The sequence below is a fragment of the Lepisosteus oculatus genome, chromosome 26, assembly GCF_040954835.1.
Source record: "Lepisosteus oculatus isolate fLepOcu1 chromosome 26, fLepOcu1.hap2, whole genome shotgun sequence".
NCBI lineage: Eukaryota > Metazoa > Chordata > Actinopteri > Semionotiformes > Lepisosteidae > Lepisosteus > Lepisosteus oculatus.
The window spans coordinates 11,593,980-11,666,068 of NC_090721.1; the positions used below are offsets into that span (position 1 = coordinate 11,593,980).

The window sequence follows — 72,089 nt, forward strand, 5'->3', positions numbered from 1 at the left end:
CAACACAACAATACACATGAAATACAGTAATTATAAGCAGGAACCAAACTAAAGGACAAACCTGTTGTGTGGATAAAAATAATTTAGAGAGAGAGGAGAAGCTAGGCTGTACTTACTGACCGCTGCCCAAAGTCCTAAACTGTGACTGACTCACACAACAACCCCTCACCTGCCTGACCCACTCTGCCTATGCCACTCCACCTGCTGGGAGCTGCTCTCTCAGATACCTTTTAAGAATTGGACTCTTATTCATAATCATTCTTTTCTTCTTTACTTTTAAGGGACTAGAAACTGAAATAATGATAACATTTGGACATAAGAGTGATCATAAAATGTAGTTAGTAACTATAGCAACAGTAATACTTTAGATACTTATTATTATTATTATTATTATTATTATTATTATTATTATTATTATTATTCACTAATAAGAATTAACTGATACAAATATTTAATCTATCATCAATGTGTAATGCACAGTATAAGGCTTTTACTAGCACTGAACAAACTGTTTCAACAATTTATTGTCCAAACCCATGTGAGCAACCTTAGAGAGAGATCCCTTTATTGGCCATATACAATTTCTTATATTAGGAATTTGTCAACCTTACTGTAGGTCTTCGTATATTTGATTGAGTTTATATTTCCTGCTAACAGAAACACAATTGATGCAACCTTTGTCTACATATTTCTGTGTTCATTTAAACAAAACAGGTTTTACAAACATCATGTGCCAATGTGTATTTCTCAAATAAAAGCTTAAAAGGTATTGCACACAAAGCAGCAGTGCAGCTGTAATCACAAAACAACAGCAGAATGCTTTTAAAACAGTTGCTAAAGAAAAAAAACTATACACTCATATTCACCACCTCACCCTGTCCTTCCTGACAGCCCTGAACCAAAACACTGTTCAATTCCCCTTACATTGTCTCAAAGACATTTACACTGCACTGGTGGTTTTTACATTTCTATAACTAACAGGGTGTTACTCAAGTGCCTTTCAGCCATGCAGTAGTTTAAACTGTTGACACAGGAGATTTGATCGCGTGCTATGGGCAAACTGCCCTTTGTATCTGCCTATATGGTGGAGCACACCATTCAGTATGTTCTGTCACTCTTAAGAGTGCTCTGTAAGAAAAAGCACGAACCACTAGTTCTTACTTCTAATTAAAACTTCAGCAATGATAAGGTTACAATACTACTTACCTTGGAAGTCATGTGTAATTCCATAAGAAAGTTTCCTGACTAGGGACAGCACTGTGGCACAGTGTCAAGCATTGCTGCCTTATAGTACAGGGGCCATGGGTTCAATTCCAGCCCTATGCACAATATCCAAGTGGAGTTTGTATGATTTCCCTGTGTCCACTGGTTGCTCCCACAGTCTAAAGACATACTGGTAGATTAATTGGCTTCTGGCAATATGTGTCTGTGTGTGCCATGTGATGGATTGGCCTCCTGTCCTTGCACTTGACAGGACAGACTCTGGCTCCCCTCTGACCCTTAACTGCATGAAGAGGTTAGAAGATGGAGGTCTTGGTCTAAAGGATTCCTTTTGGTGCATGTAGCTCCCTTGGTACCTGTTGGCTACAGTAAGTGATTGCAAGAATCCTGTCCAGATATTTATTGAAAGAATCCAGGGTATCAGCTTCAGCATCATAGCAGGGTGATTTGTTCCAGACTCCTACAACCCTTTGTTAAAAAAGTAAATCCTCTTCTGTTTTAAATGTGTTTCCTTTTACTTTCCACCCTTGTCCTCTGGTTTACTTTTCATTATTGTTTCTAAAGAAGTTCCTTGGAGACAATTATTCCAGTCACTCCAGATCCCATCTTTATATAGTCCAACACCTATCTCACATGCCTCACTGGCCATATTCAGGCTATAGCTGGGTTGCTGAGTAGAACTGTATTGTGGCTGCTTGTTTGCAATATCCTATTATATAGGAGGAGTCACAATGACATCACATACTGGAGAGTTTACATCTCCTAGAGTAAAAGCCTGGCCTTTTTTTCTGATGCTACATTGCTCAGGCACCTGTGCTCCAAGTGCATTTACTCAATTGCTGTGGAATATAGTTTAACTATTTAGATCCATTGAATAATTGTTGCAGGGAAGCATATTTATGATCTGATTTTTTTCTCCTAAATTCTAGCTACTGATTCCATGTCCCCTGTTTCGCTTTGCTGTACTGTATAATTCAGAAGTGAATTATTAATCTTCCACTAGATGCAAATCATATTCCATGCTAAAAATAAGATATAAAGATTGAGAGTTCATTATTACACTGGTTTAATCTTGTAAAGAAATATAAGGTGTATGAGGAGCTGAGAGGCATCTTAATGTAAAGTAAAAATAATCCTGTAGTCAGGAACGAAAACTGACCAAACCTGTGGTTTCTTTGTTTACCTGGTCAAGCGAGAAAAAAAAAACGAAAACAACAAATATTCATTTATATCGCTTACACACAAACTACTGGTTTCAAATGATTTATGACGATTACAAGACACAATCAGGCCATTTACAATTTTAAGCAACCTTCAATTGTCACTTCAAAGATGAACCTACCTTATTGCAAACTGAGACACTGAAGTTTTGTCAGATAATGCTGGATTCTTTACAAAACATTCCATCCACAGGACACTCCACTGTCTAAAATAAATTCCAAATCATGAAGTCAGCTTCTCTAAACTTATGTGAGTGTGAATTTTCGGTATTGGGATCAATAATAACAAAGCAGAGATCAAAGCTTGATGAGAAAGATGAGGTGAGAGTATGTCTGTCAAAGATTGTCCCCAGGACTGATGATCTGTGCAAGACTCACCAGGCACAGGTGTCCCATAAATTGCTCAAGCTCCATCAGGAGGGACTGGAACCATTTGTAAACAGCAATTTTTAATTCATTCTACAGATGCTCAATTGGATTGAGGTATGGGCTTTGACTGGGCCACTCCAGGACATTAACCTTTTTGTTTTTAAACCACTCCAGTGTGGCTTTTGATGTATTCATCTTCCAAGTCCCAGTGCTCTTGCAGATAGCAGCACATTTTCCTCCAGGATTTTTCTGTACTTAGCTCCATCCATTTTTCCTTCTATTTTAATTAGTTTTCCAGTCCCTACTGCAGGGTAGCATCCCCAAAGCATGATGCTGCCATTAATCATGTGAATTGGAGAAGAGAGTTGGTTACTTCAGAGGTAATATAGGTGTGTCAATACTTATTCATTCAATTATTTTCTGTTTTTTATTTTTAATTTAATAAAATGCCTGGATTTTATTTTCAGGTTTCCATTATAGAGTACTTTGTGTGGATGAGAGGCACACATTCTCAGTTAACATACATCATGGTTCCATGCTGTAACACTATAAAATGTGGAAAAAGCCCAAGGGGGGTGAATACTTTTGCAAGGCACAGTACAGTAGGTACCTAAGAATTGTAAGCAACCAGTTTTCTGTTTTTATCCCACTACCTGTTCTCTTAGTCAATTTTCTTTTCTGTACATGGCTACCCATGGTTGAGAGATAGAAAACTACCATTTGAACCTCAGATTAACCTGAGGTGCAGTTACTACTAAACCAGAATTACCAGTTCATCTGTTTTTTCTTCTCTTATGCTAGCAATTTCTTTCAGGTTTTCTTTTTCCTTAAATGGCCTGAATGTCATTTGTTTATCTTGATATATTTTTCTGTAGATTTTTGTAAATTATAATTTTCTTATTTTTTTAAGACACACACCTCTGTAGCAAAAAAGACCATTTGAAACTTAGAACTCAGAACTGCTAGATCCAGCCTGAGGGGAGCACCAAACCCCATGAATGCTCATATTTGAGCTACAGTGCACATTTAAAAAGGTTAGAAGGCATAACTTCCTGCAAGGCAAATAAATACAGTTTACATTGAAAAGTGGTACAAAGAAATTGTCTTACACAACATGTTGCATTATGGGCATGTAGCAGAATGTATGGCTGGAGACAGGGTCGAGTTTACAGAGGGAGGGGTCACCCCATTCAATGAAATTCTCATGAGGAAATCAATTAAGTGGTTGTACCTGGAATCAGCCGCTCTGTACTGTATATGAGCAGTGCCTGAGCAGACTAGTTGTATTTTTAAGACTCTTGTGGTTACTAAGAACAGTGAGCACTATAAATCTGAGGAAGATAAATGATTTAGTGAGAGTCTATTGCTTCTATTCAGCATTAGACTATACAGGTTATGACTGGATAACTCTGGTAGTAGCCTTGGTTGCTTTCCATGTTAGGATGCAGGTAAGAAGGTGGTTAACATTTTTACTTGGTCAAATGGAATTTATCAAGTGCTACAGAGAGAAAGGCTTTGGTTTTGGGGTTTTATGTGCCTCTGCTATGGTATTATCTGAAGAGGGGATCTTTCATGGAGTACTATGTTCTAAGTTGACCTACTGTAAGTAGTAATAGCATTTGCAATAGATTAGAAACTCTACAGGAGCACACTTAGAAGGTCAATTGCCACAAACTTTCAGATTTAGCAAGCAGCTACTGTACTACTGTGTACTACTGTACGTTGTAGACTAGTTAAAGTACTATCTGGAGATCATCTCCAGGTTTGAGCTCAATGGCAACAAAAATGTGCAAAACAAATTTGCAGACTAGCTTGTGCTTAGTACTGTGCTAAGGAATCATCATTGTTACTTACTGCAGGGGGCTCTGAATGAGAGATAAATCATGATATTGTTAGTTACTGTAGCTAGACGTTCAAATGAGTTTCATGGCCAGATGGTACATTTAAATTAATCTGATGAGTAAGTTAATATGTAGGCCATGTTAATATAGAATTACTTTGTCTTCAGTTTGTAGATAACTGAACCTCCCTGAGGGACAAGATGGCTCTGTGAGGGGGGAGCACAAGTGCACAGGGGGCTAAATTAATTCATTTCAGCTATTAGAATGTTATGGTAACTAACTTAATCCTCTAAAATAAGTCTGCAAGTTTCATGTTTCAACTAAAAATATTCACCATCAAGGACCTGGAGGATTTGGAGCAATATATCGATGTGCGAAGTCTGTTATAATACTCAAAGGAAACAATAGAAACACAGAAAGGTTGAAGAGCTGAGAAATGCTTGTGCAATTCCTCCACTGATACAAAAGAATTATCTTCTGACAATAGAGGTTAGCCCTTGATGCTAGAATGTCATTTATCAAAGTTCTCCATAAAGAAATCCAAAGCCTGAGATTGCCTGGTATTTAGCCAGATACAAATTGTATCATTGTGTAAGAAAAATCAAGAACACCATTAAAACTGTCATGATGCAAATGCATGTTCTAATGAAAGGAATGAGAGAAATTACATACTATAAAGCTGTACAGTATGTGTGACAATCTTATCTTTTCAGGACTACTTGAGAGCACACCAGATCCAGAAAAGAGTTTTAGTAAGTTTTAGTATAAATGCAGTTCTTAAATTTAAAAATATACCAGATGAGAGTATATACTGTAGCTACTAATGTGATTCTCAATTGCAATTAATCATGAGACAAACTACAGCAGCTGTGGGTCAAAATTTGAACATGTACTGTATAGTTAATGGACTACTAAGAAAGAAGATAAGGTCACTTTATCACCTTATACAATTTCTTTTATTAGGAATTTTTCTTTTTGCATACCCCAGCTTGCTCTCCATGAGACACACTGGTGGGGAGAGAGAAGTTTGGGGTCAGAGCACAGGGTCAGCCATTTATATGGCACCCCTGGAGCAAATGGGGTTAAGGGCCTTGCTCAGGGGCCCACCGGAGTAGGATTCCTCTGCCAGGCCGCAGGAGTTGAACTGGCAACCTTCTCGCCACAGTGCCACTACTTTGCCCCTATTTGGTACACAGACCAAATATAGAACCAGTATGTTGAACTATGACAAAGGCATGTACTGCATATTTCTTACAACAGAGTTAGTAAATCGTTAGAAAAAGCACCAGTTCTATTTTTTAAATAGAAATAACATTAATACAAGGTGCTGGTACATCTACAGTACAAGTTGTGTATTTGCAGTGATATTATTTTTACTAAATTTGGGAACATACTGTGATCCAGTGTTGAGCTTCGTATGTTACTTAAACCATGTAAGAAGGTGGTTTAGGTTTGTCCCCTACTTCAGTAACCTCTATAGAGCAACAACTGTTACTTGGGGTTTGTTGCAATTAGAAACTGTTTAGTACAGTGCTGCAGAATTCATTGCACTAGTTTTAGCACGGAGCTGCTTGCTAACCACAGATTGAACTTTAGTTAGTGTGCTGCTTTCACTTTGTTGCAATTGACCTACAGATTGCAGTACTATTTGGAAAAAAAATAAACGTATTTTGAAAATATTTTCCATGTTTTTAAATTGGAACATGATAAAACATACACCTATACATTTTCTAACGTTAGCAAGGGTCTATCCTGACAAGCAACAGGCGAAAGGATTGTGTACATCATGGATGGGTCACTAGTCCTTCACAAGATACTCGCAACAGGGCCAGTATTCCCAGAATGATCTGCTGTGATATGATTGGTTCATCATTCATCAAGGACTATGAGGAGAAGAGTTAACAACGTCAACTTAAAATACATTGAATATAATGTGTTAGTGTCTACTTTGCAGGTTTTATCAGTCTCGTAGAATTACATCACATTCATATTCTTGGATAAAAGTAAGTATGCATTCACTACCATGAACAAAATGTTTGGAATAATAGCTCACCTCTCAAGAATTACAATGTTAATGTTTCAGAAGAATATCCTGGTCAGAATTCTGTACGTTACTGACTCGGCCTGGTGTCTTGGAAACTTGCAGTCATATTGTTTGAAAAGTCAGATTGTCAGCTCAGTTGGAGGGAGAGAAGGTACTATCCACAGAATGAGTATTTAATCCCACAAATAATTTTACATGTAATTTTGAAAGGAACACATTTCAAGTCATTGAGGTTGTGCACGCTGGAGGCCAAAACATCACTTTGTATTTTTTATTACTTGCAGCTTCTTCCACCTTATGGTCTGTGTCCTCAGTCTGTTCATTTTCTTTTTGGGAAGAAGTAAAATCCTGTGCCACAGACAATGGCAGAACAAGGTTATTCATTAAATAGAGTAGAATTAACATGTGCGACAGTGGAACACACCTCCCACTGCACTTCCTACTCAGTGGCACGTGGGAATGTGCAGCTTCCACACCTGACGCTAATCAGCACTGCGATTTAAGATCCCCACACTCCCGCAGACGTAGAACCAATTGTGTTCCCCCTCACCGGCGACACAAACTAATTTCTCCGCTTAGAGAAAGATTTCTCTCCTTTATCAGAGAACCGATACCTCTGCAGACAACTACACACCAGCACACCGCACCGAAGATAACACGCGCTCTGCAGGTGCTCAGGCAGCCTTCTTACTCTACCGACACTATCACACATGGAAGAAGCTGAAAGGTTTTGGGAGCTGGGTAGCTCACGCTGTAGAGGAGTTTAAGATGCGTAGCTGCAGCTTCTACAAACCAAACATAAGAATCTTGTTTACCAAATAAACAGCTGTTTACAGGTCTTTTCCCGCCAGATGTACCCGTGGCTTATGTATTAAAAATCTAAAAGTCGATGATTTCACTGCCATAGTCTCAGTTGGAAAAATCACATTTGGGCCATCGACATGTCTTCACGTATTCATAGAAACAAGACTCTCTTACAGTTTCTGATGAAAGCCGGCCCCCGTCAGCAGAAATCTATTCTCTGTGGGGCCTCTGATGACCTTGTTCAGACAATCATGGGAATCAATGGAACACTTTGAAAGGGAACATACCTCTATCTTCTTGGCGGGAAATCAATGTGCCTGGGACCTTGCTTGCAGTTGCTTGCTAATGTTTTAAGGCTACATCTGCAAGTGTTCTGATTAGGGTATGATATTGGTGACAATTTTAATTTTCCTGTTCACACAAATGCACAGAAGATACTGGTATTAAAACCACCACCCCTCACCTGGGCAAACGGGGAAACACAATTGCAGAACTGTTACTCTGTTATGCTCTTTTACCTTATTGTAAATTAGTGGGTACATTTTACAGTCAGATTCTGTTTGATAAACTGCTTCCACTGTATTTTGTCGCAGCAAATCAGTGACTCGTGGGAAAGAAAGGGAATCTCACTGAGACATCTGCTCTCCGTCCAGGCAGCGGACAGAGCAAGTGTCCACCACAAGCGTCCCCCACAGATTTCGCTGACCAAGCTCATGAGTTAAGCGAGCTTCTCTACTGGAACTGGAACTTAAATAAGCTCTCAATTAAAACTCAGATCAAAGATCAAGCACAGATCAAACAGCAAGATATCACACACTGGGACTGATCTGTGATCAGTCCGCTGGCTGTGCTGAGAAAAAACTGTTGAACAACAGTTCACATGCTCATAAATGATATTAATTTAGGAACATAAACATATCATGTAAACTGTATATGGCTGGTATTGGTATTTTAAAGAAAAAATACACACCAGTATTCCACTTTCTCCCTAAACATTTTAAGCATCAAAGTCTTACATGTGGTTATTTTGGAAACGTTTTTACGTGCTCCTTCTGAACATATTAAGATTTTATACTTTGTGAAAACTGATAGTCTTTTATCCTTTTCTGTGAATTCGGTCTTTATTGGCTTAAACAAACGCATACTTTTAGAATTTGATTAACAGGGAATATAATATGGAATCGCACTAAACAAATTAATAACGATATAATTATATTCATGTGCTGTCTGGCGGAATAAACTGAAGAGTTAGTTAACCTGACATGGAATTATTAAGAATTATCACCTTTTACACTTGAAAAGAAATGAGAACATTCCACTCAGTGGGCGATGTATTGTTATCTCAATCACCTGCTAATTAATTTTACACAAGGGGAAGACAGGAGAATGTGATTGTACTGTATCTGTAAGGAATGCATGTTGCATTTACAAAATTAAAGTGTTTGAAGTGTATAATTAAAAAGAAAAAAAAACTTAAAGCTTACACAAAGATTCTAACATGATCACGAGTAAGTGTATTGCACGTCTAATGATCTAACCCCATTTTGATTAAAATCGCAAACGCGTGTTTCATTTAATGCCTTTTTGGATTCACAATCTGACAATGAAAACCGGGGTAAAGTTAGCTTGAAGTTCAAAAACAATTTTGGCACGCCTGTAGCATTTTCAGAAAACCTCCAAGAGTTGTGAGAACACTTGCTTTGTGTACTGTATAAAGTACATTGTGAATGTTTTCACAGCCTTCACTTTGTCTTTTTTATGCCATTTTTTTTACCACGCACGAATATTCTTATGTCCATATCTTCACAAGGGAATCAGTGTGAATTTTAATACTAATTAAATGACCACAGGCACTTTCCACCCCCTCTACTCTTCTCAGAGTAGAATAGGCTAACCTTCGGTGGATGTTTTGGGTTTTGCTTGTTCACATATCTCCCCTTTTTATAAAACGACATGGTTGAAAACTGTTCCAGAGCCACTGTTGTTTCATGAATTACGTACTATGCCTACGTATGCGAAACACCTTTGCTAGTTAATGCTGCTTCACTTTCTTGGGTGTGATTTTTTTAGGCAAAAACCAGGCTAACAGGCTTGTTTTGTGATCTTCCTAAGATTGTTAAGAGCAGTGTCAAAATGTTTTCATATGAAAGGATTCATATGAAAGGCAGTGATGTCACCGTCCTGAGGCGTATATGTGTGGAGATCTGTGATGTGGTTGAGTGTGAATTGTGGTGAGCCTCTGATTGGGGAAAAAAAGACCTGCTGATCTGTTCTACATACCAGGAAGACAACAGAATATTATTTTTTTCTATTCGAAACATGTATTTTAAATGTTTAATTAAGAAGTACAAACCTTTACAGCGTACACAGATTTCTAAGCTGATCAGGAGGAAGAAAAATCACCCGTGTTTTGCACATAAAAAGTGGTTATTAACTATCAAAACCTGTTTTTATAGCTTTTAAAGTCGTGCAATTTCTAAGCAGGAACACATCACTATATCTTATATATGAAAAATATATCATATATGTTATATATGAAAAAGTGTGCGTGTGTCTCTCTCTGTACTCAGCTGTACTGAAAAATAGATCACCGTTTTTCATTCAACGAGTGCCTGAGTCACTGTGTCCGTCCTATATAATAATGCCACAATATTATAAAAACCCCATTAGGCTGGGCAATCAAATTTTGAATTAAAAAAATAAATTAAAAATGAGATATAATTATGTGTTCCTGCTTAACTTAGAAATTACATGACTTTAAAAGCGATAAAAACAGGTGTCAATAGTTAATAACCACTTTGTGCACGAAAAACAGGTGATTTTTCTTCCTTGTCATCAGATCTTTCTTGGAAAAATATCTTACCCACTGCAATCTGGACACAGAAGGGTTAAAAAAAAAGTCAGACAGGCAGGGGGGAGGGTGAGTTGTGAAATTGTTACCTGTCCTGGATAAAGCAGTTAGAAAATAGGTGGATTTACACCTGTGAAAAGCATTCAAATTGTAACGCGATACAGAAGACATTATTCATAAAAAATTATCTTGTACAGTCTGTAAACTGAAAATGTATGAAGGAGACACATTTGCGCATCACCTCTTTTTACTCTTGGAAGAACATTCCAATGTTAATGCGACACTGAAGACATTATTAATAACCTTTTAAATCTGAAGGGAGATCTAAAGGGATCCACACAATACAGGTTCCTGCTACTGTAGCTATTCAGAGGGAAAGGCGGTGATGACACCCTGCAGGCGATTAGACACACCCTCTAATGTCAGGCGTATGCGTTAAATATATTTAGATCTTTGAATTAATATCGTTATTGATTTCTTTAGCCTCACAACATTGTCCAGTAATACTCTTCTTGTGTCTAATTTTTAGTTAAGCAGGATTTGAGCTGCAGACCATAAATAAACAGGATTAACTTTTTTCACATATTGATGATAATGATATCAGTCGCACTTTGTCATTAACAAATGCCTTAGATTCGAACATGTTGTGATATTTAGAAATATTAAAAAGTCAATAGAGTGTCCACAATATTGCTATTTTGCTATTGCTATTTTAGTTTTTCAAAGAAATGTTTGTTAAAAGAAAACTCATGGCGATAGCTGGATTTGAACACCCGACCTCTCGCTCATAAGGCACTTTAAACTCACTTTTCACAAAGTATATAAATGTACAGTAATATGGTCAGAAGGAGCATGTAAATATGTTTCTGAAATAACCACATGTAAGACTTTGATGCTTAAAATGTTTAGGGAGAAATGGAATACTAGTCTGTATTTTTTCTTTAAAATACCAATACCAGCAATATACAGTTTACATAATATTTTTATGTTCCTAAATTAATATTGTTAATGACCTTCAGATGCGTTATACTTCTCTTCTTTTTATGCTCAGCTACTAAAAATCCCCTTTATTCGTAAAATTCCATATAGATTTTCAATACTAAGCAGATTGAAATGTGCACAGTAAAGAGATTAAATCTTTTCACTACTGACCAATGCACCACGAGTGCCCCTGTCGGTCATTTTGGCCAGCCAATCACATAACATGGTAAGGCGCGGTGGCTCACGCGTAGTTGCCCACGGTACAGGTTTGTACTGTGCAGTTTGAATGGCTGCATCTGTAGGTCTGAAATTGGTCTAGTTAAGTCTGGTGTTCCTCAGGGCTCAATATTGGGCCCCTTGCTCTTTACATGTTTCCGCTTGGTCAGCTTTTAAGATCACATGGCCTCAGCTCTCATTTCTATGCTGATGATACTCAAATATACATCTATACCAAACCTGATACTGATGTGGCTGTCTCTATTCTATCTAATTGCATCTCTGACATAAAAACTTGGATGACTCAAAATTTTCTTCATCTTAACTGCGACAAGACTGAAGACATGCTTATTGGCACCCCTCATCAACTTTGTAAAGCCAATCCTGTACCCTTATATGTAGATGGTTCTGTACTTGAGCTTCAGTCTAAATTGAAAAACCTTGGGGTAATATTTGATTCTGGCTTAACATTCAACCCACATGTACAGCATGTTGTCAAAACATATTTTTTTTCATCTCAGAAATATCACTAGACTACACCTACTATGTTATCACTAACTGTGGCTGAAAAGCTGATTAACACGTTTGTGTTCTCTCGAATTGACTACTGTAATGCTCTAATTGCTGGAGTATCTAAATCTACTGCAATATGTCCAAAATTCAGCAGCCAGAATCCTGACCAGGTCTGGTGCAAGTGATCACATTACTCCTGTCCTGGCGTACTCCTGTCAAATTCTCCTTTTCCAGCTTGTATCTGGCTACATGGTTGTTCAGCTCACATAGCTTTAATGCCTATTTCTGTTTCATTCCATTAGTATAGCAGTTGGAAGCACTTTTTATTTTATTGTCAAAAAGCACAGTCTTTGACATGAAGTTGGCTGCAGGACTGAAGTAAATGCAGGCAAAACCTCCCAAAGTTACCAAAATATAGAGCATTGATGTTGTTGCTGAGACTGTCCAACAGATGGCAGCAGTGCTGAACGATACACTCACGGCCCCTCTCTGCTCAGGCTCTGTAAGGAGTCCTGTTAACAACAGGCCGGTCAGAGTGATCAGGTCTGTCCTGAGGCAAAAGCCTTTGGTGAACATAGTGCTGGAGCCTCTGTGGAGACAGAGAGGGTGAGTGAAGTGGCACTAGCGATAAACCTGGATTTCCACTGTGTGCCCGACATCACTCCCTAGAGGGCGCTCCACTACTTCCGTTATTGTTCTTGTGATTAAGCTCCCCAGGTGTACAGACTTAGGTACCTTATTTAAAGACTAGCTCATCCAGTCCTCGGAGCTCATCAGTTGGGTAAGGATGTTGCGAGGCCCGCCTGGCACCAGGAAACCCTATGTCCGTCTCCTGAGAGCATAGGCCTCATCCCCGACACCTCCCGCTTCCTGAGCCTGGGGTCTGGAGCATCTCGCCCCATCACCTTTGGACCTCCATGTTTTGTCCGTTCCTGTGTTTCCCCTTCCTGGGGTTTTTAAACTTGTCGCATCCCAGGATGGATTACTCACCGCTGGACTCCAGGACTGTGCCCTGACCTGCCATTGGAACTGTTTGGATTTGGATGCTATTCCTTGTCTCCCCCGTTCACTGTCTCACGGACTGTCACTATTATTTTGTGCACTATTAAATCCCTGTGTGTTTCCTTTTACCATGCCTCCTGTTTTCTCCAGCTCTTACCGCATCGCATAGGGTCTACTACAAGACCTGACACGGATCCCAGACCATGTCCGTAAAAATCACAGATGCGCAAACACAGAAGCGTGTGTACAGACTGCTGATCAAAATTAAATGAATCTAACCAGAGCCATTCTCATAAATAATACACCAAATAACAAAATGTACTCAGCTGCTCTGTAGAACAGGGTGCCAAAGAGTTAAAACCCAAGAACGTGCTTTATTATTTAAGTTAATGATGCGACATGCATTAAAGTGCATTTTTCAGATTAAGAAAAACAACACTGTAAGTTGTCAGCTTGATAGATGATGATGGGGTTGCAGTCTTTCAGTTGAATTGCCAAAAGGTGCGGCTGTGTGAAGCGCCAAAGAAAAGCAATTATTCTCTGCTTGGCGGCAAACAGGAAGGAGTACTGCTGTTTCCCGAGCTCTCCGCCTGCCTCCTGCGGGTCACTCCCCACCCTCCGCTAGAGCCCACTCTCGGTCCCGATCTGTGTGGAATGAATGAGCGTGCTGGAGCGGGACTGAGCGAAGGCGAAGCACGTCCCACAGAGTGGAGATCCAGCCGATATGATTGAGTGGAGTCCATTTCAGCAGTGGCAGGGCCATAAGCAAATTAGAGCACTGCCAGAGGTCCAGGCCATCTGTCCTGGCCCAGCCCAGTGCCTCTCCACCATACATCTTCCTCTTACCGGGCTGCGGCAGCACTGTCCCACGTCCCACAGTAACCTGCTGCCTGCTGGCTTTGCAATTTGCTTTGGGTTTCTTTGCGACGGAGATGTGCAGACCTTTTGTATTTTCTAAGGACCTCCACAATAACCCCACATAAAAAACTCAGCCCACGGTTTTATATGTTTGTGGACTTTTGTGTTTTATGTGCTGGTGGACTAATTCTGAATCTGTTTTTCTGTCTATTAGGAATCTATCTAGTATCCATTACTTTAGTAAGTCCCACCCCCAGCAGCAATATAAGACTCCCCTTTATGCAGAAAATAGATGCATTTTATGGTTTAAGGGTACAAGAGCAGAGTCCCACTTAGGATTCAAACCTGCAGAGCTCACTGTGCAGCGTGCAGAGCTCCTAAGCACTGCTCTCTAGACTGCTACCTGTGTAAGTCTCATATTTCTCAAACCCACCACTGCAATCTGGATTTATAAGGTCCATGCAAACAGAATTCAAAGCAGAGCCGTGGCTCACCAGAAAGCCCTGTCAGGACGAAGGGTTAATGGGCAGGGAGAGGGAGGTAAATGAGGCTGATTGGTGGAGGAGGGGGACAGACTTCTGCTGGAAAGGAAGAGTGAAGATAATCGGTAGAAATTCACTCCATGCAGAGATCTAGAGATAGATATAGCACATGGATAGCATCTCCGCATTGCTGCCTCCTGTGGAGACTAAAATGTGGTAATATGCAGTTATTTTGTGAAAATCCTGAAAAAGCTCCATTTGAATTCAATCGTTTTATTCTTTGCCACGCTAACAAAGTCAGCACGAAGCAGTTATTACCCGTCCAAATAGTCGCTTGAGATCAAGGGAAAGAAAATGAAAAGTGCAATAATCCACATCTGACTCCCCCTGGCAGGCTGTCAGATCCTGGCAGTATAGATTTTTTTTGCAAAGCACACAAAACTACAGCTATGAATAGTCCCAAATGGTTCTCTAATGTATTAATCATTAGTTCATGTGTAGCTAAGGCATGAAGAACTTTCCTGTCTCCCCGTGTGCGACCAGACAGACAGACAGAGCTGCTGCACAGCAGTCAAAATGTACTGTGGTCTCTAATTTGTTATGCTCCCTATCAAAGGTCCCTCCCTTGAAAGGTTAAACTTTAAATTAAACCTTTTTCTTTTATGATTGTACCTTGAAAGTTACCTTGGAGATTCAATTGCCCTACTGATCAGACACAAGAAAAACATTAAGGGAAGTTTTTTTTTTAAAGAACAATTTCCAAAAACAACCATGGATGCACAGTGGGCGCATGACTTTGTTGCTGTAAAAATCGATCTCAGATCCTCGTGCTGCTTTGAAGAATTTCCCTCGGCTGCCCCTTTGTGAGAAAAGAGTACGAATGCAGGCCTCTGTCGTCAGTAGAGCTGGGCAGGGAGGAAGGCTGGCTTTTGGAAAACGTATGTCTCCAGCTTCGCCTTAGAGGCTGCCTGTACTCCACACCTGTGCTCCTTGGCTCAGAGCCTCGTCAGGGTTTTGTGGCAGCTGAAGGAGTAAGAGTGTAACCGAATGAGACTGCTTCTGTGAGCTTGCCTACTGAGTGGAGTGTTTTTATTGTGTGCACACGTATAGCTGTGGTGGTGCTGATGCAATCTCTACAAGGCAAATGACTTTAATTTACCTCTCTGAAATTGGTTTGTGTCTATTTAATCCCATGTTGAAAGTTGTTCCCCCGGAGTTTATAACAGAAAATAAAAATTGAATGAAAGTCAATTGGAGGTCCTCAGAAGGTACAGAAATGCAAATGTGTTCGTGTTCCTATTTGAGAAAGGGGATGAGGCAGGAGAGATGGGAGCGGGAGTGTGACCAGCAGGTGGTGCAGGAGGGAATAATGGGTTGGATGAAGTAGATGGTAGGTGTGGAACAGTTGGAGCCACCACTGAGCTATGTTGGATGCCAGGGGATAGGAGAGACAAAAGATTTAGTAGGGTGCCCGCAAGAAGGGGCTGAGGTAGGATGCTGGACACACCTGGGGCCGAGGCACCAGTGGTAGAGTATGCAAAGAGATTGGAATCTGGGGTCTAAGGCATGAGATGGGTGATGCTGGGTTGGACCCCTGGGACAGGGGAAGATAAGGACAGAAAAAGAGTCGGGGATGAGCTCGGGGCTGTGGGGACATCAGCAGGAGCAGCAGGGGTTGAAAGAGAAGAAACTTGGGCCAAAGGCACCAAGCAAGTGGAACTTGGGCCACGTTGGACGCTGGAGGCAGAGACAGAAGAGACTGCAGAAATTACATTAAATAGAGAGGAAGAGGATTGGAGAGGGACGTGGACCTGGGGCTTTAGACTTGGCAGCACGTGGTTTAGAGAAGGAAGCTGGGCAGAAGAAGCAGGGTGCAGTTGCCCAGAAAGGGTATGGGTTGGTTGAGGAAGAGATGCAGACAAAGATATGGCAGGATGAGACACAGCGGCGTGGGTGACGTCAGCAGAGGGTGCCAGGGAATGTTGTAGAACCGGAGTTTACTTTTTGTAGATGGCAGATAGATACAGTGAAAACAGAACTTTTTTTGAGAGCATTTCTTTTAAACCAGAGTCTGTGTTTTCGGTGCGTTCTCTGAAGGCTTGCCACAGTCCAGTTGGTAATCACGGAAGACAACTCAGGAGGAGGAGAGGATATATACGTGAACCGCAGTGGGTACATTTACGTGTGAGGCAGGGGCTGATTGGAGAATTTTCAGTAGAGGAATGAGAGGGCTGAATTTGTGAGAAGAAAGGGACAACGACAGTGGAACATTATCTTCGGTGAGAAGCTGAATCCTGTGAGGACTGGCCGGGAGATGAGCGGTGCTGATTGGAAAAAGCAGGGGATGGAGGGGACAGGACGGTGGTAAGAGAAGCAGAAGAAACAAGCTGGTTGAGGAACATAGATAGATAGATACTTTATTGATCCCGTGAGGGAAATTGCAGACATAGGGGAATCCTCTGTGATGCAGAAAAGTTCTTCATCAGAGCAAGAGATTTGCAGCTCCATGGGTAATCAAAATATGAAAGTAAGTAGCGCAGGACAGAGCACGTACTTGTGTGATGCAAAAAAAACTGGCTATGCAAAAAATGAGCGAGGAAGAAGGGAGGGTGACGTTTGGTATATACGGAGTCTGAGTGCTTATGTCAGAATTAGTGAAGGTTTGCAGCAGATAAACGTAATGAGCTTGGCTACCTTCATTCCTCCCAAACTTTCATTAAAAACTCCCAGAAGATTGCAATGCCAATAAAAAAATTATGTATTCTGGTGAATTAGAACACATATCCTGTTAAATCACTCCTTCTAAATATAACATTTCCTGGTAAAGTTTTTACCATGAAAAAATACATTTTTCCTTTTTATGATTTGCCCTTTTCTTATCAACGAGTATAGAAAGAAAGAAAAAAAGCAGCATCTCAAAAGAACTCACAGGTCTGTCACCCTTTTGAAATGTCAAGCGCATTGAGCCCCTTGGACATGAAAAGTGCCAGATCAGAGCCATTTCTCATTGTTTCTCTTGGTGGTGCTGCTATTGCATGTAAAGGAGGCAACTTGCTCAGCAGCAGGCTTAATGCACACTGAACGCAGATGTCTCAGAGGGGTGTGTCCAAGAGGGCTGTATAAGGGCGGTACTCTGCCGGTGTTTGGCTTAGTTAGCTAAAGCACCTCTCTAGTAAACAGGAGATCCTGGGTCTGAATCCCAGTGGTGCCTTTCTTCCTATCTTGCTGTATAGAATATATAAATAAGTAATCACATATGGCTTGATTTAGTTTAGTGAAAATATCTATTTCCTTTCTGGAACAACTTGTTTTTCAAGAAATTCATATAGCTTGAGAAAGATGTACAAATCTTGCTTATCAGTGCAGAAATATTGCCAGCTGACAGGAAAATTTGTTTCTTTAACCAAAAACTTATGAATGGAGACCACTGAAAGGTGTGAGTCTCTGTTGCTCAATCAGTTAGTGCTTTGTGAGATCAAATGAAAACTGATGGTTCAAGCCCACCCAGGGACATACTTCTCATTATTCTAATGTAAACATCATCTCTGCTAAATCTCAATTGGATTTCTCAGTGAAGCCTTAACCCCCTTGATATTTGCTGGACATGCAAGTGTTTTGCACATGTTGAAGTACAAAAAGTAAACAATTGAGTACCTGTCATTCACCCCTCGAAGTTGGTCTTCGAATTGCTGTCGGCAGAATTCAGTCATTGGATTTCTGTTGGCAATAGGCTCTGTGCATGGATCTCACTCATAGGTTTCCTGATTGATCCAGGGAATGTTCTCCAACAAGGCCATGTGTTGAAGCTCTTCCTGGTTTCTGTTCAGTATACGTCCTGAGATCAAAGGGCTGCAGAGACACTTAAAAGATACAAAAGGCTTGTATGGAAAATAGACATGATTGAAAGAAGCAACTCCCCATCGGGAAATCAACCCCCATCACCCTTGTGACAGGTGAGGATACTTACTGCTATACTAACAAGGGAGACCCACTGACCCTTTACATTGTTTCTTGGCCCACACTGCTCAAGAGTGCTCTGATTTTTTCAGAACCTGAAAAGATAACCAAGGAGCTGACATATTTCAGCATTTAACGTCTGAACAGGAGAGCAGAACTGACAAACCTGAAATAACTTCCTTCTGAGGCCCTTTAAAGCAACCTGATAAGAGCAGGTCTTAGAAATCACTCTTCGTTCAGCCTGAAGAAGCTGAACATGTAATTTAAGAATTCCAATGTACGTGTACATATGGCAATAAACTATTCGACTACTTCTCTAATCTACTATTTGTTCCTCACCCCAACACCCTATGTCTGAAGAGAAGTTTTCCTTTCTCAGTCTGAAACACAAACTGGACTCTTCTTGTCCTTGAGTCCCTCTTGTACAAGTGCTGCCGAAGGAGAGGAGAGTGTTATATATTCTAATGGCTATTTTGGTTAATAATTTATGCGAGAACGCTCAGATCCTTCTGTGAGGAACAAGAGACAGACACTGTGTTCTTTACAAAAGTTTAATTATTAACCAAAACAGCCATTAGAATATATCACATTTGTGATTATATCATCCGTCTACTTTATGAATTTCCTTAGTGATGGGCCATTTCTGTGTCCGAATACCTGGTGCAAATATTGTGATTTCTTTCCAAGATTTTTCCAGTGCAGTTATTAGTCATTACATTATTTTCATAAAGAACATGTTACCTGCAAAGTCACAGTGCAACTGGTATGGGAAATTACCTATTTATGGGTGTAAAAGTTTTATAATATTTATTCTATTGGAATCCAATTAAATCTTCTTACCTATGTGATTTCTAAACATTCTAACTGTAAAGTATAAAAAATAGGAGCTATTTCCATGTTAAAATAATAATAGTTGAGACTAACAGTTAACAGTGTTTGGTCTTGCAGTAATTGAATAGTGGGAATATTTTCATTGGGTTTATCTGTGTCTCTGAGTGCCTGGTGCCAAAATGTTGAACATTAAGATGTAAGATGGTCAAGGATTAACAGGATGTAGTGCCCAGTGTGGGCGTCACCCCTGTTGTTGTCACCTTGAAGGTTTAATAGCTGTGTTTTAATTATCTGTTTATCTGGTGTCTTCTGTCCCACACTGGGTGGCTTGTTGATTATGAAATCAGAAATTTTCAGTAATGTTGGATACAGGCCCTTTGTTTAGTGAGCAGTCTCCCTTGAATTGTAGGTTCAAACCGACTTCTGACAATTACATTTTTACAGTATGTTCCTTTTTGAAAGAAATTTAAGAAGTTATTGTTACAAGGATTTTAGAAGTTGAGGCACATTCCATGTTGAATTATATTTAGGTGTGTAGGTAAAAAAATCTATTTTTAGTAATCAGGTTATAGAAAAAACTTCTTACCTCACCATCAAGGAATCAAACCCCAGTCTCCCCCGTGTGACTAGCAAGGATGCTCAGTATGATATTTACGAGGAGCGCTGTTCTTCTATTGAGCATCATCTCGTTTAACTGTCAGGAGATCCTTACTCTTATGGCTCAAGTTTTAGGTTTTGTTTTTTAGTTCAATTCTCTTCAGCCGTGTGTGAAAACGTGCTTCCAACTGTCTCTGCTACAGCTCTTCTTCCTCGTACAGTACTAACACCCATAAAATCAGTTATTTAAGCTGAATCTTTCATATCTAAAGTTTGGCAATAAATCAATGAGATCTCAAAGATGGTGAATAATAAAACAGAGGCAAACTTGGATAAACAAATATTTATTAACAAGGACAATAACACACAATAAACACCACAAGATACAACATAAAACATACCAGTTACTCTATTTACAAACAAGGTGTCCCAGAGGCCTTTGTTCTGGCCAACAAGAAAAAAAATACAGTCTGTTACCAAGTATTCAGATTCCTATATACCACCTACATAGGCCAACATGAGATATACCTGCTATCTAAACTAAGCAGAATACAAACATCTGCTTACAAATATAATCTCCACATTCTAAAAATATGTATCCACTAACCAGACCACCAACCACATTTTTAACCTAGGGATACTTTGCACAGGAAATCAGTTTCCTTAAAACTAAAGAATGACAAGGTTAAAATATTTAACACAAATCTGGTCTTTACAGTTGATTCAAACAAGAACCTCTCACCTCCAGTTGCTGCCTTTTCTCTTACTCCTTGTGTCTTTCTGTCTATCCTCTCTTCTGTCTCTTTTATTCTGGAAAGCTGATGGCTCATAATGATTCACCAAGAACTGAACTGACCCAGGATAACCAGACAATTCCTTTGATCAGGTGTCTCAGACCCCCTACACATCCCTTCCTTTCTTGCTCTGAAGCTCCCAACTGACACTAATGTCCTAGCTGACACTAATCAGGTGTTGACAATTCCCCTTTAAAAAATTGTCATCAATACTTGCTTTTCATTAGGATGCCTCATCAAGTGGAGAGGTCACTTAAAGGAGAAAGAAAATATAAAATTTATATTTTAACCGAAAAATACCCAGTTACTGTAGACTGATTTAAAATCCCCAAATTAAGAGAAAACTAGCATTTTAAGTGTTTACAACTTAATCCGTTAAAGGTCTAACAAGAGGAGATGTGATTACTTTACAGAACATTTAAACATTTGTTTTTTGATCAGAGTTTGCATTCCAAAGTGTAAATAAAGTTAAAAGAAATGTATAAATTCTGATCTTGTGTGTCTTAATTTCTTGTGTTTTGTTTTTGCCACAAAATATATTATGGAAAAGGTATGTAGACCTATTATAGGCAATGCACACATACACATAGAAACGGAAAAGACAAAAGCAATGTCAGGAAAAATTAAGCTGGTACGTTCTAGAAGAACTCTCCCCACACTGAAGCTGAAAGGTTTCTCTCCTGGGCTAATGTAATGGGGCTCTGAACATTGCAAATCTTTCATGCAGTTACTACAGCTGAACAACTCTCCTGAATGATTGTGTAATTGCTTTTTGATGATAACCAAGTCTTTAATTCTCTTTCAACACAGAATACAACTGAACTAGTAAACACACTAGTGCCTTTTCAATTTACTCAACACGCTTAAACACTCCCCACACTGACAGTAACTGAATGACTTCGCTCCTGTGTGAGTGTTCCTGTGGGTTTTAATAAAACCCTTCACAGATGACTGGTTTCTCCACTTCTTGAATGCACTAGTGGGATTTTAAGTTGCCTAATTGATTCCACATTGACTTCAACAGAAGCTTTTTTCTCCTATGTGAATGTGCTGGTGACGTTTTAAATATCTTAATTGACTAAAACTCTTCCGACACTGACTGCATCTGAATGGTTTTTCTCCTGTATGAATGCGCTGGTGGAACTTTAAGCTAGTTGACCGACTAAAACTCTTCCCACACTGACTGCAATGGAAAGGTTTCTCCCCTGTGTGAGTGCGCTGATGGATTTTAAAGCTGCTTAAGTAATTAAAACTTTTCCCACACTGATTGCAGCTGAATGGTTTCACCCCTGTGTGACTGCGCTGATGGACTCTCAAGGCTTTTGAGTCTTTAAAACCCTCCCCACACTGACTACAGATGAATGGTCTCTCTCCTGTGTGAATGCACTGGTGCCTTTTTAAGGCATTTGACCGACTAAAATTCTTCCCACACTGAGTGCAGCAGAATGGTTTCTCTCCTGTGTGAATGCGTTGATGGAATTTTAAATTACCTGATCGACTAAAGCTCTTCCCACATTGACTGCAACAGAATGGTTTGTCTCCTGTGTGAATAAGATGGTGGGTTTCAAGGCTGCTTAAGTAATTAAAACTCTTCCCACACTGATGGCAGCAAAATGGTTTCTCTCCTGTGTGAGTGCGCTGATGGACTCTTAAGGTACCCGAGTCTCGAAAACCCTCCCCACACTGACTGCAGATGAACGGTTTCTCTCCTGTGTGAATGCGCTGGTGTGTTTTCAAGTTACTTGACCGACTAAACCTCTTCCCACACTGACTGCACCCGAATGGGCGCTCTCCAGTGTGAGTGTGCTGGTGTCTTTTTAAACTGCTTGATGTACAAAATCTCTTCCCACACTGACTGCAACAGAACGGTTTCTTTCCTGTATGAATAAAATTGTGGGTTTTTAATCGATTTAGTCGACTAAAACTCTTCCCACACTGACGGCATCTGAATTGTTTCTCTCCTGCCTGAAGGTGTTTGTGGGGGTTTGGAGTATTAGACTGATAATACCCCAGCTCTTCCCTGTGATGTAATGACAGTTTGTCAGTTCCCTCTGAGCAAGGCCTTGAATAATTCTTCCTGATCTTTAGGCCTTGCTCTGGGTTCTTATTCTCCAAATGCCCCCAGTAATGATCTTGCTCTGTTTGCTGATCCTGAGCTGTGTTCTGCCCATCATGTCCATCAGTGTGCTGCTCAGCAGTGTGAATCATCTGGGGTTTTTTCTCTAGCTCTGAAGGACTAAAAGCATCTAGTTCGTTCAGTTTTTCATCTTTGTGTACAAAATCAGACGCAGACTCTGGTTCATTAAATCCTTCTCCAGTATTAAAAGTATTAACATTATTAAAAACATGTATATTGATATCAGATACTAAGAGCCCATGTGTCTCACTCTCAGGTTCTGTCTTCATCATGTGCACACAGTCCAGATCCTCGACACTCTGTCTGCTCTCTGTGTGCTGCTCACTGAGTTTCTCTTTCTCTTCTGCAGCAGTTTCCTGCATAAGACTTGTGTCCCACTCCTCCTCACCATGCTGCTGTTCAAAAGGAGCCCTTTCCCCAGCATCAGGGAGAGCACTGGCCTCTGAGCCTGAAAACACAGGTCAAGAGAACAAGACCTTTAACATCAGCTTAGAGTAGTGAAATAATATTTACACAAAAAGAAGCTTAAACATTAGGTTTGAGATAGCAAAGAAATTCTATTCTTATTCAAACTTGATATACACCAAAGAGTAAAACACACTTGGCATGTCTGAACACAAAACAATGACAAAAGAAAATGAAAATAATACTAATAAAATCACGACACTCAGAAGAAAGCCGATTTTATCCAAGTCTCTGTTCTGTTGAGGTTCCGAATCCAACACAAAAGGAAAAGTTCCGCCATAGACATTAGGAAAACTGCAGTGTCTATAGTCAATTCCTTAGTAAAAATAATTTTACAGAAAGAAAAGAAAACACTGTAGAGCAGCACAGAAACAACAGAGACAACCTGGCAGAACGCTTCCTCCTTAAATGTCCCTGCATATCCAGACAGAACATGACTCTCCTATAAGTAGGAAGTGAAAGCAGGAGAAACTCTTCACCTCAATACACAGGGATTTATTAGCACCTAGACAGACCAGTACAGAGCAGATACCCAAATATTCACAAAATGACTGGACACTACAGTGCATTAACACTGCACTGAGAGAGAGGGGGGTTAAATACAGACACACTGACTGGAACTACAGTACATTAACACTGCACTGAGAGAGAGGGGGGTTAATACAGACACACTGACTGGACACTATAGTACATTAACACTGCACTAAAAAAGAGAGGGGTTAATACAGACACACTGACTGGACACTACAGTACATTTATACTGCACTGATATAGAGACTGGTTACTACAGACACACTGACTGGACATTACAGCACATTAACACTGCACTGATAGAGAGAGGGGTTAATACAGACACACTGACTGGACACTACAGTACATTAACACTGCACTGATAGAGAGAGGGGTTAATACAGACACGCTGATTGGACTCTTCAATACATTTGTATCCAGCCGCATCAAAACCCAAGTGAAAGAGACAGGAGAGTAAAAAAGTGAAAGGTGAAAATTAGCTTAATCGGCCCAGTCTGGATAGTAATGGGGGGAGGACCGACGATCCCAGGAGAAGCTAGGCTAACTACATCCCTGTCAGAAAGAGGCTACTAAACACAGCGCTGGGGTCAGACCCCTGTGAAGGGAACCGAACGGGCTTAGAAGAGCAGACCTAATGAGTGCCAGGAGTGCAGGTTGGCAAACTCGATGGTCCAAAATAAGAAACCAAAATAGCTGCTTAAAACAGCGAGCCTCTTGGGAAAAATGCTGGATGGATAGAAGGGCAGAAGTGAGGCCACAGGAACTACCGCGCAGAGCAAAGGCTGGCTGGAGGCCGCCGGGACTGCTGCGCAGAGAGAAGGCCGGCTGGAGGACCCTGGGACTGCAGCACAGAAGGAAAATCGGCTGGAGGACGCTCGGACTGCAACGCAGAGCGAAGGCCGGCTGGAGGACTGCTATGCAGAGTGAAGACCAGCTGGAAACTGTTGGAACTGCAGCTCAGAGCAAAGGCTGGCTGGGACTGCTGCAAAGAGTGACGGCCAGCTGGAGGACCCTGGGACTGTCGTGCAGAGTCCGAAGGCAGACTGGAGGACCCTGGGACAAAAGCAGGCTGGTGGCCACTGGGACTGCAGCACAGAGTGAAGGTTGGCTGGTAGACCCTGGGACTGCTGCACAGAGCGAAGCCTGGTTGGGACTGCTGCGCAGAGCAAAGGCCAGCTGGAAGCCGCTGGGACTGCTGGGCAGAGCAAAGGTGGAGGACTGGAATGCAGAGTTAAGGCCGGCTGGAAACTGCTGGTACTGCAGCGCAGAGTGAAGGCTATCTGGAGGACCCTGGGACCATTGCGCAGAGTGGAGGCGGGCTGGAGGACCCTAGGACTGCAGCGCAGGGGAAAAGCAGGTTTAACGATAATGTTTCTTTATTAGCCCTATACAATTTCTTGCATTAGGAATTCGTCTTTTCACATACCCCAGCTTTTCTCCATAGAGACACAGACACACAGACAGGGAGAGAAGCTTGGGGTCAGTCTGCCATTGTACGGCGCCCCTGGAGCAGTTAGGGTTAAGGGCCTTGCTCAGGGGCCCAACGGAGTAGGATTCCTCTGCCGGCTGCGGGATTTGAACCGGCAACCTTCCAGTCACAGGCGCAGATCCTTAGCCACAGGGCCACCGCTCCGCCCCTGGGACTGCAGCACAGAGTGAAGGTCGGCTGGTGGACCCTGGGAGTGCTGCACAGAGTGAAGGCCAGCTGGAGGACCCTGGGACTGCTGTGCAGAGTAAAGGCTGGCTTGAGGACCCTGGACCATTGCACAGAGCGAAGGCGGGCTGGAGGACCCTAGGACTGCAGTGCAGGGCAAAAGCAGGCTGGAGGCCACTGGGACTGCTGCATAGAGTGAAGGTCGGCTGGTGGACCCTGGGACTGCTGCGCAGAGCGAAGCCTGGCTGGGACTGCTGAGCAGAGTGAAGGCCAGCTGGAGGCTGCAGGGACTCCTGTGCAGAGCGAAGGCTGGCTGGAAGCCGCTAGGGACTGCTGGGCAGTGCAAAGGCTGGCTGGAACTCTGCTATGCAGAGATAAGGCCGGCTCGAAACTGCTGGAACTGCAGCTCAGAGCAAAGGCTGGCTGGGACTGCTGCACAGAGTGAAGGTCGGCTGGTGGACCCTGGTGGCAGAGCGAAGCCTGGCTGGGACTGCTGCGCAGAGTGAAGACCAGCTGGAGGTCACTGGGACTGTTGCACAGAGCATCTTCAGAATGAAGCTTGAAGTAAAAACAGGCTGCCTCAAGGACAGAGAAACTGAATAACGAGCCTCCTGGACAAGGGGACAGGGCAGGTTTGAGGCTGCAACTTCTGTGCAGAGAGAAGTGCAGTCTGGCTCAGAAGTGAAATGTGGAGAGTGCAAACAGTAGTGCCAGTGAAAACCTGGGTTCAAGTGACAAAATGACAAAATGCTGTCAAAGCAGCGCCTCGGTTCTAAATTGGAAAGTGGGAATGCATAATAAGGTAATTAACACAGATCACAAAAAGGATCAGCAAAAAAACATTAACCCTTGTGACAATCTGACACTTTCCCATGTCAACCGCAAGCTGAAGGACACTGTCGTGACAAAATTACCACTGCTCTGAGAGAGGGGGGTTAATACAGACACACTCACTGGACACTCCAGTACATTAACACTGCACTGAGAGAGAGGTTAATACAGACACACTGACTGGACACTCAAGTACATTAACACTGCACTGAGAGAGAGAGGGGTTAATACAGACACACTACACTGACTGGACACTACAGTACATTTATACTGCATTGAGAGAGAATTTAAAACAGACATGCCGATTGACTAGACACAACAGGACTGCGCTGAGAGAGAGGTTAATACAGACACACTAACGCCTAAAATATTAATCTGGCCGCTTTGGGTGTTATTTTTCAACGAACATATACAGATGCAGCCATTCAAAATGCATGGTACAAACGCGTACCGCACGCAACTACCCACAAGCCACCGCAGTGTAACACGGTAAGTGATTGGCTGGCCAAAATGACCGACAGAGGCACTGGTGGTGCATTGGTCGGTAGTGAAAAGATTTAATAATTTAATCTCTTCACTGTGCACGTTTTAATCCGCTTAGTATTGAATATTTATATGGAATTTTACAACTAAAGGGAAATTTTAGTAGCTGAGCATAAAATGAAGTGGAGCATAACGCATCTGAGTCATAAACGATATTAATTTAGGAATATAAACATATTACTGTATGTAAACTGTACTGTATATGGCTGGTCTTGGTAGTTTAAAGAAAAAATACACACCAGTCTTCCATTTCTCCCTAAACATTTTAAGCATCAAAGTTTTATGAAACGGTCCCCAAATATGCGATTGCTGTATAGAATGTATTTTAATTTAAAAAAAATTACTTAACATGAAAATTAAGCTGTTTTCGTTCCTCCGCCTGAGAATATAGTCACTCGTTGCTACGCAACGCAGAAACACAGCCACTAACTAGCAAAGAGAGGACATTAGCTAGCCAATATGATAAAGGAATATCAATATTTCTTTTGCACATTTACTTGAACATTTCCATCGATTGTACAAGCACTTGGAAACTGTCCAATCCCTAGTTCGTCTGCATTTTCTTTCTAGGATCTTTCCAGGATCTTCTAGGATATAATGCCAGCGTTTTTTTGTTAAATTTGGGTTTCCAATAACGCCGCAGCAAACTCTTGTTTTTATGTCCACTATAACAGACAATCTCCCTTGCTTTTAACCGAGCGTTTAATAATTTTTTAATTAAAATTATTTTAACTATGTGACAGAATTCTGGGGTCTCCCTATAACAGAGATTACGGTACGGCTTCAGAATGGTGATTGGCTGACACCATCTGACACCCCTCTGATTGGGGAAAAAAGACCTGCTGATCTGTTCTACATACCAGGAAGACAACAGCATACAGTATGTTGTTTCTATTCAAATGTGTATTTTAAAAGTTTAATTAAGAAGTAAAAATCTTACTGCTTACACAGATATCTATGCTGAATAGGAGGAAGAAAAATCACCCGTGTTCCGAACATAAAAAGTGGTTATTAACTATCGAAACCTGTTTTATTTATTTAATTTTTATTTAGATTAAGAGTTCCCGACACCCCCATTTCCATTTAAATCGCAAACCCGTGTTTAATTAAATATTTGTATTGATTCACAATGTGGCAATGCAACTTAAATCGTTATCTTTGTCTTCTACATAATAATGTTCACCTCTCTGTCCAGCAAATTAATAATAAACATTATTTTCGTCGTCTCCGTTTTAAAGGTACCCCTGTCAGGGAAGAATTTGACCTCGGAACGTTTACCCAGTGTAATATTGTATTTCATTGCACTTTGACAGATTGTCTTTAAATCAATTGTTGTCAGAATATCCCCACCTCCAAACAAGAACAAAATTGCAACGATTTTATTAACTGGCTGTTTCAGTAACTTAAAGTATATATTTGAAGTAATAATTTAACAATATATGTAAATGTTTTGAGATATGTTTATGTTGTGAATGTCTGTAGATTGTATCTTATTTTTAGTTTTTGTTTTGTTTCACGTTAATTTTATAAGGGAGAGTGTCATAGAGACGACTCCTTTACCCCCCATCTTGATTAAAATACTTTCATTTGTTCACAATCTGGCAATGGCAGACGGAATTCACATTCGCTGCAGCCAAATGGCCTTGCAGATCAGAAAATCAAGGAACAAAACAATTATCGCACCCGGCTCCTCAATGGAATCGCTTTTACATGCTAATGCATTGGTGTAACACTCCGGGTGTGGCAAGCTTCTAATGTCTCCTGACTTCGGCGAAAGGAACCCATCTTTCATTGGAAGACAATGAACACATTCTAACCGTACATGAGAATATAATGCTGGCGCACGGGCACGGTGGGGTGCTGTACCAGCTGTCAAAAAAAAGTTTTTATTTAAAAAAAAGTCAACTGAGTGTCCATAATATTGCTATTTTGCTATTGCTACAGTAATTGCTATTGCTACTGCCCCACGGAGCGACCGCGACACCACAAACTGCCACCTGACCTCACCGCTGGAGGGCACCCGCCACCCCCATAGCAGCACCACGTCCCTCACCCTCACGTCCAAATCAAAGCAACCACCCACCTGCTGCAACCAGCCCAACCCCAGGATACAGTCCTCACGGACTGGAGCAAGGTAGAAGGGGTGTTTCACCCTCGCAGCCCCAAAGTGCACGGTTGAACGCCCTGGGGGTCTGGCTGACTAGGTACCCGGCAGGACACCAGGCCGCAGCAGGGTGATGGTCAAACTGGTGTCGACGAGGGCCTGGCAGGGTCTGCCCTCAGTGAGGCAGGGAAGCCCTGGCCGTGGTCAACTCTTCCCACAGGAGGCGGGGTGAAGCGCTCCTTCTGGCTTTCCGGAGCGGGGGTAGCGTCGCTCAAGGGCGGCCTTCCCCCCTTTAGGCTGCCCCGCTCCCGTTTCCCGATGGCCTCCGGAGTCCCCGGGGCTGGGGGAACAGGCGGTTCTCTGAGTCCGACATCATCGGCCATTCACTGTCCATCCTCCCGCTTCTGACCCCAATGTAATGAATTTGGGTTCGTTGAGGACGAACACAGAGACTCAGACTTGTGGACTTTATTTCTTCTCCGTCACCACCTGCCAGGAACACTCCTGCACCCAGACGAGAGAGAGACACAAGACAAGCTCGCCAAGAGTGCGGGCCCGAGAGAGAGAGAGAGAGAGAGAGAGAGAGAGAGAGAGACAGAGGGAGAAGGGAGAAATAGAGACAGAGGTGCACTTCCTACTGCACTGTGACAGATACTCTGGGATTAGAGAAACATTATTCCTGAAATTCAGAAATCTAATCCCAGAGTTCCCACACCTGCCAGAATCACAACAGGTCCCAATCGTACTGGGAGAGGGAGGAGGGAACTCAGTTGATCTGGCAGCCCAGTATGTGATCTCCTGTCACAGCCTGAGGAACAGTGAGTCCGTCTCCCAATAATGCTCCAGCCGCCTACAGTAGATGTCAATATTATATAATATGTCTTTGTTGTAAATGTCTGTAACATGTCTGTAGATTTTATTTTACTTCTATTTTTTGTTTTGTTCTATGTTAATTTTATTATTTTTCTTTGCTTTGGCAACACTGATTGTACCCATCGGTCATGCTAATAAAGCACCTTGAATTGAATTGTGGTGGATTTGGAGACAAAATGTATTTACATTGGGTTGCTGTAAGTGGAGCACTAATAACCCCAAAGCTCTACTTATTATTTTACAAGAGAATACACCTGACAAGCTGGACAGTATGCTTCTCAAAGCGCTTTACAGGATAACAACAACAATAACAACAATTTACAAGTTCTGGGAGGAAAAATATGATCAATATTAATAATAATAATAAACTTTATTTTATATAGCGCCTTTAAAGGTGGCTCCTCAAAGCGCTTTACAGGATAACAACCGATGAAACAACAGTGGCTGGGGGTTGAAAATACCTGTGAAACTGGTTTGTTCACAAACAATGCACTGTAGACACAGAGACTCAGTAGCAATAGCAATTAGCAATATCAAAATAGCAATATTATGGACACACAATTGACTTTTTACAAAAAGCTTGACACAAGTTTATCAGTGAAAAGACCACGGGCATTCTTCCTTCCCCCTACATTCTCAGAGTAGAATAGAATTTATTATTAGCACAATTTATTATTATAAATTTAATATTATTTATTACTAATAGTTTATGCTAACACCTAGCTTTCATAATGAGAGAAGTACTACCATAAGTACTGTAAGTACTTACTGTACTGTACTTAAGTACTACTACTGTAAGCAAAAAAAAGGGGTTTTGGAGGGGGGGGGGGGGTGTCTTTTGCTGGAAGACTCGCCCTCTTCTACTTTGAAAATACCTGTGAAACCGGTTTAATTAGTCAAAACCAGCACTCCCGCAGAGAGTGATGAAAACCGCGCAGCTCCAGGAGAATGCACATTAATATGTTGGGCTTTCGGGCTCAGGAGGATTTGCGCCCTACAGTTCAACCTGCGGTACCGCTGTGTACTGTACATACAGTACGAACATGTGTTATTTTGAAATATAAAAATGTCAATATACTGTAGTGCCCATAATATTTGCTATTTTAGTTTTTCAAAGAATTGTTTCTGTTAAAAGAAAACTCATAGCAATTGCTGGATTTGAACACCGACCTCACTTTTATACAGTACTGTAAATCGGTCGCTTAAGCCGTGACGCCACCGATGGAAGTCATGTGACACGGACTGAAACAGCAATACAGATATTACTGTAATATGGTCGGAAGGTCAACCACATGTAAGACTTTGGTGCTTAAAATGTTTAGGGAGAAATTGAGTATTGGTGTGTATTTTTTCTTTAAAATACCAATAACAGCAACATACAGTTTACATAATATGTTTATGTTCCTAAATTAATATAGTTTATGACCTTCGTTATGATCCTCTGCATTTTATGCTTAGCTACTAAAATTTCCCTTTAGTGGTAAAATTCCATAGAAATATTAAATACTAAGCGGATTAAAATGTGCACAGTAAAGAGATTAAATGATTAAATCTTTTCACTAACGACCAATACACCACATTATCTTCCGTGTCGCATTAACATTGGAATGTTTTTTTTAAAAGTGTCAAAAGAAGCGATACACAACTTGTCTCCCCTAGAACTCTTCAGTTTACAGAGAACTTCTGCCAGAGCCTCACAACATTGTCCAATAATACTCTTCTTGTGTCTAATTTTTAGTTAAGCAGGATTTGAGCTACAGACCATAACAGACCAAAAAACAGAATCCACCTGCGATTCGGGTGTTAACAAAACGTGTTTACAAAGAAAGTGAAATACAGTAACACTACCAGCTATATAGATACATATATTTAGATATTTAAATACTTAAATTAATATAATTATTAATTTCTTTAGATACGTGATTAAATATTATATTCTTGATCATAAAACAGATAATTCCGGTACTGGAATCTGAGTAGCTGACACCCTTCTGAAACTGTACCATAATCTCTGATATACGAACACCCCAGAAATTTGGCTTTTTACTGTGTGATAAATTTTAAAGACTACTTCTTAGCGTAGATAAAAAATTGTTGATAAAAAAGCTTGGATTCTCATGTATCTGATACAAGTATCTTTTAATACTTTCTTTGTTGTGCTCTTGAGGATCCTTGTGATATTTTGAGCTCTGGTTGAATGATAAGTGTCGCAGTTTAAATAATTTTCGTTGCTAGAAATTATGAAACGCTCTGTTAAAAGCAAGGAAGTTTTTATGTCCGTTATAGTAAAAGAAAATGCCTGACAAAGCAGGGCTTGGACAGTTTCCAAGTGCTTGTACAAATGTGCTAAAGAAATTAACAAAAAAAGTCATTTATTCCTTTATCATATTGGCTAGCTAATGCCCTGTCCTCGTTAGTTATATCAACGAAATGCTGTGGTGTTTATCAATTAAAAAAATAAAGTCTCTTCGTTTAAAATGACGGTTAGAAAGAATGTGGACCAGCGTAATACTTTGAGTTTACAGCTTGTCCAAAGTCATTCGTTATTTATACTATTAGTAATATCTTCGGTAAAGGCTTTGATGCATAAAATATTTCTGCATAATTAAAATATTTATGATAAAGGTAGATTGTGTACTTTTGCCCAACTGAGCAATCTTGCTTTCATAAAATACACCAAGTTTTTAGTGACTGATGATTAACATGCTGTAATACACAGTTTAAATTTAAAGGCTCAAATGCTGTACATGAGAGGTTAAGCTTTATTGGCTCCTCCTGGCGGTTTTACAAGGTGATTCTGGTATGACCTCAAAAATGATGCTGCGTTTTCATGCGACATGCCCACCGCGGTGTACCGCGAAATACCCCCACCCGTTTTGAATGGGTGCATCTGTATATATACACAGATCCTGTATTATTAATGTAATTTCTGCATAGAATTCTAATTCTCCCAGAAAAAAGTTTTACATTATGTGTTCGCAATCTGAATTTACAAACATATACAAATAAAATAAGTTAACGAAATTTCTGCTAATGACGCTGATCCAATGATGCAATTCTAAACGATGTTTTCAGCCCTGTTACTGAATTACAGATGTTTTCAGCACCATAATCGGAAACAATTCAGTTTCCCGTTAAGAATCCCGTTGCTACATCACACAAGTCTTTCCCATCTCACTCTGCATCTCTCCACTATATTCTAACCAAGAAGTTAAAGTTGTTTTTAAACACAGACACGGGTTTCATTCAAGTCACTACACTGACCTGACAGCTCCGGTTTCATGTCCATTTCTTCTTTTATTTCTGCAGTGACTTCACAGGGAAGCGTGTGTCCAACATGATCTGTCTGTCCCTGATCTCCTCCTGCTCCCGACTCCTTCTCCCACAGCTGCAGTCTCCACTTCAGGCTCTCGTTTTCCTTCTTCAGCTGCGCCATTTCACTCCCGAAATTGTCCTCCACACACTGTGAGATTTTAACCACCCTGTCTCGGAAAACTTCAGAAACTTCATTCACGATCGATTTGATCAAAACCTCCATGAAAGAGTGAAGCTCTGTCTCCAGCGTGAACAACAAATTAGCCATCTTTCTAAAGAGTCGATCCGAAACAAAGTTTACGATTACGTTCAAAGTCTGCACAGATCTGCATTCCAACTGGGTTGTGACTCCAGGAATTGAAAAAATATTTTTATACAAAATAACTGTCTTTATTATTCTTCAAAAATAAAAAAAATATTCTTTATCATTCATATACATTTGTTTTCTACAAAATATACTTTATTTCTATTTATATTTTCATATATATAGCTGATTCAATCACTGCCACGAGTGTGAAATAGATGTACTGTACAGCTGCGCAACCTGATGACACCATTCTTTAGCGCTGCAGCGGCTTCAAAACAACCGAGGAGCAGAGCTAATAAAGAAGTGTTTCTGCAACAGGAAATAAGCCTCATTTTACCTCTAGCGTCACCTAGTCTGGAGGGGTGAATTGCAATAGAGCTATACATATTCGTGTGTGAGATTTGCATACAGCTTTACATTTATTTCTACAAGTTAAACCTACAGAATTGTGTAAATTATTCTCAAATTAATTCCAAATTGAACATGAACATGGTCGGAACCAGTCAGAAGATGTTACATAACAGTGCCCACCTTTGACCAGACAGCACTACAGCAAGTGACCTTAAGAAACAAGTCAGACACCGGAAGTAATTCGTTTTTTTTCATAAACCATTTCCAATTAAATTTGTTTAGCGTAACATTTCAGTCCCTTTCTTTCGAAGTGATTACAAATACTGCACACATTTAAAAACATAAAAATTTCCTTCAGCAGAAAAAAAACTCTCCAAGGAAATTTTCTTTGCAGTAAAAAAAGTGATACTCCATTATCTTATGAAAGGAAAATCACTTTACAATTAATAAGCATAACATGTTTGTTTCCCCAGATTAAAAGAGTGATGCAAACATGGTCATCCAACTGTATTTAACTGCAGGACACTGTACTTTGTGAAATATTAAGCTGTGAACCTGATGTCAGTGAACATCTGTTCCATCACGACATCAAAGCGCAGTTCCCCAACACACAGCCCAGCAAGACTTCATTGATTAATTGTGCCTTAATTAACTGAGGCTATTTGTTTTACAGTCGAAATTACCAGTCTTCTTTTGGAGATTTGAGAGCCAGAGTCCAGTGCTACAAATTTCCTTGGTCATGTTTGTGTGTAAAACTGAGCGCAGACATGTGACACTAAAACAAGGTGTCCCTGGAGTCGTGAGCAGTATTGATTTGATACTCACAACCACCCATAGTGGACTGAAGGCTGACTTTATTCTGAAAATAATGGCAACCCAGCACTCTGTTTTTTTATATAGTTTGATTATCAAATTATTTGCATTGTTTATATGTATTTTATAATTATATGTACGATATTTGTTTATATATATAATTGAAATTATTCGCTTGTCTGCTTGGTGTACATTCAGTCCTTCAGACAGGATGAATCTTGGTTAGATTCTGTTCGAGTTGACAGGTGATTTCTAACACTTGAACTTGATTTGTTTGTGCCGTGTCTTATTGAATTCAGTATGCTGCGAAATCTATATCCCCCTTCAAAGTGCGCATGTGCACTGGAAATCAGAGGTATAATTTGTCTGCCTGCTTGCGCACACATTTCATAATGTCTGTAGGAAATGCGCTATTCTAAATTTCAGGTTTTTGTAAGTGAAGTCGGACCTATATCTATACCGCATATATCTAGTACTACAATGTTAGTACTGAACCATATTGTAGAAGTAATAAAAGTGATTGCTGAGATCTGTTAACTCAGGTTATCTCAAAATATAGCAAACAAAGGTGACTTGTACCAACAGCTGCAGCAACAAATGCCCTGCTGCAAGTGTTAAAGGAGGAAAATAGAGGAAGCCATAATCAAGGAAAACACTAAAAGTGTCAAATCAGCTCCTGTCATGTTAAAGTGTGAAGTACTGCAGTAACTTTTGTCTCTTAGTCCGTACAGTACTTCTCTGCAGGGCTGACCCAGCACACACGTTGCTGTCCTTATTGAGGCTCAATAAAACTGAATCCGCACAAGACTGTGTCCTGCTCCTTTGATGAAGAATTTCCCACAACATAAGTTTTACAGTTGTTTGCATGTCCCGATCAAAAGCAAAAGACTCACACAAGCATTGTTTGTGCGTAGTAAACGTGCAGTTCTGAATTTTGGGTTTACTTAAGTATTGCAATTATGAGAAATGAGGTGTTAATCTGCAATTACGTCTTCCTACGAATTTTGTCTTAATGTGCATTACACAAACTAACTCATGGAGAGGAACCAAAATAAACATGAAAGGACAGTTTGCTTTGGTTTTTTCTTAGCCTGAAATATTTTATTGGTAGGCAGAAACATTCTCCTTAGCCATGTTATCTGCACACTATTGTATCCCCTTACATATCACTGTCTCCCACAGAAGCCACACTCACTCATGTGATACCCCAGGGATATGCTTCTCCACAGTGTGCGAGCGTGGAATCTGGTATTTCCTCCAAAGTTAGTGGCTGCTGCCTCCCAAAAAAATCCAACTCACATGCAAGCAGACCTCTGCTTCCCTCTGCACCAGATTGGGCCAGCAGGTCTCGGGACACACAGGGTTAGCCCCTTCTCCGCAGTTTGTGAATGTTGAATCTGTTATTTTTAAATTCTTCAGTACTATCGAATCATATACATTCTATGTTCAAGATTCAAGATTTTTCTATTTGCCATATACAGCAAGTGTATTGGAATGCTTACTCGTTCAGCTGTACCCAGTAACATTAGAGAAAGAGAAAAAAATAATAATAAAAAATGCACAAATGACAAACAGATATGGACAATAAATTCAGACAATAGACATTATAATACAGACAAGACAGGACATAGTGCAAACAGTGCAGTACCTTAAAGTGCAGGTGCTAATATGTGCAGGTGCTAATTTGAGCTGTTTAAGATGTGGACTGCTTGGGGGAAGAAACTGTTTTTGAATCTATTGGTCAGTGTTCTGATACTGCGATACCTCCTACCAGAACCCAGGGGTGAAAACAGATCGTGGCCAGGGTGAATTGGGTCCGAAGTATAGCTAGAGCCCAGTTGTGGCAGCGGATGAGATATATCTGGTAGATGGAGGGTAGCTCAGTCCCAGTGCGCAGACCTCACAACCCTTTGTACGGCTTTTCTATCCTGTACTGTGGCTCCATCATACCAAACTGTAATTCCAGTGGTCAGGACACTCTCAATCGTATTACATTAAACATTGGTGAGTGTTGTCTTACTCATCCCCACTTCCTTAACTGTCTCAGGAAGTGAAGGCGCTGGTGGGCTTTATTGAGGTTAGCAGCAATGTTCTCTGACCAGTTCAGCCTCTCAGTGATCTGGAGGCCGAGGAACCTAAAGGTGCTGACAATTTTGACTGGAGCCCCATGAATGATGATGGTTGTGTGATGTCCACAGTGCCTCCTGAAGTCCACTATAATCTCCTTTGTTTTGCTAATGTTAAGTGTGAGGTTGTTGTTGTGGCACCACTCCACCAGCTCTGTTACCTAGCTCCTCTAGGCAGTTTCATCATTGTTGCTGATAAGACCGATAACTGTGGTGACATCAGCAAACTTCATGATGCAGATGCTGTTAAATCGAGCCACACAGTCATGTGTAAATAGAGAATACAGAGAATAAATAGAGATAATGTGTAAATAGTATGTAAATAGATAATACATTTGCTCAATGATGCAATTAAAAATAAAACAAAATTACACTTTATAGAGCAGCATTTGTGTCTCATATTAAATTTGAGGTACATGTATCAAAATATTAAAATGGAACTCTACAGAGGTAACTTAACAGTGCTGGTGATGTCATTTTTGCTTGCCAAGATCCCAAACAAATCTGTGTTTTAATTTTAAAATATTTTCCTGAGGATGCAACAGGAGTATAAATGAATTCTCCTGCCACCAATTTGAAGATTAAATTTAATGAGGGACAGCTAAGGTCTCCTCCGCAAACAAGGGGAGTTAAAAGAAAATCGTTGCTTATTTTCAGCAGCAGAAATACAACCCTTTAAATACAAGATGACAGAACAATGACGAAGGGCATGCTGGGAGGAACTCATGCACTACACATGAAAGGGGACAGGCACGTACAGTTCACATTCAAGCCACAAGTACTGTTCTTGGATGTTGCACAAAGAAATCCTAACGTCCTGAAAGCATTGCAGCACGTTTGCTTCCCACTTCCTGTAGCTGCAGGACGACTGACACGATTGGACAAACACAATCTGTGGCGTTTAGCATGACATAGTCTTGCAGGCATTCTGCTGGCTCACTGCAATCATGAGCGTTCTCTTCTGGTGGCCTCAGGGTGTGTGTTGGTGTTATAGTGGTGAGCATAGCTACCTTCCAAACACTGGACCTGGATTTGATTCCCTGCATTGACAAAAGTTTTCTAATGCTGTCATGAACCTCTGAATGTTATTAGCAAAGCAAAACCTTTTGAAAGTGCAAAAGCACTGCAAAACTGAATTCGGGAGAATCTTACAGGGGATTCTGAGCGATGTCTACATAAACACAGTCCGATATGGATGCTGAAAGCTTAAGCAACTCTCAAGAGAAGAACTGTGGTAGTTGCCTCCCTTCAGTACTTTACAAAAAAAGGACTGCTGTCCCTCTGGATTTCATTGTGCCCCTTTGAACTATTCCCTTGTTGTTGTGGATGTTCCTTTTTTATGCTTCTTAGAATAATAGATTGTGTTGATGTATGAAGAAAATAAAAAAAATAACTTAACTGATACTAATGACTATTGCTGGTCTGTGAGTGCATTGATGATTAATGGAGATAAACCGAACCTGTGGAGAAATAAGGGGGGCCTAGCACCCTGTCCAATTTGCTAGGTGGCGTAGTAGTGCATGAGGCAGGAACATTCCTCACCCAGAGGGTTCACCTTACTGTGACATATGCTTTGTGTACATAGCAGGGAATCCTACAATCTCTTTTGAACAGGGACAACTGATTTCTTATGGAGCGCAGCAAGTACAGACATTTAAAAAGCTCCACTCATACCGACGATGCAGCATGAAGAAGCGGAACCTAACATTTCACAAACAAAAGCTGGACACAGCAGTTACAGTGGGATGCTAAAGTTTACCAAAACACATTTAATTGAGCTGAAAAAGACATTTTGACAAATTCTGTACACTGGTGCTGACCCAGTCTGCACTTCTGGACTCAGCAGTTTCAGTGGGATGCCCAAACTTGCCAAAACGCATTTATTTCAGCTGAAAACGACCTTTTGATAAATTCTGAACACTTGTGCTGATCTGACATAATCTGCACTTCTGGCCTCAGCAGTAACAGTGGGATGCCCAAGCTTAGCAAAATGCCTTTATTTGAGCTGAAAACGAAAATTTGACTAATTCTGAACAGTAGTGCTAAGAGCTGACCCAGTCTGCACTTCTGGCCAAAGCAGTTACAGTGGGATGCCAAAGTTGCAGAAACGTGTTTATTTGAGCTGAAAACAACGTTTTGACAAATCCTGAACAATGGTGCTAAGAGTTTACTCAGTGTGCACTTCTGGCCTCAGCAGTTACAGTGGGATGCCCAAGCTTGTAAAAATGCGTTTATTTCAGCTGAAAATTACCTTTTGACAAACTCTGAACACTGGTGCTGATTTAACCCAGTCTGCACTTCTGGCCTCAGCAGTAACAGTGGGATGCCCAAGCTTGCCAAAACGCATTTATTTGAGCTGAAAATGAAAATTTGACTAATTCTGAACGCTAGTGCTAAGAGCTGACCCAGTCTGCACTTCTGGCCACAGCAGTTACAGTGGGATGCCAAATTTGCAGAAACGTGTTTATTTGAGCTGAAAACAACGTTTTGACAAATCCTGAAAACAGGTACAGATATGACCCAGTCTGCACTTCTGGCCTCAGCAGTTACAGGGGAATGCCCAAGTTTGTAAAAAGTGAAAATGACGTTTTGAAAAATTCTGAACACTGGTGCTAAGAGCTGACCCAGTCTGCACTTCTGGCCTCAGCAGTTTCAGAGGGATGCCCAAACTTGCCAAAACGCATTTATTTAAGCTGAAAACGACCTTTTGACAAATCCTGAAAACAGGTACAGATATGACCCAGTCTGCACTTCTGGCCTCAGCAGTTACAAGCTTGCCAAAACGCGTTTATTACAGCTGAAAACAACCTTTTGACAAAATCTGAAAACAGGTGCTGATCTGACCCAGTCTGCACTTCTGGACTCAGCAGTTACACTGGGATGCCCAAACTTGTCAAAACGCATTTATTTCAGCTGAAAACAATGTTTTAACGAATTCTGAACACTGCTGCTAGGAGCTGAGCCTGTCTGCACTTCTGGCATCAGCAGTTTCAGTGAGATGCCCAAACTTGCCAAAACGCGTTTATTTAAGCTGAAAACCTTTTGACAAATTCTGAAAACAGGTGCTGATCTGACCCAGTCTGCACTACTGGCCTCAGCAGTTACACTGGGATGCCCAAACTTGCCCAAACGCATTTATTTCAGCTGAAAACAACCTTTTGACAAATTCTGAACACTGGTGCTGATTTAACCCAGTCTGGACTTCTGGCCTCAGCAGTTACAGTGGGAAGCCCAAGAGTGCAAAAACACGTTTATCTCGGCTGAAAAACACATTTTGACAACTTCTTCACTGTGGGCCTAAGAGCTGACACAGTGTGCTCTTCTGACCCAAGCAGTTACATGGGGATGTCCAAGATTGAAAAAACGCATTTATCTCGGCTGAAAAACACGTTTTGACAACTTCTCCATAGTGGGGTTAAGAGCTGACTCACTGTTCTCTTCTGAGCTAAGCAGTTACAGTGCGGTTGCCAAAGTTGCAAAATGCATTTATTTTGGCTAAAAAACACGTTTTGACAACTACTGCACACTGGGGTTAAGAGCTGACTCAGTGTGCTCTTCTGAGCCAGGCAGTTACATTGGGATTCCAAAGTTTGAAAAAACGCATTTATTTCGGCTGAGAACCACGTTTTGAAAAGTGTGCTGTTCCTGCCCCATAAGTTATATTGGGGTGACCAAAGTTGCAAAAACATGTTTATTTCTGCTGAAAAACCCATTTTGACAACTTCTGCACACTGGGGTTAAGAGTTGGCTCAGTGTGCTCTTCTGAGCCAGGCAGTTAAATTAGGATTCCAAAGTTTGAAAAAACGCGTTTATTTTGGCTGAGAAACACGTTTTGAAAAGTGTGCTTTTCCTGCCCCATAAGTTACATTGGGGTGACAAAAGTTGCAAAAACGTGTTTATTTCTGCTGAAAAACCCGTTTTGACAACTTCTGCACACTGGGGTTAAGAGCTGACTCAGTGTGCTCTTCTGAGCCAGGCAGTTACATTTGGATTCCAAAGTTTGAAAAAACGTGTTTATTTTGGCTGAAAAACACGTTTTGACAACTTCTGCACACTGGGGTTAAGAGCTGACTCAATGTGCTCTTCTGAGTCAGGCAGTTACATAGGGATTCCAAAGTTTGAAAAAACGCATTTATTTTGGCTGAAAAACACCTTTTTGAAAAGTGTGCTGTTCCTGCCCCATAAGTTACTTTGGGATTCTAAAGTTTGAAAAAACGTGTTTATTTCAGATGAAAAATACGTAGCTGAATGTCTCTGACAATTTCATGTTAGTTTTTAAGAACGACATTGGTGCTAATATATACATATATAGCATATAAGGAACACGTAAAAGTTTAGTCCATGCTGAAAAGATAAGAAAACCACCACAACATTTCATCTTGGAATAAATCTTTACTTGTTCTTTTGCAGCCTACCCGTTCTGACCTAACTCCTCCCTTGAAATTCCCTAACAGAGAAGGGTACGTAACGGCTCATGCGATGCTCAGTTGCAATTTGTCACAAAACAAACAAGAACAGCAGCTGAGGGTTTGAGTTTGAACATGCACTGTATTAAAGCAGCTTTTATTTCCATTGATAAATGCTAGATATTCCTACAGAGATTCTCCAGGTGAGTAAGCGATTCCTGTTTCTGTTTCTATTTCTGTTTCATATATATATACAGTATATTGTAACGCAACGGGGGCTCTGGCGGGCGCCCTTGCCGCATCTGGTCGGCCCCATCCCGACTGGAGGCTCGAACCCGGGACTTCCGCGTCTCTCTGCAGCGACCTAGCCCCGTGAGCTAAAGAGAGATCTCTCCACAGCCCAGTAGCTGTGGTCCTGCTATCACAGGGAAGGGCGGTGACGTCACCCGCTCTGGTACGCCGGCTCTTACACAGCGCCTGTCGGCCGTAAGCGTTACACTCTCCCCCGCTTAAATCGCCGTCCCCGGCGAAGGGCTATCCCACCCCGCTTCTGACACCAATGTAACTCAACGGGGGCTCCGGCGGGCGTCCTTGCCGCATCTGGTCGGCCCCATCCCGACTGGAGGCTCGAACCCGGGACTTCCGCGTCTCTCTGCAGCGACCTAGCCCCGTGAGCCAAAGAGAGATCTCCCCACAGCCCAGTAGCTGTGGTCCTGCTATCACAGGGAAGGGCGGTGACGTCACCCGCTCTGGTACGCCGGCTCTTACACAGCGCCTGTCGGCCGTAAGCGTTACAATATATATATATGTTACATGTGTCTTTGCAATAGTATAAATGTGTTATACACTATCAGGGGCTGCTTTTTTGTGCACCTCATCTACAACAAGGGTTTTTTTTTAATTTATGTTTGTGGACCTTCACCATTTGAGGAAGTGAGTTAGATAAGAAAGTTACAGGTATGGTGAGCAATGACTGACAAAGGCGCGTACTGCGTATTCCTTACAGAAGTGTAAGCAATTTGTTCTAAAAAACACCGGCTAAAGTCCAACATCGTTAGCAATCTTATTACTTAAACAGAATTAACTTCAATAAACTGTAAGGTGCTGGTACATGGGAGTGGATTTGATCTTCTTTTAAACAAAAATGCAATTACAGCTCTAAAAAGGTCAACCTAGACTTCTGTAACAGATCTGTTCAGGTCATCGCTGTTCCTCTGACCTTGTGAGTCTTTGGAATTTTAAAAGTGTATTTTGCTTGCCTTTCATGTGGTCTGTGTACAAGTCACTGTGGCGAATGCGGTCCTACACAGCCTTGCTATAGATGTGACGAGCCTCCGCTATGTTGCAATGGAGAACAGGTTCAGTACGGAGCTGCCGAGAAAATTCAGCTGGAAAGCTCGTTGCAGAAAAGCATCGTTATCTGCGTCCAGCTGCAAAGCGTCCTTCGTGGGTGCTGAAGAATTGATTTCACAGGCTGCGGGTCCAGGCGATTTAGAGTGTTAAAGGTCCCAGCGAAAACGAAACGGCGCTTGTCCTTTTACACGCATGCACGCAACCAAATGCAAAAGACACCGTAGTCAGCAGGATTTTAACCTGCGCGGGGAGACACCAACGGATTTCAAGTCCGTCACCTTAACCACTCGGCCAGGACTACAGCGAGCACCATGGCCGCTTCCTTCTTGCTACAATCGAACAGGGAGTGCAAGGCGGCGGCGGCGACAACTTTTTTCAAGTTCGCTCTCCGTTTAAGAAACCTTTTACGCCATACGTGCAAGCACACACACTCACGCCTCAGAGGACTTAAGGGGTGGCTTCAAGTTGGAATGATAAAGTCTCCCCGTTCGGACATGAAAACAGAACTTTCTTAGACAGAAAGCAATCAACAACGGAGACGTGGACGACGTCATTGCACTTTGAATAGCATTTTTACTCCAGTTACAAGAGATGCACGAATGGCCCTTGACCTACGATCTTACCAATGCCTTGAACATTCAAACAAAACAGCCCTCAAGTCCTTTGGTTTAATATAATGCTGTTACGGGTCGAGGCAGTATTTGACTCCATCCTACCGTTGAGACACGGGGCGTTTATGGAAACGAACACACGCTACAGATCGTCTCTAATCAGTCCCTACAGTTGGAAGGCTCCTTGAAGTGTGCACCCCCATCATTCATCTTTGCGCATTTGTGAAAGGTAGACTCTTGAGCAATGTTTGAGCCAGCTCTAAGGCAACTAGTGCTATTGGACAGACACCTCTGGAAGATCCTAAGAGTCTCTTAACACCACTTCCAGCAGCAAGCTTAATTGTTCGCTGGAGGTCTCCCACCCAGGCACTGACCAGGCAAAAAATCACCAGTACATTGAATGTGGAAGTTAATCCTGAAATCCAATTACATATCTCAAGGTAAGACAAATCCATAAGAACATGTCTTAGTATTACTTCGTTTACATTAGTATGGCACTGAGTTGGAGCTCCTCTTTAAGCTGTGGTTTAGTTTTGCATTAATGTGTTTCGAGAGCAGTTATTTATGGGGGTGGGTGGGTCTTTCACAGAGGCTCAGGACAAATCCCCCGCCTGAAAGTCTAATGTATGCGTTCAGACAGTCACAGGTCAAGAGCCAGGCAGGAGGACAATGGACAGAAGAGCCAACGAACTAAAAATAAAAGAACAAATATGAAAAAGCCACCATCTTTTTCTTTTTGACATTTTCCAACTTTCATGCAAGCCAGGACAAAGTTGCTCATAGCTACTTGTGGATCCAAATACTCTATCGAGTTTTGGAATTTGATTGTCGTCCTGTCAGCCTGTTTCTGTTTTTTTTTTCAATCTAGGGATGGAAAGTATGAGGGAAATGATGGAGCAATCAATAACCGCTCCGGAAAAATGGCAGAAAGAAATGGCCCGTCACTAAGGACATTTGTGAAGCAGAGGAGTGACATCACCACAAAGGCAACATATTTTGCTGATGGTTTTGGTGAATAATGATTGAGGCGTGTGAAGAGAAAGGTAGCTGCGTCAGCATGCGTAGGCTGCAAAGGATCAAGCAAAGGATCTGCGCCATCTTCTTTAGCGGTGATGATGTTTACATTGGAAAAACTGAGACATGCGTCCGTGTGTGGACTTGAACCACCAACCATTCGGTTAACAGCCGAACGCGCTAAATGATTGCGCCACAGAGACTGATGGCCGTGTGTCCTCCCTACATTTGCAGGTTTATGGTCAAAGAAAACAATCACTTGCGCTTCTTGCAGCCGGCAATCTTTTTCTACTGACAACCAAGAAATGGATTTCATCTTTCACAAGCTGTATGGATTTCTTCAAACTTATTCCAGTAAGGAAATGAATTATTGCATTAAACTGAACCAAGCTGTACATGTTTGTCTGAAATGATACATTCGGCACAACAAGACACGGTGAGAGGCACCGCTGGTATTCAGACCCAGGATCGCCTGCTTACTAGGCAGGCACTTTAAGCCACTAGGGAACAGCGCCAGCAGAGCACCGCGCTTTTACAGACACTTAGACACATCCATGTTCGGTGTGCACTCAATCTGCTCTCTGAGCCCGTTGCCTCCGTCCCATTTAATAGCAGAACTGACGCCAAGAGAAATGATAAGAAACGGCATTTATCTGGCACTTTTCATGTCCAAGGAGCTCAATGCCCTTGACACCTCCCCAAGGCGACAGAGCTGTGCATTCTTTGGCGACACCGTTTTTTCTTTTGTTTAATTTCTATACTTATTGATAGAAGAAAAACGATATGTCATGTACTGTAAGGGAAATGTCTCTTTTCATGGGGAAAGCTAGCACCAGCAAATGTTGTGTTTAGAAGAAGTGATTTAACATGACACGTGACCTAATTTACCGGAGCAAAAGCTCACCCAGCAAGCCCTGCTTTACTTCTTCAGGAGAGAAGTAGTCTGCAAGATGTTCAGCTGGGTAGCTACGTCAGCATGCCTCGGCTGCAAAGGAACAAGTAATAGGTTTATTGCATGCTGAAAAGAGAAGAAAGGAAACATAACGTTTCGGCCGTGAGGTCTTCTCACAACTGAAGAAGCCTCACACCTGTAAAAGGCTCCATGGTTTTCTTTCTTCTCTTTTCAACATGGAATACACCTATTGTCTGCAAGATGTGACAATTTCACGCTGTTTTGGAAGAAAACGTTTTTTCTTTGAATTCAAAATCAATCTGAATTTCAGCACGACACATCAACACTTTTTCTGTTTTAAGGAGTTGATATTTTAAACCTGATAAAAGTTGTAGGAAACACATGTTTCTTGATCTGAAAATTTAGATGGGGAAGTGTACTACTAGTAGCAGTGTAGAGCTCTCTGTGGTGGAATGCACGTGCACGTTTCATGGGCCAGTGGCGTAATGGATAACGTGTCTGACTTCGGATCAGGAGATTGTAGGTTTGAGTCCTACCTGGCTAGTGAGGCTTTTAAACCTAACAGGTTGCCCTCATATATATGAACTATAGAAAAGCATTTGCCACAACCCGTAAATTAGCACGCAAGTGCGGGCTAGTTAACACAGTACTGTATGGAGATCATCTCCAGCTCTGAGCTCCATTGCAACGAAAAAACATGCAGAACAGAACTGGAGAGCAGCTGAATTTGTGCTCAATAGGGTGGGGAGGACTCAGCATTGCTATTGTTCTAATTGGCATGAACTGCAGGGGATCTGAATCAGAACATGTCAGTTAGTTCGATCATTGCGTCAATATGTAGGCCACGTTAATATAGAATTATTACTTTGTCTGTCTCGTCTTTGTATAAAGCTGAATGTCCCTGACAATTTCATGTTAGTTTTTAAGAACGACATTGGTGCTAATATATACATATATAGCATATAAAGAACACGTAAAAGTTTAGTCCATGCTGAAAAGATAAGAAAACCGCCACAACGTTTCATCTTGGAATAAATCTTTACTTGTTGTTTTGCAGCCTACCCATTCTGACCTAACTCCTCCCTTGAAATTCCCTAACAGATAAGGGTACGTAACGGCTCATGCGATGCTCAGTTGCAATTTGTCACAAAATAAACAAGAACAGCAGCTGAGGGTTTGAGTTTGAACATGCACTGTATTAAAGCAGCTTTTATTTCCATTGATAAATGCTAGATATTCCTACAGAGATTCTCCAGGTGAGTAAGCGATTCCTGTTTCTGTTTCTATTTCTTTTTCATATATATACAGTTTATATATGTTACATGTGTCTCTGCAATAGTATAAATGTGTTCTACACTGTCAGGGGCTGCTTTTGTGTGCAAAAAATTTTCTGTGCAAAATACCGCGGTACATGATTGGTTGACCGACAGGGGCACTCGTGGTGCGTTGGTCGGTCGTAGAAAGATTTAAATGTGTTTACTATACCTGTTTTAGTGTTGAATATTTATATGGAATTTTACCACTGAAGGGAAATCTTAGTAGGTGAGCATAAAAAGAATAGGAGCATACTGTAACGCGTGTGAAGGCCATAAACAATATTAATTTGGGAACATAAACATACAGTATATGGCTGGTCTCGGTACTTTAAAGAAAAAATACACACCAGTAATCTATTTCTCCCTAAACATTTTAAGCATCGAAGTCTTTAACTAACGTGATACCGGAGCCAACAAGCATTCTTTTAGAATTGCATGTTTGAATCCAGCTGGAGCCATGTCTTTTTTTTTAACAAACATTTCTTTGAAAAAATAAAACATTTCCCTGGGTCAGAGATTAAATAAAACTTCACTCGCACCAAACAAATTTCTAAATATCACAACATGATCAAATTTAAGTCATTTTAATAACAATGAATAGTCACCTGTGCGTTACAATATAAACATTTATATTGATTTAAATTGCGTTGAAATCGCCTTCATTTAAAACCCATAAATAAAGCTGATAATGTTTAGATTTTGAATTATTTAAAACTGTATTACAACAGCACAATGCACAATGCAACATAAATCGGTATCTTTGTCTTCTGCGTAATAATGTTCACCTCTCTGTCCAGCAAATTAACAATAGTAATAATAATGAACTTTATTGTATATGGCACCTTTAAAGGTGGCTCCTCAAAGCGCTTTACAGGATAAAAACAATAACAACAATACTGTTAGGCTGGGCAAACGATTTTTTTTAAAAAAGAAATACAAAATGAGATATAATGATGTGTTCCGGCTTAGACATTAACGAAGAGCATAACACATGGGCGGCGTAGCGGTCGGCTCTGGCTTTCCCATCTACTGTATACCGATGCACTGCAAGTATAACCCCCCTCTCTGCGGGGGTGCTGGCTGTGACGAATTAAACCAGTTTCACAGGTATTTTCAAAGTAGAAGGGGGCGAGATTTCCAGCGAAAGACACCTCCCCCCCTCCAAAACCCAGTAAGTACAGTACTTACTAGTTAAGAAAGCTAGGCACCTCAATGAAATCGCTTATACATGCTAATGCGTTGGTGTAACAGTCCGTGCGTGGCAAGCTTCTAATGTCTCCTGACTACGGCGAAAGGAACCCTTCTTTCATTGGAAGACAATGAACATATTCTAGCCCTAAATGAATTAATAGCAAACATGGTTTACATAAAATACATTTTTCCAAGAAAGTTTAGCCTTTGTCACAAATGAAACCACTAAATAAATATAGAAATCTTAAGATTTTTAAAATACATGACTTTGCTAAAATGTATTTAAAATTACAAACGCCAGGGGAGAGACAGAACAGGGGAGGGATGTTGGTTTTGCATAAGGGGCGGGGCTATGGGAATGAGGTCTATTTGGGAATGTGGAGTTACATGTTCTGGCTGTTTGTGAATTATCGTTGTTGAGTATGGAGTGTTGAGGTATTGATTTTGTGCAATGCTTTATGTTGAAAATTGAGGTGGATTTTGTTTATGATAAAGAGGATAAACTGGGATGGGAGGAGGGTTTTGCATAAGGGGCGGGATTATGATAATTGGAGGAATTTGCGAGAGTATAATGGTTTGATATATTTGATTTTGTATTGTGGTTGTTATCTATGTTTTTGGTTGTTATTATTTTTATATGGTTGTTTTTGTTGGTTGGATGTTATTATGGTTATTAATAATACGATCTATAGTTGAAATCTGAGCCTAAATAAAAAGAAAAAGCAAATGATTAGGTTTATGAGCAATCTAATTATTCGTTTAAAATGCTATATAAAGTTTATTATTAATTTGCTGGACAGAGCGGTGAACATTATTATGCATAAGACAAAGATAACGATCCTGATCAGTTTAGAAATCTGTGTACGCTGTGGTTTTTACTTCTTAAACTTTTAAAATACACGTTTAGAAAGAAATCCTCTTCCTGGTACAGTACTGTATGTATAGCAAACCAGCACGTCTTTTTTCTCCAATCAGAGGGGTGTCAGATGGTGTCAGCCAATCACCATTCTGAAGTCCTACCATAATCTCTGGTATGGGGAGACCCCAGAATTCTGTCCCATAGTTTAGACAGATGATAGATACTTTTATTGATCCCGTGAGGGAAATAAAGTAAATCATTTTCATTTTAGGAAATTATTAAACGCTCAGTTAAAAGCAAAGGAGATTGTCTGTTATAGTGGACATAAAAACAAGAGTTCGCTGGCATTATATCCTAGAAGACACAGACCGGCGCCAGACCGGGAAAATGCCTGATGAACTAGGGATTGGACAGTTTCCAAGTGCTTGTACAATCGATGGAAATGTTCAAATAAATGTGCAAAAGAAATAAACAAAATAATCATTTATTTCTTTATCATATTGGCTAGCTAATGTCCTCTTTTTGCTAGTAAGTGGCTGTGTTTCTGCGTTGGGTAGCAACGGGTAACTGTTCTCAGGCGGAAGGTGTTAAATAATTTTTTTAAATTAAAATTCATTCTACACAGCAGTCGCATATTTGGGTACCGTTTCATAAAACTTTCATGCTTAAAATGTTTAGGGAGAAATGGAAGACTGGTGTGTATTTTTTCTTTAAACTATCAAGACCAGCCATACACAGTACAGTTTATGTACATACAGTAATGTTTATGTTCCTAAATTAATATCGTTTATGACCTTCAGATGCTCCTCTTCTTTTTATGCTCAGCTACTAAAATTTCCCTTCAGTGGTAAAATTCCATATAAATATTAAAAACTAAGCGGATTAAAATGTGCACAGTAAAGACATTAAATGATTAAATCTTTTCACTACCAACCAATGCACCACGAGTGCCCCTGTCGGTCATTTTGGCCAGCCAATCACTTACCGCGGTGTCCTCCGGTGCCCTGCGGTGGCTTGTGGGTAGGTTACTGTACCGCGGGTTTTTACCGCGCATTTTGAATGGCTGCATCTGTATGCATCGTTGATATGAGGAGTTTTGAAACCAAATTTCCCAAATTTAATATGTGCTTTTCTATATTTATTGTCAATTGATTGTCCATAATATTGCTATTCTAAGCAAGGAGCGCTTCACCCTGCCTGCTGTGGGAAGAGTTGGCTTATTCCTTCCCTGCCTCACTGAGGGCAGACCCTGCCAGGCCCTCGTCGACACCGGTTCGACCATCACCCTGCTGCGGCCTGGTGTCCTGCCGGGCACCGAGGCAGCCGGACCCCCATGGCGCTCACCGTGCACTTTGGAGCTGTGAGGGTGAAACACCCCTTCTACCTTGCCCCAGTCCGTGAGGACTGTATCCTGGGGTTGGACTGGTTGCAGCAGGTGGGTGGTTGCCTTGACTTGGGCGTGAGGGACGGGGTGCTGCGCCGGGGGTAGCAGGTACCCTCCAGCAGCGAGGTCACTGCTTGGCAGCCTCCGGCTGGCCGTGCACCGCTTGGAAAACTGCCCCACAGAGCGACGCAACACCACAAACTGGCGACGCCCGCCGCTGCCACCTCCGCTTCCCGCTCCAGTCATCCCACACACCTCAGACCCCTCCCGGCCCGCCCACCGCGAAACTGATTCGTTCCCCCTGCCCCACCAACTCTCGCCGGCCCAAGTCAAGGCAACCACCCACCTGCTGCAACCAGTCCAACCCCAGGATACAGTCCTCACAGACTGGGGCAAGGTACTGTAGAAGGGGTGTTTCACCCTCGCAGTCCCAAAGTGCATGGTGAGCGCCCTGGGGGTCCGGCTGCCTTGGTGTCTGGCAGGATACCAGGCCGCAGCAGGGTGATGGTTGAACTGGTGTCAACAAGAGCCTGGCAGGGTCTGCCCTCGATGAGGCAGGGAAGAAATAAGCCCCGGCTGTGGCCAACCCTTCCCACAGCAGCAGGGGGGTGAAGCGCTCCTTCTGGCTTTCCAGAGTGGGGGTAGAGTCGCTCAAGGGCAGCCTTCCCCTCTTTAGGCCACCCCGCTCCCGTTTCCCGAGGGCCTCCGGAGTCCCCGGGGCTCCAGCGCCCGGTACTCCCATGCGATGTGTCCCCTCTCCCCACAGCGGTGGCAGATGACCAGCCGTCGTCGCTCCCCCAGCATCACGGCGCTGGTGATGTTTACAATAATTAAAAGTCTAAACAGTATCAGCTTATGTATGGGTTGTAATTTTAAAAAAGTCAAAAACCGCACTCAAAATGCAATTTAGCACTTTCTGGCAAGAGGAGACACCCAAATTAATAATGTAACACCCTACGGTTTGTGCATGGATATAGTTATACTGCTATTTCCTTAGACACATGATTCCATGTTTTATTTTGAATCCCCGGCGGAACCGGGCATCCATAAGAATCAAGTACTGTAATAGGTTTATTCCATGCTGAAATAAAAGAAGAAAGCAAACACATTCCATAAGAATCAACGCCTTTATATAGCGCCTTTAAAGGTGGCTTCTCAAAATGCTTTACAGGATAGAAACAATAATAACAACAACAACAACAATATTGTGTTTTATTGCACTTTGACAGATCGTCTTTAAATCAACTGTTGATTTAAAGTTTGACAGTAAATGTTTATATTGTAACGCATACAGCCTCCATTTCTTAATAAAAATGTAGCCTAAGAGGGGGGGTCTGCTCTCACAATCCTCCATATACTCAAGTGAAAAATTAGTAACGCCAATGTAAACGTCGTATTTACAATTTGTTGATAATAAAAATGTTAAGTTCTCTAAAGCTTTGTGATAGTTTACCCAGTTTACCCATTGTTATTAAAAATGACTTGGATTCAAACATGTTGTGATATTTAGAAATATAAAAGTCAATTAATTGTCCATTTCTATATTTATGTCTTTATTTAGTGGTTTCATTAGTGACAAAGGCTAAACTTTCTTGGAAAAATGTCTTTTGCTGATAGGTTAAGCTTTCGAAACCCAGCCCCAAAGTCATGTGACTGATTTTTCACCCTGTTTCGTTGGTTAAACGCAATGATCACAAGCACCACCATGGTTACTGGGATGTTTAGTTTTTAATTCAGTTTGAATTATAACTGTACGTACTGTCTTCATATTTGGCCAGGGCTTCAAAGAGAGGGTGCACCAAAAATATTCGGTGCTGTCGTCTCTGCTTTAAAGGTACCCCCGTGCTGAAAGAATTTCACCTCGGAACGTTTGCCCAGTGTACATATAGGCACATCCCGTAATTTTGACTTCACTGTGTAATGAAGAAATTTTAAAGACTACTTAGCGTGGATAAAAAAGCTTGGATTCCCATGGACAGTATCTTATACAGTACACATATCTTTTTCTATTGTCTTTGTTGATCTCTTGAGGATTCTTGTGATATTTTGAGCTATCGTTGAATGATAAAAGTGTAGCAGTTTAAATTATTTTCATTGTTAGAAATTATGAAATGCTCTGTTAAAAGCGAGGGAGTTTTTATATCTGTTATTGTAAAAGAAAATGCCTGACGAACTAGGGATTGAACAGTTTTTCAGTGCTTGTACAATCGACAGAAATGTTCAAATAAATGTGCTAAAGAAATTAAACAAAAAGAAAAAATAAAGAAATTAAACAAAAAGAAATTAAACTCCAGCGACTGTTCAACCTGAGCCTGCGCTTGGAGAGAGTCCCGGTGCTCTGGAAGACATTATGCCTAGTCCCGGTACCAAAGAAAGGGCGCCCCTCTGTCCTCAACGACTACAGACCAGTTGCACTGACTTCTCACGTCATGAAGACACTGGAGAGGCTGGTCTTATCCCACCTGAGACCCCTGGTCAACTCGTCACTGGACACCCTACAGTTTGCCTACCAGCCCAGTGTTGGTGTGGAGGATGCAATCATCTACATGCTGCAAAGGGCCTACTCACACCTTGACAGGGCTGGCAACACTGTAAGGATCATGTTTTTCGACTTCTCCAGTGCCTTAAATACCATCCAGCCCTTACTTCTAAGGAGGAAGCTGGAGGAGATGCAAGTCGATGCCTCCACGACCTCGTGGATCACTGACTACCTGACAGGCAGACCACAGTCTGTGAGACTTCAGAACTGTGTGTCTGAACAGGTAGTGAGTAACACAGGGGCACCTCAAGGGACAGTTCTTTCTCCATTCCTCTTCACCCTCTATACTTCGGACTTTAAGTACAACTCAAAGTCATGCCACCTGAAGAAGTTCTCAGATGACTCTGCAATTGTGGGATGCATCAAGGGTGAGCAGGAGGAGGAGTACAGAGGACTGGTCAGCAGCTTTGTGGAGTGGTGTGGGGTGAACCACTTGGAACTGAATGTAACAAAGACAAAGGAACTGGTGGTAGATTTCAGGAGGAAAAAGGTCAAACCTACTCCTGTTTACATCCATGGGAGTGGCGTGGAGATGGTGGACTCGTACAAGTACCTGGGAGTACACGTCGACGATAGACTGGAATGGTCTAAGAACATCGAGGCCACCTATAAGAAGGGACAGAGCCGACTTTACTTCTTGAGGAGGCTCAGGTCCTTCAATGGGTGTAGTAAGATGCTACATATGTTCTATCAGTCGGTGGTAGCGAGTGCCATTTTCTACGCAGTGGTGTGCTGGGGCTCTGGGATTAGAGCAGTGGATTCTAAAAGGCTGAACAAGCTCATCAGGAGAGCAAGCTCTGTCATTGGGTCTGACCTGGACCCCTTGGAGGTAGTGGCTGAGAGGAGAATGATGTCCAAACTAGAGGCCATCATGGACAACTTCTCCCATCCCCTCTATGACAGGCTTGCAGGAATGAAGAGCACGTTCAGCAATAGACTGATTCATCCACGGTGCGACAGGGAGCGCTACAGGAGGTCATTCTTGCCTTCTGCCATAAGACTGTATAACGCATCCACCTTGCGTCTTGGCAGAGGCAACATCGACAGTGACCTGTTTCTGGACTAAACGCATCTACACATGTATTGCTACATCTGTTCTCTTTCTTTTTCTTTTTCCCGCTTACAACCATTTTTGTGCAATATATGCCAAGGACCTGTGCAATACATTTATATTTATATCTATATTTACATCTATATTTATATTCATATATGTGATACGATTTTTCTGTGTACTGTTCTGTTCTAGTTTGTTCTTTGTGTGTCTGGACTGTGAGTAACTCTTGTATTGTATTGTATGTATTGTACTATTATTATATAATTCATTACACTGTGGCTGTGTTGTGTGTGTTAAGCTGCTGTTGCACTGCAATTTCCCTCACGGGATCAATAAAGTATCTATCTATCTAAAAAGGAATTCCTTTATCATATTGGCTAGCTAATGTCCCATCCTTGTAAGTTAGATCAACGGAATGCTGTGGTGGGTGTTACTTTTTGTCGATGAAAAAATAAAGTCGTTACAAATAGTGTGGACCAGCATTATACTTTGAGTTTTACTGGTGGAGCTCATACAGCTGTGTCTGGATATCTTGGTCAAATATTCGGCTAGTGTGTATTGCCTGTTTGGGGTTCTGTAGTATTCCACACGGCTGGGCAGCTTGTTCCCCCCTCCCGCTGTCTAGGGAGAAATTGAGTATTGGTGTGTATTTTTTCTTTAAAATACCAATAACAGCAACATACAGTTTACATAATATCTTTTAGTTCCTAAATTAATATCGTTTATGACCTTTATGACCTTCGTTATGCTCCTCTGCATTTTATGCTTAGCTACTAAAATTTCCCTTTTTTGACCGGGGCGAGGACATTCGGGAATGTGAGTCTGATTAAGAATGAATAAAAGCATTTTATTAAAAACGCGTTTGCGTTTGTCTGGGTGCTGACAAAGAGTGTGTGTGTGTCTCTCTCTCTCCGCTGGCTTTTGTAATCGTTTTTATTTTTAAATACATTTTAGCAAAGTCATGTACCATAAAAGTATGGTAATTAAAAACCATTCATGCTGGAGTTTAAATAAAGTCGATGTTTTCTCTTTTTGGCTAGACTTGACTATTTAGCCATGGGATAAACAATACTTTGTCATTAAACAACCTTATCATTTATGAGCAATCTTATTTCTTATTTCTGAACATTATTACGCAGAAGACAAAGGTAGCGATTTATGTTGCATTGTGCATTGTGCTGCTGTAATACAGTTTAAAATAATTAAAAGTCTAAACAGTATCAGCTTATGTATGGGTTGTAATTTAAAAAAAGTCAAAAACCACACTCAAAATGCAATTTAGCGCTTTCTGGCAAGAGGAGACCCCCAAATTAATAATGTAACATGCTACTGTTTGTGCATGAACATAGTTACTGAATACTGTTATTTCTTAAGATACGCGATTCCATGTTTTTCTTTAATCCCTGGCGGGACCGGGCGTCCATAAGAATCAAGTTATAGGTTTCATTTTGCTTTGACAGAAACCAAATTATATCATTATTAATTTCTTTAGATATGCGATTCCACATTATATTCCCTATTAATCAAATTCTAAAAGTATGTTTGTTGACTCCGGTATCGAGCGTATTTGCAGAAAAAGCTTAGAACTACCACTTTTATACACATATTATTTCACGTTAGTTAAAGACTGCGATGCTTAAAATGTTTAGGGAGAAATGGAATACTGGTGTGTACTGAGACCAGCCATATACAGTATACATACTGTATGTTTATGTTCCAAAACTAATATCGTTTATGGATTTCACACACGTTATGGTAAAATTCCATATAAATATTCAATACTTAAACGGGCACAGTAAAGACATTAAATATACATATACATACTGTATACAGTACAGTATACATGTTCCTAAATCAATATCTTCTATGAGCATGTGAAAGGCATGGTGAATGTGGACCAGGGCAATACTTTGAGTTTACAGCTTGTCCAAGGTCATTCATTATACTGTATATACTATTAGTAATATCTTCGGTAAAGACTTTGATGGTGACAGCTCAAACATGAGAGGTTGAGCTTTATTAGCCCCACCTTGCGGAAATTCAGGATACTATTATTTTCTTTGCGGTATCATGCGGTTTCATGCGGCGCTATGCGAGAATATACGGTATTAATACCGTAACTTGCGGTATACTGCGTCAAGCAGAAAATAATGTGGTATCGCCTGCTTGTTTTGAATGGCTGCAATTGTATTTAGCGGCCCTCAGAATAACTCTGAAAGGTGAGCAACTTCCAGTTCCCGACAGTTGTATGTGCTCACTGTTACAATCTCAGTCTGTACAGTAAAAATAAACTGCTGATTTTTAAATGAAATAAACATTATTTTCAGTTAAGTTTACATTAAAACATTAAACAGTAGAAAACAGTTGAATACCTGTATCCTTTAAACCCAGAAATGTCTACTGTTTATAAAAGGAATAAATACAGTACCTTTGCCCTCCCTCAACTCAAGGCTCTCTTTCTCCTTTAAACATCTGTAACAGGGGAAGTTGTAGGTTTTCTCCTCAAACTCCACTGTCACCATCGAACAGAACCAGTCATCTCCAGCGAGAATGGGGGACTTTTCCAACCTAATCAGCACAATGTCTCCCAGATGTTTTTTACAAGTTAAATAGTACACACCAGTCTAGAAAGAAACACATACCATATACAGTATCAAGACTAGATTTTTTTTTAAATTATACTTCTGTTTCTATGTGGAGTCTTTTGCCAAGATGGTATGTATAGTGGATAATGGATCTGACTCCTGAATGTAGTTTTATAGTTTTTACATCACGGTAGCATCCTTTCCAATGGATTCTCCCAGAATGTTGCAGGAAAGTCCATTTTAGATATTCCATTGCTGCTACCTTTCACAGAGTCAACAGTGAAACATAAACCAGAGTAAACAGATGAAAAACTACTTGGCAATGCATTTAATACTGATAACAGGATGCAATTCTTTACACAATGGGTTTTGGGAAAATGGAGCATGTTACACACCTCTTTTGTTGAATTCAAATGTGGCATAATCTCTTTGTATTCTTTTTTACTTTCTTATTTTGCACTGAAGGATATTTTTCTTTTCCTGAAGCAGTGCTACTGTATATCCTGTATACTGTATGTTATGCTTCATATACAGTAGTTTGTGGCATCTTTTCATAGATTTGGTTGAACACTTTCAAAGCTGTGTTGTTCTTTCACAGAAAGACAGAAATAAACAAAAACTATAGTTGTACAGAGGAATGCTCTGCTCAACCAATGTGTTTATTGTTTATAGAGCTATGCTAGTTCAATCCTTTTCCTGTACTTTAAAACTGGGTACTACAGAAGTCTTATTCCCCAATGGAGAAAAATATTTTTGTGTTATTACAACATAATATTGCTGTATTTCACAATAATCATAGTATATGATGTTTAATATATAGAAGAGGTGTGCTATGCTTAAAACTTAGGAAATAGGATTCGACAGACTGTTGAAGACAAACATCTAAAGGAGAAAAGGTTATTTTTTTCTTTAAAAAAACTCCATTAAGACCCTGCCACATTACAGTGCTGTGCAAAGATTACGTTTGTAGGACATCGGGGCCCCGAGCTTTTGATATGATGTACCTATTTTCCAGGCCTATTAACATCCATACAAATGTAGCCATTTAAAATACGCAGTGTCAGGCAGTTTACCACAAGTGCTGCAGCATGACAAACAGCACCTTCTCTCACCATCATACACACAGACGTGCATCAAAGCATTTTTATATTTTCAAATAATCTGGTGCAGGACTACACTGCCAAATAAAACTGCCAGTTGGTGCAGTGAATCCTCAAAGTACCACAGCTACGGTACATGCCAAACAGCTGCAGTGCGCAGCCACTCAAATACCAATATCAGAGACGCAAAATACCAGAACAATGTACTGGTGGTTCAGTGGTAGAATTCTTGAGAGCCATGTGAGTGGTTAGGGTTTGATATACTGCCAATGTACTTTTTTTCAACAAATTGCCCCTTGTGAATAATAAATATAATATTTAACTTGTGACCTTCATTGACCTTTTTATTTTTATATATCAATCACAGTAGGCTAAGCATTTCTTCATATTAATATTAATAATAAATGTAGTTCTGTCTCATTTGTAAATAAATGGTAATAGAATTTGAATAAAAATAATTGATTAACTGAGTAATTGGTTGGAATAATTGAATAAAATATACCACAATTTCAACTTAACAGAAAAGCTTATTTGTAGTCATTTGTAATAGCTAAAAGAGCAGGACACAGTCTTTCTCCACCAACTTGGTTTTTCAGATGAAAATGATTCCTTCTAACTTCCAGGAGCTCAGGTTCCAATCCCTCCTCAGTGAGCTAAAATAATGACTTACATTTCTTCATGCTTCCAGGAGAACATTCCCCTGACTTTTTACATTATGTATACATTACTTCACAAAAAGAAAGAACAAACTGTCTTTTTCTGTTTATTTGGTTTCCTCTTATCACTTACTATACAATTAACCATTTTTTATACTGTACATCTAACTGAATAATCTCACTTCCGAAACAGCCCCTGGGGGCTATATTTGATGTTCTGTGTACAACAGATATTATGTGTGCAAATCTCTTTATTTGGGAAGTACATTACACGTATCAGGTTTTAGGTCTGGTGTCTTGGTGCAAAACATAATTAGAAAACAACTTAATGCATTCACAATTTACACAAAAGATTGCACAGGTCCACAATAACTGCATATACACATGACATCCTATATTCATGCAAAGGAACAAGTAATAGGTTTATTCCATGCTGAAAAAAAGAAGAAAGAGAACACAACGTTTCGGCCGTGGAGCCTTCTTCAGGTGTTGTGTTCTCTTTCTTCTTTTTTTCAGCATGGAATAAACCTATTACTTGTTCCTTTGCAGCCTACGCATGCTGACGCAGCTACCCACCTGAACTACAACATCCTATATTCATGTACTGTATTCTAGTTAAGCAGGTTGATGGTCATGGTTAGGAAACTTTCAAGGGGCCAGACGGGTGTCTCACTGAAATGAATATTTAAAACAGATGGTGTCCTGGATGAGACCAGTTATTGACAATCTTTTGTGCTCATTTATTTAGTCTGAGTTTATCCTGGTCTTTAATAGATGGCAAGTGGCAGCCAGCGACTCTCTCTGTGCAGCGCAGCATTGCCAAGCCCAACCGCTACAGAAGCTATGAGAATATAATCTCTGATGTACTTTCTGTTATGATGATTACATTTGCATCCCATTTGAGAGTGTTAGTGATGGTTTTTCCTAGGAACGTGAAAGACTCCATCATACTTACTATGCAAATTCTCAGTTTCTAGGGAAATTAGTTTTGGAGGGTTTTTCTGAAAGCCAATGAACATTTCCACTGTTTTGAGCTGAAGGTCATTACTGGCACACCATGCTTCCAGACTCCTGCTTCCCTTCTGTATATGATCTGATCTCCATTGCTGATAAGTCCCACCAAGGCAGTGTCATCTGCGAACCTGAGTATAGTAGAAAGTAGTGTGACAGTGGAGATGCTGGAGGTGGTCACTGGGATACAGGGAGCAGAGTAATGGGGAGAGAACACAGCCTTGAGATGCACCAGTGTTCACAGATAAGTAGTCTGACAAATAGGAGCCCATTTGCACATGTTGCTTTTTGTTTGTTAGTTGATGATCCACTGACAGATGGGGCAGGGAACATTTAAATTAGACAGTTAATTGCAGAGGAGTTCCGGGATGTTGGTGAAAATGGAGAACTAAAATCAACAACAACAAAAAAAAGAGTCTCTTATATGTTCCTAGAGATTCCAGATGATACAGGTTTTAGTGGAGGCAAATATAAACTGCATCACCCTCTGGCCAACTGACTCTGTATGCAAATTGTAAGGTTGTGAAGATTTGAATCTGTGATAGTTTGGAGGTATTGAAATATCAGGCTCAAAGCAAGTGCAACTGGCATATAGCCATTAAAACTTTGGAACAGGGATGATAGTAGAGGAGTTGAAGCAGGCAAGGACCTGCACTGGTCCAAGGACTGGTTTAATAAGTCTGTGAACAGTGGGGAGAGCTGAGCAGTACAGTGCTTCAAGGTGCTTAGAGAATCGAGATATGGACCAGCAGCCTTCTTGCAGTTTGGGTTTGCAAAGAGTTGAAGGACCTCCTGTTCTAAGATAATAAAGGGGGAGACACAATTTGGAGATTCAGAGATTTTAGGTGGCTGCAAGGAGAATGGGTACGGGGGTGAGGGGGGAGGTGAAGTGTTACAGATTTAAGGAGATAACAGGTTGCATGATCAGCCATTGTTAAGGAGCCTTATGATATCTGCTTATCAAATCTGCAATAAAACTGAAGGGACAGGCCATTTTTTGTTGGGGAAGGGGGCTTATATTTGTAGTTTGTAATAGTTTGAAGGCCCCTCTACATAGTAGATATTAGACAACTACAATTCTTGCCTTTTCGTGTATTTGTCTTTTGCATGCCTAATATTGACATAAGATTTAGCTTTCCTATAGTCCAACAATGTCTCCATTCTTATAAGCCTCCTCCTGGTTTTGCGTAGGGCCCAAATCCAAGAAAAAGGCAACCAAATTAAATACAGTCTTCAGCTTGATACAATTATAGTTATTTTATGAAAAATAAAAACAGTTAATTAAACCTTTCAAGAAGAATGCATTTACTTTGCTTTTGAGTTTATGCAGGCACTGAATCACACAGTCACAACAAATAATATCCACTCTAGAGGTAACATTATGAATTAAGCCAAGATGCATTTTCTTTCTTTAAATGTCGCATTGTAATCATGACAATAACTTTGGAGTTATCGATATGTTTTGGCTAAAATCATTTTTTGTCTACCCAAAATTAACTGATCAAACTCTGCACATCCTCATCTCATTTTCACTCACCTATTTGTGCAAGGCTGGATTTTCTGCACTTTTGAGGATCAAAATAAGCGCCAAAACACACTTGATGTCAAAAGTGACTCACTGTACCCTCTTTTTTCTACAGAATTTCAAAACTTATGGCAAATGTGCAGCATAAGAGAACATGTTGATAATGTTGGACGTGACCTTACATAAACTGAAGTTTAAAAGTGAATTGGGATCCGACTACCTTCATTCCATTTAACTATTTTTAAAGTGTCACCAGGAGGGCACTTAGGTGCAAAAGCAATGGTTTATTAGGACAGTACGCCCCACAAACAATTATAGATAGCAAAAAAAAACAAAAACAAGTAAGACAGACACACACACAGACACACACACAGACACCTTTTCTTTTAGAAATAGAGACCAGGAATCCTACCACGCTTAGGTCCCCACTGCAGCTATAGCAAGGCTAAGCTTCTCTTAGATCACACCCCCCCCCGCGTCCTAAATAGGTATCATGTAGCCCTGCCCCCTCAAACTGTACCACTATTACATAATTATGGAGCTGCAATTCACCCAAGATAAACTAATTTCCAACATGGAAATTCCTTCATTCTTTTAAACAATAGTGTATTCAGATTGTACAAAAAAAATACAAACCCTGAATACATTTTACTTATTTTTAACCACCTGTAAAAATGGTACTTCCTTTACTGGAAGATGTGCGCACGCACCACTCAGCGTTGACAATACAAAGCCAAGCTGAAAACGAGTTTTGGGTTTGGACCAATGAGGCCACCATACCCGAAAGTCGGACAGCAACACGGAAGAGACAAACAAACAGAGCGCTCTCTTACACAACTAAGTACAAATAAACAGAAACATAACGATAGACCTTCAGATTTTGTGTTTGTGTCTCTACAAGTAACAGGAACTGATTTTGAAATAAGATTATGTAATATTTGTGTGCGTCAGCAGTGAAACTGCATGTGGATTGGTGGAGGGCTGAGCGGGAATAACAGTTGCTCAGGGTCAAAGGTCATAGGGAATGTAGGAGCTAATGGGTTCGGAGTGTCACATCGTCATTCTGGGTTGTTAATTTCTACACTATACGTGTACGAGAAACAAGGCAGATGTGGTAATGTATTGCGTGTATGAAATAGGAAACTTATAGCTATTTCACCCTCATGTGTGCACCCTCATGAGCTAGATAGCCGACAGGAAAGTGTATGCAAGAACATGTGTAACTTCAATTGGACAATGGGTGTTGTGTACTGTAATGTCTGCGGATGGTGACAGAGATCCCTCTGTCACAAAAGTAAAAACTTTTTTTCTTTTATTATTTCAAATAATGTCGTTATTTTTTTCTTTCAATGTGTTTCTTTCATGTAAATTCACAAATAACTTAATTTAAATAATTTGAAAAATGTTGACATAAAAAATGTATCATATACTGAGGGGGAGCTTTGGTGTTGTGTTAACTGAAGGGGGACCTAGTGTAGATCATTCCCATGCAGCTAAGTAAAAGTAGCACAAGATTGTGGCTCTGGGATATTATAAAAACATGAAAGCTCTTTAAGAAGTTCTCGAAACGTGACAAATTACTGTGAGAAATAAGAGGGCATGTGCATCTTTCCTCATGTGGAATGCTCTTCACAATGTGTGCAATATGCTTCACTTGAGCTTCAGATCTGCCTCATTCATGTTGTAAACAGGAGCCACCAGTGTAACTAATCTAAATTCTGCCAGGCAAATCATGCTACTGCACAGTGCACCTAACGTATGGCGAACACTATTCTTGATGCACATTCTGAATGGCTGTATCTGTAGTTTATGTAAGTTTTGTCTCATAAAGTCTCCCTACAGATACAGCTGTTACTAAACTACAGATAACAACTATTCAGAATGTGTGACAAAACTAATGTTCACCTTACTACCATAATGTCTAAGAAAACCAAACTCCAGCATTTCAAATCTCTTTTTAAAATCATTTCTAAACTAAACACAAACATCACAGAACACTTGCGTGTCAAATTCATATCGAGTTATGACATTAGTAAAAATTAGGACCTTCCCTTCATTACTAAAATGTATAACTTTAAAAGGAAAGGAAGATTTATATTGTAAACAAGATTTAAAAAATAATTAATAAAAATATTAATAACACTAATAACAATTTGTTTCAGGAAGGACTTAGCCTTAGCCTAAGCTTACATAGTGACATAGCCTTACCTGCAAAGCAATGTGTTTTCACTTATAACTACCATGCATATCATTAAAGAGATACTCACAGCTCCTCTCACACCCCCCTTGCCCAGTGTAAAAGTGTCACTTGTGTCATTGGTGCCTATCAGGGTGATATAAACATTGTCATTGGTTCCAGCAGAAGCCATGTCACCTGTGGTCACAGACACTTTACAAGTAAATGTGGCCATAGTTATTATTAGTTTTCCAGTGTATAGAGAGTATGACCTATTTAGTAGCTTTCAGCAGAACAAGAACTATTAATTATCAAGTGTGTACTGTAACTCTTCAGTACAAGATGGTAAGTAGAGCTTCATTTGAATCCTCCCACTTTATCCCCACCCTCCACACAACTGTCAAACACAAAATATTAAGCAGCATTTTTGTCACACTCTTCTATGTATTCGCACACATTTACAGTACATTTCAGTCATTTATTCACTTCCAGCTGAATAACATTTTGTCTCTTAAACTCACTGCTACCTCGGTGCATAAGGGTAGATAAAATAATAATAATTACTAATATTAATATCTTACACTTTTATAGCACTTTTCTGGACACACCACTCAAACCGCTTTACACGTAATGGGGACTACCCTCCATCACCTCTAATGTGCAGCCCCACCTGGATGATGCAACAAAAGCCATAGTGCGCCAGAACACTCCCCACACACCAGCTATCAGCAGGGAGGAGAACAGAGTGGTGACGCAAATTTATAGATGGGGATTATTAGGAGGCCATGGAAAATTTGGCCAGAACGTCGGGGTTACACCCCTACTCTTTTTGAGAAACAACCTGGGATTTTCAATGACCACAGAGAGTCAGGACCTCAGTTTTAGATCTCGTCTGAAGGACGATGCCTTTTTACAGTCTAGTGTCCCCATCACTATACTGGGACATTAGGACCCACACAGACCTCAGGGTGAGCACCCCCTACTGGGCCCACTAATACTTCTTCCAGCGTGAACCTAAGCTTTCCAAGGAGGTCTCCCTCTGCTGGCCATATGAGTTCATAAGGCATTTCTCTTAACATATGTGTATTTAATGACCATCATTCCAAACAGTAATTTTACAGAATTGTAGAGACGATGGGAAATTGTGTCTGACCAAAAATTAGACTAATTGGGGAACTTTTAAAGCAAAGATCTTAAAGCTGAATGCTAGCTCATGTAAAAAAATGTGTGCATATTCAGGACAAGATGGTGGGACGCTTGGCTGCCACGTTGAGCATATTGTTCAAATTGAACAGTTTCTTCTATGGACCCTTTTGGCAGATTGAAAATTCAGTCTATACCTTGCTAAATGGGGTAACACAGAAAATGTTTTGCAAACATGACCCTTAAAGCTAGCTGCTATTTTCAGAATCTCTTTGGGCAGCTGACTTAATATTAGTAAGTTACTAATTTGTGTCAATGCTGTATAGAGGAGGTGAAATAGAGCCACTATATAAAGCACAATAATAATAATTGCTTACACTTATATAGCACTTTTCTGGACACTCCACTCAAAGCACTTTACAGGTAACGGGGACACTCCTCCACCACCACCAATGTGCAGCATCCACCTGGATGATGCGACAGCAGCCATAGTGCACCAGAACACTCACCACACATCAGCTATCAGTGGGGAGGAGAGCAGAGTAATGAAGCCAACTGATAGATGGGGATTATTAGGAGGCCATGATTGGTAAGGGCCAATGGGAAATTCGGCATGGACACCAGGGTTACACCCCTACCCTTTTCGAGAGACGCCCTGGGATTTTTAATGGCCACATAGAGTCAGAACCTCGGTTTTACATCTCATCCGAAGGACGGCGCCTGTTTACAGTATAGTGTCCCCATCACTATACTGGGGCATTAGGACCCACATGGACCATAGGGTGAGTACCCCCTGTTTGCCCCAATAACACCTCTTCCAGCAGCAACCTTAGTTTTTCCCAGGAGGTCTCCCATCCAGGTACTGACTGGGTTCACACCTGCTTAGTTTCAGTGGGTTGCTAGTTGTGAGTTGCAGAGTGATATGGCTGCTGCCATATTATAATAAGCGTCCAGCTGCCATTTTGTTCTCAGAATGCAGTATTGGACTTGAGACTTGGTGTGTTTCTTCAAGCTGAAAGGTACTAGAGATTTATTCTTCACATGTTGCAGTAATACTTGTAATACGTGCAGAAATCTCCATCCCCATATATTGATAAGCAAGTTGAAGCAAATGTCTGTTAACCATAACATTATAAGATGATATCACTCATTTTTAACTAACCGCACACAGTATGTCAGGGTCAATAAATCTCTTTCAGAGTCATGATCCATTAGCACAGGGCTGTGTGAGCTCACCAGTTCTCTTCACATTTTATACAAATGATTATATCAGCAGTAGTCAAAGCAACTTCAATTCAAATTCTCAGATGATACAGTTGAGCTTGGTTTAATACACAAAGGAAGCAGTTCATCAGTGTACATGTTAGAAATCCAAAGGTTTGTGCAATGGTGTGAAAACAAATTTGAAGGTTAATAAAACAAAATAATTAGTTTTTGATCCCACAGCAATTAGTGATCACTCACATGTAGTAATACACCATTAACTTATCACTCAGGTTGATTCATATAAATACTTAGGTGTGTAGGGAAAACCGGCTCAGGGACGCCAAATATGTAATCATAGTGGCTCTCTGAAGGCACCAGTTCTGTAGGGTTTGGGCATTTACTGAGACAATTATTAATCGTAGCAGTAAATCACAAAGTTGATTCTTTTGATGGCTTTAGAATCCAACCATGCGACATAACTCAAACAACGCACACACACAGGTACTAATACACGAGGATACATTTATTAATACATAGAATATGCATATAAACCTAACAGATCTTATCGAGAGGGTTATCAGAATACAAAAGATATATATTCAGTCAGTTACAAAGTGTTACACATATCAAGAGGACATACGTTCAGTATATCATTCATTTAGAAGAAGAAGAAGTATATCATTCATTGAAGAAGGCTCCACGGCCGAAATGTTGTGTTCTCTTTCTTCTTTTTTTCAGCATGGAATAAACCTATTACTTGTTCCTTTGCAGCCTACGCATGCTGACGCAGCTACCCACCTGAACTATCATTCATTTAGACCGTTTCGTAAATGAACTTGGTTATAACTTCTACATTAGATACTCGAAACAAGTACATAACTCTTAGGAATTAAATTGATATCAACTGGTTTGGATAACAATTGAATTCTCGAGCTGTAATGCAGTGAAGTTGAATACTCATCCAATCTTTGGGGATTCAGATCTCCTGCGGGCACAAAGAAACAGTTGCAGGCTTGTTGCTGTCCAATCCGCGCTCTCTCCGTGCCAGGCTGTGCTGTGCGGCTTGCGACGGTGCGCTGCTGATGCTCACTGTTGGCTTTAACTAGCAAAGTTTGTGCACAGGAGAAAAGATGACTGTGGGTCCCAGCAAGTCAGGAAGAGGACCGGTTCATCCCTGATGAAGAGCTAGTTCTGAATAGTGATTCAGCTGTCCACAGTTCCGACCTGTTCACGAGGCCTGCTGCTGGTTACTCTCTGGCAACCTCCACTCTAGACTCTTAGAACAAAGGAAAGTTCTGGCACTCGGACACACTGGCCGTTCCGTGGTTGTCCGGGCTGAGTCTCAGGATGGTCAGAAGGTTTGCTGCGAGAATGTCCTGCCCTTGGGATTCTCCTTTGAATTCCCTTTAGAATTGTTGAATCTGAATCTGAATCTGAATCTCTCAGGCTCTCTGTGCTGCCTGTTTTTACCTGGAGGAACTTCAGCTCATTGATTGGCTGAAAGTTCCATGGGCATCAGAGTCCCACGTGGGTTACTCGGCCCTACCAGTCCCTGATTGGTTGATCAGGGTGAGATATGAGTCACTTAGTCCTGACACTTAGTAATGCAGTCCAGATGTCCAACTGGCACTCCCTAGACAGATAGGCGCCAATGGATGACCATTGATCATGATAGCCAGGCTTAGCTAAGTGCATCCCCCTTTGGGAGCTGTCTTTTATCAAAGGAACCCTAAATCAGCCTGCATGGTTTCTCTATGGCTGCACCACAGAGATGAACAGAGAAATGAGGCCTAATTTGGGAAAGCTCAGAAACACTTAATTCTGCCTTATTAATAAGCCTCGCCGCTACAGGTGTACACATAGACAGTAACCTGTGCTGTACTGCTCATGTTGGGAGTGTTTGCTCCAAAGTTCAGCAACACTTATATTTCTTGCAAAGACTAAGTGTGTTTGGGGTTCGACAGGAAGTAATGCTACTCTTTTACCAACTGTAATCGCGAGCATTATCAGATATTATCAGATTATCGGAGAATTTGAATTGAAGTAATCAATTTTGTATGAAATGTTAAGAGAACTGGTTAGCTCACACAGCCCTGAGGGGCACCTGTGCTAATGGATCATGACTCTGAAAGAGATTTATTGACCCTGACATATTGTGTACGGTTTGTTTAAAATGAGTGATATCATCTTATAATGTTATGGTTAACAGACATTTGCTTCAACTTGCTTATCAATATATGGGGATGGAGATTTCTGCATGTATTACCAGTATTACTGCAACATGTGAAGAATAAATCTCTAGTACCCTTCATCTTGAAGAAACACACCAAGTCTCAAGGTGGTGGAGGGGAGTCCCCATTACCTGTAAAGTGCTTTGAGTAGAGTATCCAGAAAAGTTTAAGAAATTAATATTAGTAATTATTATTTTACCTACCCTTAGGCACTGAAGTAGCAGTGAGTTTAAGAGACAAAAGGTTGTTATTCAGCTGGAAGTGAATAAATGACTGAAACTTACTGTAAGTGCGTGCGAATACATAGAAGAGTGTGACAAAAATGCTGCTTAATATTTTGTGTTTGACAGTTGTGTGGAGGGTGGGGATAAAGTGGGAGGATTCAAATGAAGCTGTACTTACCATCTTGTACTGAAGAGTTACAGTACACACTTGATAATTAATAGTTCTTGTTCTGCTGAAAGCCACTAAATAGCTCATACTCTCTATACGCTGGAAAACTAATAATAACTATGGCCACATTTACTTGCAAAGTGTCTATGACTACAGGTGACATGGCTTCTGCTGGAACCAATGACAATGTTTATATCACCCTGATAGGCACCAATGACACAGGTGACACCTTTACACTGGACAACGGGGGTTAAGATCGTGTGAGAGGAGCTGTGAGTATCTCTTAAATGATTTGTATGCTAGTTATAAGTGAAAACACATTGCTTTGCAGGTTAGGCTATGTCACTTAAAGAAGTCTTAAACATCCTGAAACAAATTGTTATTAGTTTTATTAATTATTGTTTAAATCTTGTTTACAATCTAAATATTTCATTTTAAAGTTATACAGCATTTAAGTAATGAAGGGAAGGTCCTAATTCACCTTCTTGTGAGTTTTACTGATGTCATAACTAGATATGAATTTACACGCAAGTGTTCTGTGATATTTGTGTTGTTTTGTCCAATAAAGGAGACATGATCCAGGTGTGTATGAAGCAGGAATTACCTTTATTACGTGTGCACATGGGAGCCAAAGGCGATGAAGCACTGACTCAATTAATTGATACAAAATGATTTTTTCCATACAAAACCACAAACAGAAAACCCACCCAGAACAGTTCCAGTACAATTTCATGCCGTTTATATGGTTTAAAGCCAAGGCTGCTAGCTTGGGTATACAGTATGATAAACGGCAATACGGCAAGGCAACCCCCACCGGGGTATCATTTCTGTCAATAAATATTTGGCAGTCACAGCAGCTGTAGCTCGTTGTACTGGAAACACCTCAACCCAGCGAGAGAATAAATCCACCATGACCAGTAGACCTGTTTTGCCCCGACACACTGGCAGCATGCAGTAGAGTTGCGTTGGCAGGCAGCACACCTGCTCACCACGTCTCGTGTGTGTACTGCAAATCCTACTCCAGTCCAATGTTAACCGAATTGGTGCTGTAACTGAACCACCCCGGGGTGCCCCACAGAATGTATCTGTCTTGCCACAAATGGCATCAGGGCCTTTGGACAGGCGAGCCGTCCTGTGTCCTGACAGTGCCAGAGACTATCGTCTCCCAGGCCAATTTTCAGTTCTAACCGTGACAATTTTTCTTTTCGAGGAGCCTCCTGTTGTAGTCTTACAAGGAGCCTTACCAGCATGCACCATCCTGACGGAGGCCTCAGCTTCTACATCCTGTTCTGCAGGTCTTAAGGCTGCCTATTGTGCTTCTGTATTGGCTAGGGTGTTCCCCTTTGCCGCTAGTGAATTATTTTTACAATGTCCCTAACACTTCACCACTGCAACCTGTTTTTTGTGAAAAAAATCCCTATCCCTCCATAGTCTCCCGAAATCCTGACACACTTCAAAAGCATTATGTGAGTCTGTGTATATAGTGGTAATCTTGACTTTAGGGTATTTACAAGCCTCTATGAGCACTTTGAGTTCAGCCTGCTATGCTGACTTCCCAGTACTCATACTCTTTGTTGTGAGAACCTCAATATCTGAGACAACAGCCCATCCTGTCCTTTTTTTCCCTCGTGCACAAAACAGGACCCGTGCACTGCATAAGGGCACCGCACAATCAGGTGCTGGTCCAGCACTATGCTGTTTACAGCCTGTACTGCTCTAAGGCAGGGTCCCCAGCCTTTTGCCATGGCATCTGACTGTCCTGAGTAATATCCAACTGGCCGAAACTTACCTCCGTGTTCCCGGGCAAGCAGTGCAGAACCCCCCACACTCACTTACTGTACATATACTGTAGATAAAATGGATTCTCCAGGTGGGGAAAACCCAGGGCAGGAGCCTGCAAAAGAGCTGATTTCAAATCATTAAAAGCTCCCTCAGCTTCTGTAGTGAAGCTTCTGTTTGATCCTCCGACCTTCCTCCCCCCTTGAGCAGATCAGTCAGTGGTTGAGCTCGTACTGTAAAGGAGTCCACCCGTGTACGGTTAAAGTTACATATCCCCAAAAAATGCCCTTAATTCTTTAAGAGTGCTAGGTGGCTTACACCCTCTAATTGCTTGAGCCCTATCCTCAGTCACTTCCCTTTAACCTGACTGATCCTTTAATAAAAGACCATATGTTAATTCTCATAGAGCCCCCTCGAACCAGTAGCTCTATCCCCTGTAAATGTTGCAATTCATCCCAGCCCAATATATCTGGCACATCTCCCACCCACATTCGCATCTGAAACTGCACATTTTTTCCCATGCATACAGTGACCGCTTCAGTCTCTTTTAGTTCCACCTTCTGCCCCCCCACTCCAGTAGCCTCCTGTCTGTTAGAAAATTGTACTTTACATTTCTGTGCAGTTTTAACAGAAAAACATGATAACTGCGCACCTGTGTCCCATAACAATGGTACTTCTACATTATTCACAGTGCAATGCAAAAGAAGTTCCCTCTTGTTTTAATTCTGGGTCAAACATAAGGAGGCTACAAGGGGGCTATCTAGTTTAAATCCATAATTTCACAAAAGGCCCTTTTCTTGGCCTCACTCATGTTTTTAACTGAGACAGAAACCCCTTCTGCCCTTCTCTGTCTGTAGGGTTGTGGTTGTTTCCCTGTCTCCCCTCTTATCTTCTGATTTTTTTGGGATCCAACCATTTTTTCTTGCAATACTTCTGAACGTGACCAAATTGTTGACAATAACAACAAATTTGATTCCTTAAATGCTTAAGTATGGGTTCCCCAGATCTGTTTTCCCCAAAAAATGAAGCACCACCCCAGGCATGAGCTCTTCACCCCACTGCCCTCAAGCAAGAGATACAAAAGCATATGGACACTTACCACTAGATTCTTCAATAGCTTCTATTCACAAGCAGTGCGATTGACGAAGACATTTAGCCATGCCCCTTGAACCACACCTACACCATCTACCTTGTTATGATTTCTTATTTATTGCACATCTCCAGTCACTGTTTACATGTCTGCATTGTTTAAATTCAAACTGTTTACTTGTTTGCTTCTACATTGTCTATTGTTTGTTTGCATATTGTCTTGATGCACTGTCTGCACTTTGTGTTTTTACACTTGTTTTAACAATTGAGAGACTTTCTGTAAATAAGAATTCCATTGTACCAGTACATGTACCGATTACATATGCAATAAAGTTCAAGTTCAAGTTCAAATGCATGTACTGTACTTTAGGGGACATAGATTATTCTGTTATATTTATATATATATATCTGTTTAAATTATCAAGGAGGTATCCTCATTGACCTCCTCCTCCTCACTAGCTAGTCCTGAGTATTCGATCCACGATTAAATAAATCTCTCTCTAAAATCTGAAACATCCTCACTCCTTCTGCTGACATGCTGTAACCTTCTTCCAATCAGTCTTAGGTGGATAGCATTCTTTTAAAGACACCACAGTACCCACCACCCCTATTTGTTATTCTTTGCCGTGCATTCCTGTCTCAGAGTTCTTGCTTTTCTTTCTCTTACTCTTCTCAAAATCATTGCTGCTTCTACCGGTATATCACCGTAAATATCCTACAGTGTCTGGAGCGCACTCCAGGTCTGCTGCATACCCGATTTAGGATGGGGTACCTCTTTAACCCACTGGTCTATATCCTCAGGTTGGATTTATAATCTAAGCATTTTCTTGTTTCTATTTCTTCTTGCGCATTACAGCACTTTGCTAACTCGTGCTTTACTATTTCTATTTCTCCCTTTAATTGTTCCTTTTCAGCAAATAAACCCTCATTGCATTCAGCCACAGCCTTAAGCTCCATCTGACAATCCATTCTTCTCTTTGAGCTTATGCTCACATTCACCAAGCTCTTTTTCTCTGACATCCAGTCATTTTCACGTCTCCCACGCGCCCTGTGGAATCCCCCAGTCAAGACAACCTGACAGACTATCACAATTTGGCAAAGCGGAATGAGTTCCAAATCCTGGCTTTCCGAACTGTATAACTACAGCTCACCTACAGTCACAATCCAGTCAACACCTGTAACTGTACTGTACACTGCGTGCCAGGTGGGCTAACTCCTGGTCTAAACGCAATGCCAAACAGTGGGCGGAATGCTATACCTTCAGCAATTCCTCTTCCTCTACCCCCGCTGCCTGCCCATCCAGATTTCCACACAAACAACTACAACAAACCACTATTACATACACACCTCAACTTTTCGTTGTATCCGTTTCAACTTCAGGAAATCCAAGCAGTACAATATGGAGAGAATAAGGGACTTTTATAAAAAAGGAGTCCTTACCTCTTCTTAAGTGGCGCCTATTTTTTTCTCTCCACCGCCCACTGTAGTCCCTTCAGTCGTGGGTACCCTGCTCGCAGTGCCAAAAACTGTTGTGTCCAACAAAGGAGACACAATCCGGGTGTGTATGAAGCAGAAATTACCTTTATTGCGTGTGCACATGAGAACCAAAGCCAATGAAGCACTGACTCGATTCATTAATACAAAAGGATGCTTTTTATGCAAAATCACTAACAGAAAACCCACCCAGAACAGTTCCAGTACATTTCCATCCCATATATGGTGTAAACCAAGGCTACATGATAAACAGAAAGAATATTCTTGGGTTCCTTTAATTATTGTTCAAGAAGACATTATGTTCCTCTAGATTTTGTTAATTATGGCTTAAGCAGATATTGGGCCCTCTTAGTTCTGGTCAGGCTGCCCAAAGCTTGCTCTGCCCTTCATGTTCCAGGCACGTAGCCAGCTCACACTTAACTTGCGGTTA

General features: G+C 41.0%; 1 non-coding gene and 1 gene segment (V, D, J or C); both read right to left on the minus strand.

Moving 5' to 3' along the window:
• Positions 1-20,115: 20,115 nt before the first annotated feature.
• Positions 20,116-33,056, minus strand: LOC102682265 (oocyte zinc finger protein XlCOF6-like). The segment is given in 3 exon segments: positions 20,116-23,166; positions 28,826-29,350; positions 32,984-33,056. A coding segment is annotated over 1 exon segment (1,482 nt).
• Positions 33,057-42,609: 9,553 nt separating this feature from the next.
• trnas-uga (transfer RNA serine (anticodon UGA)) lies at positions 42,610-42,691 on the minus strand. The gene has a single exon. It is a non-coding gene; the product is annotated as a tRNA-Ser (tRNA).
• Positions 42,692-72,089: the final 29,398 nt, after the last annotated feature.